At 42.2% G+C, this 72,089-nt stretch overlaps 1 protein-coding gene across 1 annotated transcript; it reads left to right on the top strand.

Moving 5' to 3' along the window:
* Positions 1–2,501: 2,501 nt before the first annotated feature.
* Positions 2,502–31,271, top strand: brinp3b (bone morphogenetic protein/retinoic acid inducible neural-specific 3b). The gene is made up of 7 exons (XM_052134351.1): positions 2,502–2,734; positions 14,116–14,306; positions 15,326–15,519; positions 21,687–21,792; positions 22,109–22,345; positions 23,260–23,482; positions 29,965–31,271. The coding sequence occupies exons 1-7, from the start codon at positions 2,502–2,504 to the stop codon at positions 31,079–31,081; spliced, it is 2,301 nt and encodes a 766-aa protein (XP_051990311.1). The 3' UTR covers positions 31,082–31,271.
* Positions 31,272–72,089: the final 40,818 nt, after the last annotated feature.

Genomic DNA, 72,089 nt, shown 5'->3' on the forward strand with positions numbered 1-72,089 from the left:
TTAAATCCTTAAACATTCTGTTTATTTGAATGGTTTAAATGAAAACAATCCCAGATTTAAAAAATGGTCAGACTTTTGGACCCCACTATACTGTGGGTCACACTTAAGTTAGAGATTTATTTGTCTATAAGACAAAACTGAGGAAGATAAATTAACAATTGTTTAGTTTTTCTGTTATTCCCATGCCATAACTTTTGCTATGTGTGATTATAACTCATATTCTCATAGGTCTCAAAGACTGTCTGTGCTTAATAGAAACACCTATTAGCTGGGTATGACCTTGAAACTCCAAGCGAAGCTCCAACCAATTACAAAAGCTATTACAGCATTTATTAAAGTTAAATAAAAAAATACTCGGAACGCTTGGAAATATTCTCCACATACACATAAAAATGTGTCTCCACTCTTGGTAAGTTGCTCACATTTAATCTTTATGGGCAATTCATTACCCTCAAGCTTTTGAAGATAATTTCAGTGATGAAAGTCTGTCAGTAACGGCAGAACATCAAATGTTTGCTCTGTCTGTCTCTGACATTATTTTGTTGCGAAGCAGTGTTGAGGGAGGGGAAATGAGTTTCCCTTGAGGCTAAAAACTGTTATAGTCTCTAGGGTTCCAGGTCTTTGTTGTCTGTTTACACAGTAATTGAAATGTTCCAAAACCTCTGCCCTTTCTTACTCTTCCCCTCTTCCCTGTTTTCCATCCCCTCTGTCTGTTCATTTCACTTTCTTTTCCGCACTGTACCCCCTGCCCTGTTCACTGTTCCTTCTCTTTGTTTCTCCCTTTCTTTTTTTATCTTCCTCACATAGCCTGCATAGCTGAGGGATTCAGGCACTGTAGCTTATTTGTGTGGTAATCATCTCTGCACCTTGATCAGTAGCACACACTGCATAGATGAACTAGTTGCTGGGGTATGTCTTTCATTCTGGAGAGACGCTTGGTTGTTTTCAATGTTTCTTTTTAACCATAAAAATAATATGGAGATAAATGTATCTCCTGGTTTGTTAGTTTAGGTCATTCTAAGATAAGAGTGTGTGTGTGTGTGTGTGTGTGTGTGTGTGTGTGTGTGTGTGTGTGTGTGTGTGTGTGTGTGTGTGTGTGTGTGTGTGTGTGTGTGTGTGTGTGTGTGTGCGTGTTTTTGTGATTTACGAGGACAATTTTGTAAGTTACAAACTGGTAATTACAAGGTTATTATGCTATAAATGTGATTTATGAGGACATTTCTAGTGTCCCCATAATTCAAATCGCTTAAAAATCATACTAAACAATGTTTTATTGAAAATGTAAAAATGCAGAAGGTTTTCTGTGAGGGTTAGGTTTAGGGGTTGTGTTAGGTTTAGAGGATAGAATCTATAGTTTGTACAGTATAAAAGTCATTATGTCTATGGAAAGTCCTCATAATGATAGGTAGACCAACGTGTGTGTGTGTGTGTGTGTGTGTGTGTGTGTGTGTGTGTGTGTGTGTGTGTGTGTGTGTGTGTTTATCCTATATTGTAGGGACCAAATTTCCCCACAAGGATAGTAAAACCTGAGATCACCTACCTTGTGGAGCACAGCCAGCGGTCCCCAGGGAAATGGCTTAGTAAACATAATGAACAATGTAAAAATTCAAAAAGGTTTCTGTGAGTGTTAGGTTTATGGGTAGGGTCTAGAGATAGAAATGATTGTAAGATCTGTATAATATCCATAAAATGCGTGGAAGTCTATGGAGAGTCCCCACAATGATATATAAACAAGTTTGTGTGTGTGTGTGTGTGTGGGTCTGGGTGTGGGTGTGTGTGAGAGTGTGTGTGAGAGAGAGAGAGCGAGAGAGAGAGAGTGAGAGAGAGAGAGAGAGAGAGAGAGAGAGAGAGAGTGAGAGAGAGATGGGGGCTCATGAGTTATCATTCATATGTACTGCTCGTTGTGAAAAGGCAGATGTTCTAGTAGGATACAGGCATCAGTGCTCTATTATAATTTACAGCAGATTAAATGCGCCTCAGCACTGGAGACAGAGAGAGGACAACCGACCTGCGAACCACAAGAGAACAGAGGAATCTAAATAAATGCTTTTCGCTTTATATTGCTCCGAAGATCGTTACCCTCACGCGTTTCCGACACATGTAAAGACATTTGCGGTATTTTCTACTCTGTCCACAGTAAGACGTGCCTCAACTTCCATTGAGCGCGAGCGTGGATTTGGTAACGCGTGTGCACCTGGTTTCAACCACACCTGATTTATTGAAAACAACGTCTACAGAGATCATTCTCACCTATTGTGAAAGGATAATTTGTTTTTGTTTGTTGTTTTTTTTGCTTTTTGTTTGTATATAAAAGTTGTATTTTAATAAAAACAAATTTGTAATTCACATTTTCCGTCTCTTGGATATAACGTCATGTCAGGTAGTGACCCTATTTCAGACATGTATATGTGATGTTAACTTGAAATCAGTATTTGAATACATGTATTATTTGAATTCCAGGAGAAAGAAGGGATGTGAGATGAAACATGTATGGCTGAAGGATGTGGGCTCGGAGTGTTGGTCCTAGACCGCCTGACCTGATGCTCTTTTGGAAAGTGATGGTGATCTGTCTTCGCTGGTGCGGTGTGCTCGTCTCTGTGGCTGTGTATGTCGGTTCCGTGGAACCACTCGGCTGCCTGCTGTCTGATAAAGGTCCATTCCACCGCTCTCAGGAATTCATTGAGTTCACCGAGCGATACCAACAAGGGTTTACAACCAGATACAAAATATACAGGTATGACAGAGTACAGAAATAATACTCCAGTAGGCTACTCCATGCGCAATTGAATTGTCTTTTTAATTTGAACTGATGCTTAAATGTCATGTCAGATTCCCCGTAAAGAGAGTGCAATTAGTTTAGGCTACACCCAAAGACTACGTTTTAATCTAATTTCAGTTTTCTTTAAGCCTGCATCATCAAGATCATCATTATTTTTGCCATTCTAATTTCCAATAGGTCAAAAATAAATAAATAAAAAATTATAATAATATATATAATAATATATATATATATATATATATATATATATATATATATATATATATATATATATATATATATATATATACAGTATCTCACAAAAGTGAGTACACCCCTCACATTTTTGTAAATATTTGATTATATCTTTTCATGTGACAACACTGAAGAAATGATACTTTGCTGCAATGTAAAGTAGTGAGTGTACAGCTTGTATAACAGTGTAAATTTGCTGTCCCCTCAAAATAACTCAGCACACAGCCATTAATGTCTAAACCGCTGGCAACAAAAGTGAGTACACCCCTAATTGAAAATGTCCAAATTGGGCCCAATTAGCCCCCCGAGTCATGTGACTCGTTAGTGTTACAAGGTCTCAGGTGTGAATGGGGAGCAGGTGTGTTAAATATGATGTCATCGCTCTCACACTCCCTCATACTGGTCACTGGAAGTTCAAAATGGTACCTCATGGCAAAGAACTCTCTGAGGATCTGAAAAAATTATTGTTGCTCTACATAAAGATGGCCTAGGCTATAAGAAGATTGCCAAGACCCTGACACTGAGCTGCAGCATGGTGGCCAAGACCATACAGCGGTTTAACAGGACAGGTTCCACTCAGAACAGGCCTCGCCATGGTCGACCAAAGAAGTTTAGTGCACATGCTCAGCGTCATATCCAGAGGTTGTCTTTGGGAAATAAACGTATGAGTGCTGCCAGCATTGCTGCAGAAGTTGAATGGGTGGGGGGTCAGCCTGTCAGTGCTCAGACCATACACCGCACACTGCCTCAAATTGATCTGCATGGCTGTCGTCCCACAAGGAAGTCTCTTCTAAAGATGATGCACAAATAAGTCCACAAAAAGTTTGCTGAAGACAAGCAGACTAAGGACATGGATTACTGGAACCATGTCCTGTGGTCTGATGAGACCAAGATAAACTTATTTGGTTCAGAAGGTGTCAAGCGTGTGTGGCGGAAACCAGGTGAGGAGTACAAAGACAAGTGTGTCTTGCCTACAGTCAAGCATTGTGGTGGGAGTGTCATGGTCTGGGGCTGCATGAGTGCTGCTGGCACTGGGGAGCTACAGTTCATTGAGGGAACCATGAATGCCAACATGTACTGTGACATACTGAAGCAGAGCATGATCCCCTCCCTTCGGAGACTGGGCCACAGGGCAGTATCCCAGCATGATAATGACCCTAAACCCACCTCCAAGATGACCACTGCCTTGCTAAAGAAGCTAAGGGTGAAGGTGATGGACTGGCCAAGCATGTCTCCAGACCTAAACCCTATTGAGCATCTGTGGGGCATCCTCAAATGGAAGGTGGAGGAGCACAAGGTCTCTAACATCCATCAGCTCCGTGATTTCGTCATGGAGGAGTGGAAGAGGACTCCAGTGGCAACCTGTGAAGCTCTGGTGAACTCCATGCCCAAGAGGGTTAAAGCAGTGCTGGAAAATAATGGTGGCCACACAAAATATTGACACTTTGGGCCCAATTTGGACATTTTCACTTAGGGGTGTACTCAATTTTGTTGCCAGTGGTTTAGACATTAATGGCTGTATGTTGAGTTATTTTGAGGGGACAGCAAATTTACACTGTTATACAAGCTGTACACTCACTACTTTACATTCTAGCAAAGTGTCATTTCTTCAGTGTTGTCACATGAAAAGATATAATCAAATATTGACAAAAATGTGAGGGGTGTACTCACATTTGTGAGATACTGTATATATATTATGCTTTATTTTTTGTATTTTAATTTTTTTATTTAAAAATAATTAGGCAAAAACAAGGAAACAGCTTGTTTTGTTTATCATTAATTTTGTAAAAAAAAAAATGGAGAAATCAGCAAAATATCTTTATGTTTATTTCTACATGGATATAGGCTACAGGTTGAATATTTGAATTGTATGTGGGTGGATCTGAAATGCAATTGGTTAATCTGCAGTCCTGCCTCAATTACATCCATCAGGATAAGTCCACCACACCATACATCTCTGCAGATAGATTCAAGTTTATTGCAACTCTGCTCTCGCTCGTAAAGGACAAAAAATGGATCTCATGACCAGCCGAATACTAGTCACTTAATCTCAGCAATCACACCTTTCTTTACACTTTCACTTATGGATGAAGATGAATCTCAAGATGGCGCCGAGTATGGCTGCTGCGTTGCGAGCTCCGAAACAACACTGCAGTTTACTGTTTGTTTTGTTTACAGTTTTTTGTGTTTTTGTCTTGGATGTTGTCTGCCTTATTGTATACGACAGACAAATGCTTTTGGACACTGGTTCTGCAATTACACACTGAAAACCGGACTTCAAATACCTCAATGCCGACCCGCTGTTTACAAACACGCCAGCGGAGCCCTTTGTCTGTGCTGCCCGGCCGCGGAAACGCAGAAGGAAATCGGGAAAAAAGAGTAAGACGTCGTGCAAAACGACCCCTGCGACCCAGTATACTACTGGCAAATGTTCAGTCTCTGGACAACAAGCTCTGCGAGCTGAGAGTGTGGATCTCTTTCCAACGAGATTGTTATCTGCCTTACAGAAACCTGGTTGTCTGTGGAGATTCCAGACTTGGCCATCGAACCCGTGGGGTTCTCCGTGCGCAGAGTGGACAGAACGAAAGACCTCTCAGGTAAAAGCAGAGGTGGTGGTGTATGTTTTATGATCAACAAATCATGGTGTGATCAGAGGAATGTACATTTTATCAAGTCTTTCTGCTCTCCTGATCTGGAATATCTCATGCTTCTGTGTCGACCATTCTGGCTACCGAGGGAATTCACAGCAGTCATTATCACAGCTGTGTACATCCCCCCACAAGCCGACATAGACCGGGCACACAAGGAACTATATGGGAGCATAAGTGAGCAGGAAACTGCGCACCCTGAGGCCATGTTCATTGTTACCGGGGACTTGTAGCCAATTTTAAAACAATCGGACCAAAATACCACCAACACATCAGCTTCAACACACGAGTGGACCGGGTTTTGGACTATTGCTATTCTCCTTTCCGGGATGGCTACAAATCCCTCCCCCACCCACCATTTGGAAAATCACTTCCTGCCCTCCATCTGCATTTTGCGCCACAGCAACGCAGTGATGTGACGTGTTTAAACAAGCTATTATTCATAGCAGTAGAATGAAGAGACCAAAGTTTTTGACCCAACAGCATTACTAACTAATTGTCAGTGATCAACCTTCTTCCTCTGTAAAGACCTGGGAAGAGAGGAAAGATACAAGCAGGTTATAAAACCTGGAAAATGTGTTAGGGGGAGCACAAGCTGCAGCCAGACATATGTTTTCTAATGACACACACTTTGCCCATGCCCATATTCCTGATTGAACAAGCTTTTATACCCATGGGACATTGTGTGCCTTGTGAATAATATTCAAGCACAATAGCATCCATGACCAAATGGGAAATGCTTTGCTTGTAGACAGCCAATCCCTTTGAGTGGCCTCCAAAGCAATTAATGAGTTGTTCTGGTAATCTGAATTGATTTGAACGGTCAATGCACATGCTCATGTTCTACAAGGTGTAGATGAGTGTATGCAGTCTCTTAGCCTCATCTGTCTTAAAGGGAGGAGGAGAAAAAGCCTAAAAGGTAATGACCTGAGCACTAAAAAGGGGTTGCCAGTACTTTGAGCACATAACCATTTACATTTATGCATTTGGCAGATGCTTTTATCCAAAGCAACTTACAGTGCACTTATTACAGGGACAATCCCCCTGGAACAACCTGGAGTTAAGTGCCTTGCTCAAGGGCCCAACAGTGGCATCTTGGTGGTGCTGGGGCTTGAACCCCCAACCTTCTGGTCAGTAACCCTGAGCCTCAGCCACTGAGCCACCACTGCCACCACTAACCCTCTTTGTGCTTGACAGTGGCCTTTGATAGGCATGGTATGAGCAAGAGTTTTTTGACCAAAAGGACCTGATGGTCCCCAACAACTTACTGCCTCTAGTGGCTCCAATTGGAAACCTGTAAGTGATTCTAATACCAGTGCTAAGTTCCAGACCGGGACAGTAGTGGGTCGAGAAGGTCTCAGACATCTCTCACCACGCAAGAATGTTTGCCTGCATACAAGCCCTCAAGGAGATCATGAGTTGTCTCTATGGCAACCACATATATTTTGAGTGTAGATGGAGTGAATCCTGCATCCAGACACTCTTTTATTTCTCCCCTTTTCTTCCCAATTTGGAAAATTCCCAAAGCGCAAAGTCCTTATTGTGATGTAGTGACTTACCTCAATCCGGAGGGTGGGGACAAATCTCAGTTGCCTCCGTGTCTGAGATGTCAATCCACACATCTTATCATGTGGCTTGCTGAGCGTGTTACCGTGGAGACATAGCGTGTGTGGAGGCCCACGCTATCCTCTGCAGCATCCACGCACATCTCACCACAACTACGAGGAGGTTACCCCATGTGACTCTACCCTCCCTAACAACTGGGCAACTTTGGTTGCTTAGGAGACCTGGCTGGAGTCATTCAGCATGCCCAGGATTCTAACTCACGACTCCAGGGGTGATAGTTTTCATAAATACTCGCTGAACTACCCAGGCCCCTCTCATCCAGACACTCTTGTATAAAGAAGAGGATTTTCTGCACAGGGCAGTGTGCCGGGCCTGACTCTGTGAGGAGCACCAATCAGCAAAGAGTAGTCAAATGCTCCAAATGTGTGAGCAACAGATCTCTGTACTTGCATGCCCGCACCTCTGATTAAGCAAGTGACCAACCATTTTGCGGAATATACATCACACGGGGTTGCCTAGGGGGACAAACAGCACATGTGGAGCACTGACTTCAGTACGGGGGCTGTTGACGCCTGTACTGGGGTGGCAGCAAGTCTCTCCGAAGACTCGACGGCCGCTAGGCTAGGGAGGAAGGATGTCCAGGGTTCACACTTCTTGCGAACGCAACTGGGGAAAGAGCGCATGTCTTCACCTCAAAGTAGGGGAAAGGTGCTATGCACAAGCGATACACCCGGCCAGCTGACCCGAACTTACCTGTTTGTGTCACCTGATAACACACAGGACGAAACTGGCTCAACCTTGAGGTTATAGAACCTTTCAAATGTGTTAGATGTTGCCCAGCCCACGGCTCTACATATGTCTGCTAGAGAGGCGCCGTGGGACAAGGCCCAAGAGGCCGCAACACCCCTGGTAGAGTGGGCTCGCAGGCCAGCAGGGGGTGACACGTGCTGGGCGTGGTATGCCATAGTGATGGCATCGACGACCCAGTGGGCGATCCTCTGTTTGGAGACAGCGCTTCCCTTCCGCTGTCCGCCGAAGCAGACAAAGCTGCTCGGAGCTTCTAAAGCTCTGCGTGCGATCCAAATAGATGCGAAGCACGCAGACACAGCAACGCCAAGGCTGGGTCTGCCTCCTCCTGGGGCAGCGCTTGCAGATTCACCACCTGATCCCTGAAAGGGGTTGAGGGAACCTTGGGCAAGTAGCCCGCTTGGGGTCTCAAGATGATGTGAGAGTACGCCTGACCGAACTCTAGGCACAGTTTGCTGACAGAAAACGCCTGCAGGTCCCCTACCCTCTTGATGGAGGTGAGCGCCGTCAGGAGGGCGGTCTTCAGAGAGAGCGCCTTTCTTCACCTCGGGAAGAACACCACTGAGCAAACAGACTCCACTTCAGGCCGTAAAGGCACCTCGTTGAGGGGGCCCTCGCCTGAGTGATCGTGTCTACCACTGCGGGTGGTAAGCCACTTAAGTCTTCCATGTCCTGTCCAAGGGGGAATTCGCTGGGGGGGGGGCTGTCGCGAGGAGCATGAGGTCCAAGAACCAAATCTGGAAGGGCCAGTAAGGGGGGGTTAGACCGAGTCCAACTCCATACCGAGAAAAGAGATGCTCTGAACCTGGACGAGCTTGCTCTTTTCCCAGTTGACCCGAAGCCCCAAGCGGCTGAGGTGCCTGAGCCCCAGGTCCCTGTGAGCACACAACATGTCCCGCGAATGAGCTAAGATTAGCCAGTCGTAAAGATAGTTGAGGATGCGGACGCCCGCTTACTTTGGGCTGCCTTTGCGACTTTTGTGAAGGCGTGAGGTGACAGGGACAGGCAGAAGGGGAGGACTTTGTACTGATATGCCTGACACTCGAAGGCAAACCGGAGAAAGGGTCTGTGTCGAGGATGGATCGAGACATGGAAGTACGCGTCTTTCAGGTTTACTTTCGCGAACCAATCCAAATGCCGGATGCTCGCTAGAATGCCTTTCTGCGTGAGCATCTTGAACGGGAGTCTGTGCAGAGCCAGGTTCAGAACTCGCAGGTCGAGGATTGGCCGCAACCCGCCGCCTTTTTCGGGTGCGATGAAATAGGAGCTGTAAAACCCCTTCTTCACCTCGGCTGGAGGGAAAGGCTCTATCGCACCCTTTCACAAAAGGGAGGCGATTTCCGCAAGCAAGGCAGCGGCGTTCTCGCTTCTCACCGTGGTGGAGCGGATGCCGTTGAACCTGGGCGGGCGCCTGGTGAACTGAATCGCATAGCCGAGTCGGACAGTCCTGATCAACCAACGCAACGGGTTGGGGAGCGTGAGCCCGAGGTGCTGAGTCTAGAGACATCGAAGCACTTACCTGGCTCCTGTGACCGCTCCTGGAACAGCCTGGGACGGGAGAGGAGGTTTTCGTCCTCGTGGCACGTGGAGGCCGTCGGCTCGGGGGAGGGCTTGTGCCATGGCTGGGTGCGTGGAAGCGGAAACTCCGGTTCCAGGGTGCTGTACCTGCCAAAGAGAACCAGTTTCTGGCGGTCGTGATAATGACGGCCAGGGAGACCGGAAATAGAGCACAGGGGCTGCTCTTTTTTTTTTAAATGTTGGTACTGCAGCTGGTGGGCATGCGACGAAATGAAATTCACAAGAAAATAAGGATTCTCCACTGCCCCTCCAGCGGGGGAGGGAGTGGTCTGCTTACCAGCTCCCGTAGTACAGTTTCCTGAGTCCCTGTCCATCACAGGGGTGCTTTGAAGCCTTCTTGGGGTTCTTGGTGACCGGCCGTGAGGTGGGGGACGTCGCCGTCCTGCGGGTAGCTCTGTGCCGGGGTCGGCCAAGCGGGGCGGTCTGTGGCGGTGCTGGTGGCGGTGTCGGCACCGCAGGGGGATGCGCTGGGCGACAAGCAGACTGAGTGCGGGGTCTGTAGCTCCGCCTGGGCATGATGTGCTGTATGGCCTCCGTCTGCTTCCTAACCGTTAAGAACTGCCGGGCGAAGTCTCTAACAGTGTCACCAAATAGCCCAACCTGGGAGATGGGGGCGTCAAGGAAACGTACCTTGTCAGCCTCACGCAACTCGACCAGGTTGAGCCAGAGGTGGCTTTCGCCTGCCCGGGGGGCGAAGTCGGTCGCCGAGAGCAGCTCCTGCATTAGACCCGGGTCAGGACTACCCTTGTGCAGTTATCTGAGTGCCTTGGCTTGGTCCACTTGCAGGAGTACCGTCAGGGACGATGTCAGCCTACAGGCCCTGGACGGGAGCCACTGGCGGTTCTGCCAGGTGTAGGTATTTTGCGGGCATAAGTGCACCGTGACCGCTTGGTCCACCTGGGGAATCGGCGAGTAGCCCCATGCCGCCCCGCCATCAAGGGTAGTGAGAGCGGAGGTGCTCCCGGATCGCGTGCGGGCAGTGAAAACGAGCGCGTGAGCTCATCATGCACCTCCGAGAAGAAAGGAATGGGGGCGGAGCGTAGTGTAAGCGGTGCTCTGGCCCCAGGAACCAATCGTTGATCCACGAGGGTTCAGGGGGGAGGGCGTTCCACTCCAACCCAACACTCGCGGCTGCCCGGGCAAGCATGGCCGTCAGCTCCGCGTCAGACTGCGACTGAGCCACCGCGCCCGAGGTCCTCGGCGTCAGACATGATGAACCCGCCCTCCGATGCCGCGATCAAAATCTCATCTTCGTCCTGTGCGCCGAACGAGATCGTGGGTCCACCGTGAAATGAACAGGCAACCTCGCTCCACTCTAGGTTGGATCATATGAGCATGACGGGGAGTGGGAGGTCCGTGGGGGATTACCCGGTGGAGAGGCTCCCACTGATGTCCCCATATTGCCCCCAGTGCGACACAATGCCGAGTGAGTGACAGATAGGGAAACAAGATTACGCTGGGCCAGTAAAAACTGTTTGTCAAATCTAAGTCGCTCGAAATCTCTCAACTGCCCGACTGAGAACCTCATTCAACTCAGTTTCTGAAGCAGATATATTGCTCATGTAGAAATACAGAAACTCTGCTCATCAATTGAGCATGACCAGGTCTCAGCACCTCAAGGCCATGACACCAAACGTGATTGAACCATGTGCATCAATCTCAGGGCGCAGGTCATCACGGGTAAACCATATGGGTTAAGAAACCATACATGGAGTAGTGGAGGTGTGCAAGGCTTGTGCTGGCAACAAATCCTCCTCAAAATTAAAGTTGTCACGATGGTATAAAGTTTCAAAATCAGTGCCCCTTTGGGAGTGCTACCGTAACATCAAGCTTCTGTGTTAAAGTCCAGTGTTACCTTCTTGAAATGGAGCCTTGGTTTTACTAAAGTAACCATAATTTAACTATGCTATTTGTAAAACCATAGTTACCTCAAATATAACCATACTTTATGTAAGGGTCAAACAAATAGAGTGAAATTGAATGTAAATTTACACCTCCATTATATGGCACATTGCTAATTGCATTTATAGACACCTTCACGCTACAAAGACAAACTCAGAAAGTCTTAGAAATTAAAAAGAATATCCTTTCAAAACTAATAATGGATAAATAAATACACCTCCACATCCTTCATTTAACGGCCTTGCAGCAGATCGCTTAATTTTTATTAGCTACAGTTTCAAATTGATCTGATCTTCATTTATGTCTCTGATTTGTCCACAACAAATAGCTTGTGGCTGTTAATTACATGATGCCCTCAGGTCTGCACTCTGGCTCCCAGAGAGCTCTCCAGCAAAGAAGCAGTATGCCCTTTAAGGTCTGTCTGTGGTGATCAGTGGCTTAGGTGCTCAATGCTGATGCTCACCAGGCTCTTCATCTGATACTTACACCATCCATCTTTGGGTTGATTGGTGATAATGACATCCTCTGTTGCTTTCATGATTGTTCTGTAGACTGAACTCTTCATGTGAGTGATTGGATTGGCTCCCATGAGTCTAAAACTCTGTATTGAGAGTTGTGCTTTAATTGCTAATCTCCAAAGAGAGATTACTTCTATCAAGGCTGTTTTTTCAAGTGTGGAGAATAATAGCCTTGTAATGGATTAGGAATGTAGGAAATAAGATGAAAATAATAAATACTGATCCAAAAGAAGGGCATTGGAACCTGAGCAGAGGCATACTATTTTGTTTGCCATGCAGTTTGTTAACTGTGTGATGAGATATTACCACTTAAGGAAAAAGTATCTCCTAAAAACCTAATTTGAAGTTATTTAACAGACAGGTAATAAATGGTATTCCGTAAACATGATCAATGTAACATGTTTATATATTTGATTATCAAAATACCTAAATACAGAATACTATATATTTCTAATTTAATGTACATGTTTTTTTTGTTTGTGTTTTATAAATTTTTAAAAATCCTAAAACATTTAGTTTAATTCCAGATTTAAATGAAAAAAACAAAAAACTGGATATGTATGTCTATTTAAAAAGCTTCTCACCCAAATTTTGCTGCAGTGTGTTTGTTCCACACAAGTGGAATGCTTTGCCAGAAATCTACCATTGAGCCCTTGCAAATTCTGTCAGACCTGATTGTAACAAAATATCAGATGACTGAAACTTTGAAACTGAGCACTCTTGCACGGTAATGTTGGGTACAAATGTATTTATTGTGAAAGAAAGTAGATTCAGTAGTCAACCCATAATAAGTTTTTCATAGTTTAGTGGGTGTATGCATTTTAGTTTACTACCTTTAGTAGTGGAATCTAAAAAGTTTGGAGGGATTGTTATCTTGTGTGAGGGTGTATTTAGATAGAGATTTAGAAATAATATGTCATGCACACTTCAGCAAACAATAACACAATGTGCAACCTCAGTGTTTGGTACTGTATTTAGGGCATTTAAAGGAACAGGTTCTGCTATTATTTAATCACCCTTATGTCATTCTAAACCTTCATGCTTTAAATATTTTCTGTGGAGAATTTTGAAGAGCTCTTTTCCATTCAAGGACAGCTGATAGTGACCACAGCTGTCAAGCTCTCAAAAAGCACTAATAAAAACTACCATAAAAGTAGTCAACCCTTACATAAATCGAGAGTTCATGGCCTATTTGATGCAAACTTGCTGCAAATTCACCACTAATATTTTCAGATGCAAATGAGCTTTGCATCAAAATGTCCATTGTTGCCAAATGATTGCTGCAGGTTCACCACTATGGTGAAGAACTGCAAACTTATGGCAAAAAACTGCAGCAAATCACAAGCTCATTTGCATGTGAAAATAATAAATGAAAAATTTGTGGCAGGCTTATGACTAGTTAGATTTTTTGTAAGGGGACTCATGCACTATATTCTAAGCCTTCTGAAGCCGTGCGATAGATTTGTGATGTACAGACTGAAATTTGAATAATTATTCACTATCGAATCATTCATGCAAATTGTTTGATCACAAGATACTTAAGAACCAAGGGCGTTTGATGTTATTAGTTTCCAGCCTGCCATAATCGCTTATCATAATCGCATAATCATAATATTTCATTTGAGAGCTGAATTCAGAATACTTGAAATAAAGCATACATTTTAATTTGATGGTGCTTTTATAGTGCGTTTTTGTACCTTTTGGAGCTTGACAGCCCATTGTCACCATGAACTGTCCTTTACAAAGAGATGGTTCAAGGTACTGATGTGCAGTTAGTATACCATTTTTCAGGGCACTGAACAAAGTTTAAAGGAGGATCTTAAGGGATTACATGCTCTTCAAGCCTCTACACAATGAAATAACACCTACCATCCTGACGACACTTTTCAAGTTAAAATGTGATTTTTGGAATAGAAGTAAACCTGGAGAGGGGGGACCTGGAGAGGAACCAGATTAAGCCGATGCATTAGAGGCTGGTGTGCATGTGACTATAATGAGTAATGGGAGAGCCAGGTGGGGACAATTAGTTGTACTCTACTATGAGCTCATATGACATCTCACTTAAATTATTATGAACTCACAGGGAGTTCGGCCGATGGAAAGTCAACAGCCTTGCTGCAGAGAGGCAAGAAGGCAATGGGGTGGCCGTGCCCTTTGACCCTGACTTCATACATAATATCAGGCTTCTGGGGAGAAGGCCAAGCTTGCAGAAAATAACTGACAACATCATTAAGAAATACGGGACTCACTTCCTGCTCTCTGCCACTCTGGGAGGTAAGGGAACATTATTATGTGTGAGACAGTTATTATCCCTGCAAAATAGATTTTCATTCTCTTCTTGTTCCTGAGTTAGCAAGGACATCTTTATATAGTCTCAGTCGAGGTAACGTTGACATGACATAATGCATTATTGAGTGCCAGGGCTAGTGTTGTCTACTGGATGTGTCACTCATTGTTTGACTTCATGGATTATATCATTGAGTCATCAAATTTTTTTTTTAAATACAAAAATTGACCATATATATATATATATATATATATATATATATATATATATATATATATATATATATATATATATATATTTATATATAATTTATATATATTTACTTCAAAGTATATCATGGTATTACCATGCCCAAAAACTCTTGTATTACCATGGTACAGTGTAAAAAATAGAAGAAAAAAAAGAGTGATATCTATGATTATTTTTGTTAGTGCCAACTGTACAGCCCACCCTGAGAGACCTATGTCCCACCTTGCATGTTATAGCTAGAGCTGGAGGATAGGTACATTACTTTCCCTGTCTGTTAAGCGATTTTCACAGATGACAGCTCTCTCTATTTCATGTGTTGATATACTATGAAGTCTTTCAGTCCTCTATAAACTTTTATACCTTCCCTGCTGAGAGATTGTTTACAGTACACGCCTCTTCAAAATGTATTTTAAGTCAATATCTCAGTCCATAAATATCACTCTTTTATACCATGACATACCTGAAAGTCTAGATCATTTATACTCCACAGGACACCTTTTGACTCCAACTTTTTTTCTTTGGCATTTATTCCTTCCAAACATTTGTCAATTGATTTTCATAGGGTCTCTCTCGCTTAGAGATGAAGGATACTCTCATCTGTACCATGCTTGTAATGAGAGCTGACGCATCATGGGGAAGACTACTGTGGCTTTGTGGGCCACTGATGGGTTGAGATTCAGCGAGCTCATGCTGTAGATGATTAGGGTTGATTAGCTTCTCCAGGTGAGATGATCATTTTTGTCTGACTTTTGATCAGGCGAGGAGTCCTTGACCATTTTCGTGGACAAAAGCAAGCTTAGCAGTGGTCAGCGGAACGGCGGTGCCTCCAACAATACAGCTGGTTTGCTGACTCTTGAAGCCCTTCACCAACTGGCTGCATCCTATTTCATCGACAGAGACAGCACACTGCGGAAGCTCCATCACCTCCAGATCGCCGCCACTGCCATTAAGGTACCACCCCCACAAGAACTGTCATGCCTATTCACCTGAGTGGCACATTGCCCCTGACATTTATTTGAGCCAAGTGGATTTTGAGTGCAACTTCCAATAAATAAAAAAATGATTATAATAATTTTAATCTTAACATGTTTATTAAGGTTTTGTCTAAAACCTTTTTAATAGAAAAAAAAATCTCCCATATAATATATAAATTAGATCAGATCCAGTCGAGTCGCACCTTCCACATTATTTGCTTTAAAGGTGAACTGTGTAATTTCTGCGACCACTACCATCAACAAACGGAACTGCAACAAGAATTATGATGAACAATCCTCCCATCTGCCATTTGTCAGACAAAGAAGTGGTCTTGCCCAAAAATCATGATCATTGGTTGAGTTAGTGTTGCTGTAATGTGTCAATCGAACCACAGGGCTGCAACGTCACACACTTTGGGAAATCAACATATGTAGTTGACTCTGCATCTTAACCTGGAATAAGATCAATTATTTTAACATCTACAAAATTACACACTTCAACTTTAAAGTAATAGTTCTCCCAAAACGACTAAAAATACATATTTTAATATTCATATATTCACCCAAACTGCTAATTTCAATACATTGAAAATGCATCATTGGTTGTCAAGTTATCTTCCAATTTTGCTTAGTCTATTATTATTATTATTATTATTATTATTTTACATTGTGTCAAGATTTGAACCTTGATTGGTCCAATCACACAGAACTGTCTGCTTCCAATTGTGTTGCATCAGTTTGGTGAAGGCCCTTTTCGGTTCAGCAAGACTATACTATACTCACTAAAGGCACCGATTTACTTCTGGTGAAGTTCTTCTTCTTTCTTCTTTTAGTGGTTAAAAAGAAGTGGTTATACTGTTTGCGAACATTCTGACACCAGCCACACTGCTGTGGGAGGGGTTTAGAAGTACATTTATATTTGAGGATGCTAAATGTAAAACCTTAAAAATGTGTTATCAATAAATGTTTGCCTCATTCTTTGAGTAGAATTCAAATGAGGTCAGTAAAAGACGCTGTTTTAACCACTCGATGATGATTTAAAGTAATATACCGTACATGTAGTAGAAAATTTTTAATTTGTCTTGTTTGCATTGTGAATTCATGATGCTAATGTGCTAACCTGCTATGCATGACCATAATATTAGCTGATTACACTCTGTTATTGTAATTTATGATGATACTGATACGATACACCTAAATATGGATGTATAAAATACTGTTAATGCTCATAAAACAGACAAAAAATAATGATATGAGAGGCATACATTATCTTACTTTGGGCAGATATGTAAATGTATTTCGCTGTAGAGGGCACATGAGTTAATGGGCACTTGAGAGGATTAGTATAGATTTTATTCCTTTTGTAGACTAATTAAACAAAAAAATCTCATGACATGTTCTTGGAAAATGTCTCTATGCGAGCAATCGTACTGATGTAGGTACATTTGCACAAGCTCGCTAATAACTCTGCGTTCATGTTGAATAGTGACTGAACAATGTAAGCAAAGTAGTATGTGGAGCTTCAGGTCACACTACTGAAGACATGGATGAATGGCAGTAAGAAGTTGTTTTGCAGCTGTTATTCCCATTAGCTTTTAGATTATGTATGAAGTATATCAATAACTTGATGCTCTTGTATCTGAAAGAGAGCAAAACCCAACAGCCATGTTCTAACGTCTAGTGGAAAGCCTTTGTCAGAAGAGTGGAAAATTTTATAACAGCAAAGGGATGTATTAATGCCAGTGGTTTTTAAATTAAATGTTCAAGCACATATGGGTCTGTTGTTAGGCTGTACACATACTTTTGGTCATGCGATGTAGGTGCCTGATGCCTCTAACCCTGTGGTAATGACACAGGGAAATTGGAATTCACATTCAACCTTAATTTATGTAAATACAATTATTTGTGCCTTGTAGGTCAATTTATTATTCAATATGCATTTATCAGCAAAGTACTGTAACATTGTGCCTGCAGCTTTTTTGATACACTCCACACTGATCTTATTTGCTCAGGTTTTGCTTAAAGTGCTTCTGCCGAGTGCAGCCTTTAAATATAAATCCTTGCTTAAAACATTGATGTGCTTCAGATATGAATGACCCAAGGTTTTCTATGTAAAAACTCTCTAAGCAGTCATCAGTAAAGCAGGGTCTTAATCCCAGGCAGCAGTTTTCATCCAAAAGCCAATTACCTTAGAACTTGAAGTCGCTTCCGCCACATTCAGTCATTTGCAATCTCAGTCAGGCAAACGTTTTTTTGGGTCCGTGTCTGGTTGTAAAGACCATCCTGGGCTACGTTGCTATTAATGAGGACAAAGAGCCTGTCGGTGTTAGTCACAGCATGCATCACAATGATAGATCATCCTAGCTCTTCCATTTAGATTCCTTTCTGCATTGACTAATTCAACTCATTAGTTGCATCTAGCATTAAGTGCGCTCTGAGGCAAGAAAACAGATGAATGAAAGATACATGAGAGGGTTACCAGAGGTGTTAAATGGAGCTAGTTGGGTGATTCTTCAGTGTTACGCTTATGGATGAGAAGGGGAGGAGGGTATTAGACAGGTGTTTCAGGGCATAAATTAGAGGTATGATTATGATGCACTGGTTCTGAATTCATGGGTCTCATTAGTTGAGCTGGGTCTTCAACAGAGTCACAGATGGCATCAGTAACTGACCTCATTGGTTGTTTGAACGATTATCTGTCTCTACCCTCATTCACTGTGTTATATTTCTCTAGAAGAAGAACAGTCATTTGTCTATGTGGAACAATAGTTATTTAATGTTATATGTTATTAATTATGATTAATGTTTATCTCAGCAGGTGTAATTCAGAGATTACTTGCCATTTTAATGTTTTTTTTTCTTCTCATTACTGACAGAAGCAGATTACTCACTCAATATTTTTATCAATTAAAGTAGTAAATCCAGAGAGTAGTTTTAAAGTGGCATTCAAGTTACTTTCAGGCAATTCAGTTCACTTGGCAGCCATCTTGACAACAACCCTGGGCATCTATTTTCTATGTAGGGAGATGGCATACAAGTACAACTACTATCTACTTCAATGAGGAAAGACTGTAATGAAGATTGTTTCAATAGTATTTTTCAAATCAGCAAATAAAAGTATAAATAATGTAAATTATACATTAAATTGATAAAGGGCCCATTTTTAACATTTTGAAGTTTTGGTATTTTGTGCCTGCATGTGCTAAGTCTAGGCAAAAGTGCTAATGTGCTGGGTCAAGTGCAATTTAATTTGGAGGTTCTTCTCCTGTTATTGCACCATCCGCATCCTATTATATATTCCATTCCCTGACAAGCATCAGCGCTATAAACAAAAACAGCACATGAGCTGTATGTGATGCATTAGCAGAATAAAAATATGGACTTATTACCGTATTACAACCTGTTAGCATAGTTTAGATTTGCATCAAGAATAGACGTGGCTCTCAGAAGTCAGCGCAATTACCTATTTTTCAGGAAAATAGTAAATTGTGTTTTGCGCCACTCAGGGACTAATTAACGCATAAGCCCTCCAGGCATTAGCCCAGGGCCTCTGACCAGCATGGGGCCCTGGCGAGTTGGAAAAACTTTACATTAAACAGAATTATATTATGTTTTTACAAATAATTACTTTTTTACAGTAACAGAGCATTGTCGAACACTTATCATATGATTAGTTTTGCAATTATTATTAATAATAAATAGGCCTCATTCTGCTTAGTCAGAACCCTCTGGCTTAGTGGTGAGGAGCATCTAGTGGTGAGGGGAAATTATTGCATTATACGAGTGTTAAACAACATCATTTTTTTAACTAAACAAAATGTTTTGAAAAAACACAACCAAGTGGATCTATTTAAAGAAAAACTTAAACAAAAAACAAAGCAACTTGCTTTCTGTAGTTGCTATAATAAGCGAACTGGTGAGAGAACCAAACTTTAATGACGTCTTGGAAGACTTATCTTGAAGAGAAATCATATAAAGATGAATAAATAAAGAGAAAAGAGAAAGTTAATGTAAGAAAACTGTTAATTTTACTGAGCTTGTTGATATGTTGCTAGTCATTAATGTATTGTCTTATGATAGCATGATCTGGAGAGACTTATTTAGTTGATACTGCTAATGAATGTAATAGTACAAAAGCTGGTTTGTTGTCTTATTGTTCAAATGTGGTGTGATATGTACATTTTCCCCGTTGTGTATTCTTGTCATTAAATGCTGTTTAAAGGGTGATAAACATGTAAACAATGCTGTGAAAAATTTGCTGCTATTGGTAACATCCATTCATCTACATTCAACTTGAAGAATCCACGTCGAAATGATTACATTAGAATTAACCATTTCTATATGGCATGTGTGTGACAGCACCATTGAGATAAATGGAGTGATATTTGTCACGTCATGATGTGCCACTCATTTCCAGAGTGTGCCCATTAAGGCACCAGTGCCAAGGGTATCCCGACGTCTTAAACAGTCCCAGGCGCCACTTCATTAACTTACGATACACCCACAGGCAGTGCAAGCACACCCACACCCACTTGCGCTTTGCACTGGCACAATCATTGCGCTTAGAATTAGCAATGTCACTAGAATTAGATAAAATGCAGTATGCATTCATTAGGCGTAGCGTTGCGCCTCACATAGTCAAGAAAAAGAGCCCTACACAGCAAATGGGATGTCATATTGAAGCAGACTGAAACCCATTTACACTACCAAAGTGTTTCTAAGGAGAGATTTTAGCAGGTGTTAGCATTGTTTACCCAATGTCTTTCAAAATGTTATCCCAGTCCTCTCAAAGAGAGATCAATGTCTGAGCATGTATGCCATAGAGTTGGATTTGAAAATGAGTAATTGAGATTGATTACATTTTTTACTCTGCCTTCCATAGATGGAATATAAATGAATTCACAAAAAACCTTTGAAAATTAACTATGCCCATAATACAATACAAGGATCTATTCCAATTATTTCTTTGATATTTCAATTAGATGCAGAATAAAACAAAAGGCTTATTGTTTTGTTTTGTTTTTGGGGGGGATTTCCAGTGACAATGAGTTGGCTCGGACCTCACAGAGATTTTTGGGGGATTTAATGACTCTCTCTCCAACCACATTAGCAAAAGCGCAAGAGCCTACTGTGGATGTAAAGAAGTTGCAATTTTCTCTGTTCTTTTCTCTTTCTCTCTATCACACTTTGCTGTTTCTTGCCCTTGATTTGTTTTGAGTAAAAAAAAGAATATATATTCTTTTTTTTTCTGTAAATGATTATACATCTCAGCTTTTACATTATCTTGCTGGATTTGTAATGCCCTTGTGTACAAATCCATAGTGCTACATACTAAAGCAGAGAAAAGAGATGAACAATTCTCCATGGGATGCAAAAATATGCAAAGATAATAATAATAATTAAAAATAAGTTAATTAAATACAGTGATGTTAACCTAATTAGTTTTGTGATAAATTAGGACCAGATGCAACCAACTCTTGCTTCATTAGACAAACAGAGGTAGGCGCATTTACAAGGGAAAAACATGTTGCAAAAGTTATGTATTTTTCTCATTAAAGCACTTTCTAAAATTTAATAATTTGGATAGTGATTGAAAAATAGAGAAAAAAGAATCAAGTGAATGAAAGAAGGTGCCCACGGTCAAGGAACACCTGGAAATATCAGGGATTGCTTATTTAGTTATTTATTTGTTTGATTTTAAATTGTAATTGCCTGGCCTGAAAAACATGTGGAAATTTGTTGAAAATAGTTGTTCTGCTCTAAAACATTTAATAGTCTAGAAATTGCTCTGAACATAATATTTAAAAATCCTTATTTAGTCATCATAAACAACTTAAAAAGTATTTAAAAAGAATGGAAATAAATTGGTCAAAAGGTCTGTGAACCATGGTGTGGATTGTTAAATATAAAGGATGCAATTATTTGGATGTAAAAATTCATCACTTTTCTCCTAACCAATAGCAAGGTGGATTGTTCAGGAAACCTGTTTGACAATAGTCATTATTTTTGCAGTTCCATTTGCTGAAGCTAGAGGCACACAAAAAATACACACTTCGGCTGATGGTTAAATTTAAAATCCTCACTGGCCAGGTGTACTGGTAATTGATCCGTTTCTTAGCCAATCATTTTTTTTTTCTCTCCCAGGTAACTGAGACCAGGACCGGTCCTCTGGGCTGCAGTAACTATGACAACCTTGACTCTGTCAGTTCTGTTCTGGTTCACAGCCAGGAGAATAAAGTTCAGTTGCAAGGTAGAGAAACGCACAATCCCAGGCAACTTTACTATACCACACTTCCCCTCATCATGGTGCTAATTCTTGAATGTTTTCCAGAGGTCGTGGTTGTGTGATGAGCCATGGTAGCTATATGATACATTGATGCCGGAGTTGTCTAAATAGCCGGCTAATTATACACAAAACTTGAATGTTGATAGTTGACTGTGCTTTCTAATTAGAGTAAAGGAATCACCAACTGACAAGAATGAGGCCCTATTAACTCTCAGCTAAGGAAAACCGGCGAAATGTATTGTCTGTTTCACAAATGTCCTTTCTATATTTCTTCTTCTAGGACTTCAGGCCATTCTGCCTAGTTATTTAAGGAACAGTTTTGTTCAGGCTGCATTAGGCTACATAGGCTGCAATGCTGAAGGACAATTTGTGTGCAAAGACAATGACTGCTGGTGCCAATGCAGTAATGAGTTTCCCCAGTGTAACTGCCCCGAGGCTGATATCCGTTCACAGGAAAGCTACCTGGAACACATGAGGGAGGCCTGGAGGCAGGAGAACCAGGAATTTCAAGACTCAGGTGCCAAAACAACGCTGTCATCCATACTGAAAATGTTCTCTCCCCTTCATGACTCTGCTTGTCCACCAGCTAGACCAGCACTCAGTAACCATAAAACATCCTGAACCAACATAGAAATGCATGCTGGTCTAAACTGGTCTTTTCTGCAATGTTCTAATTAATGTGCAACCCCCAAGTGACTTAAATTTATAGGTCTGTTATTAAAAGAAATACACTCACTTAGCAATTTATTAGGAACACCTGTACACCTACTTATTCATGTGATTGTTTAATCTGCCAATTGTGTGGCAGCAGTGCAGTGCATAAAATCATGCAGACACTGGTCAGGAGCCTCATTTAATGTTCACATCAACCATCAGAATGAGGAAAACATGCTGATCCTAGGACGTGTTACAAATTACATTTCTCTGAAGCTTCTCATAAATGTAAGCTTCTCATAAATTTAAAATGTGACAGGCTGTGGATTCAGACTGTAGAATATGCGGTGTACAATCTTAGGATTTTCTTGGAAGGCTGCATAATTACGCTGCCTACATAATTACTGTGCACTGATTCAGGAGTGCACACATGATGCCTTACAATGTTGCCTAAATAGGCAGCTTACTAGGTTTTGGAACAGAGCTTGTGACTCAATTCTCTGTCTTAGTCATTGAATTTGTAATGGACAATTTATGTACAACACATGTAGTTATTATTTGTATATTATTTGATTGGTGTATTATTATTACTTTTAATAATCTCTTACCGGGTAAATAATATGGGTCTAAACACGTCATTGTCTACTGTGTCTACCTAGTATACTATGAGTAGCAAGATAATTAGCACCTAGTATGGCTAATCTATTGTGAAGGACATGTTAATTTGGGAAATGTTGAAAAACATGTTATGTTGAGGCAGATCTCTTCTTTCATCAGATGAATTCCAGAGTTTCATGGGTAAATTACCAACACAGAGCGCTCTAAACTCATCAAGCATTCAGCAATTGTGGAGGGCAGATAGTTCTCTACAGCAACGCTACAGGCATCTAGACACCCGTCTTAGCCTCCTGCTTACCAAGACCCGTAGAACTGCTAACAAGCTCTTCAGCCTCAGCAAGAGATGCCGCTCTCAGCCCAAAATAGTCTCTCTAAGGGAAAGGTACAAATATTTATAGACACACATGAATTTTTCCATATCCATTTTTTGTTGGATAATTATGCAAGTTATGCAAATGAAGCTACATGAAAAGCTGCAATGTTTTAACAGTGTCTACAAGGAATTATGAAAGTATTTGTGCATCCTTTAACTCTGCAGAAGTAGGGTTTGAGATAGCTGAGATTGATTAATATTTTCCATTGCATTCCTTAGGAAATAAAAATTAGATTTTTGCCTTAGTCTCCTGCTTTTCAGAATTTTTCTCATCAGAAAAAGACCCAAGTAAACTTACATATGTCTCCTCTGGAGTATTAGGAGAAACATCTGAGATAGATGGTTGCAGTTGATAGTTGATACATGAATTAAATATAACTATGATCTCCATGAAGCATCCTAAACTGTGAACGAATAACTCCTGAGAAATAAAATGTTCCTGTTGGATGTTAAAAACCTTTAGAATAGCCATTATTACAGTGGACATGAAGTGCAAAACAAAACAAGAAATCTGAAACCACAATGGCAAATCCAAAAACATAACAATAAATTATAAAACACAACTGCTATTCCGGAAACAAAACAAGAAGTTAATTGAAACGGAAAAGGTAGGTACCATAGCTTCTCACCTGATTGGCTGTGTCGATGATACCTAGCCCTTTCTTCATGATTGGTTCACTTTCTACTTAGCAATTATTACAATATCCATGCCAAAAGCTTATTGAGTGAAGCACTGAATCATTTTTAGTGGTTTCATTGTGGTTTGCAGTTTGCTGCCAGTGTGTTGGCTGACTTACTGCATATTAAGTTTTGTGAGCATGTCCAATTATATGTACAGTATTCAATTATTTTAGAAAAAGTCAAAAAGATTCACCAAAATATTATTTTCATATTCTAAGGTGTTGTAGGCTGCTAGTGGACTTATTTTAGGCAAGGTTTTCCCAGGATGTGTGTCACGGTCTCGCTCACCTGCACCGTGTTTCGTGTCGTCTGCACCGTGTTACGTGTCATTTTCCCCATGTTTTCTGTTTCACCCGTCACTAGTCACGTTCCATGTCACACTCTCTTGTTATCCGCCCCGTGTTTTCTGTTTTACCGATCACGCTCCGTCATGTCTTCCGTTCCATGTCACACTCTCTTGTTATCCGCCCCGTGTTTTCTGTTTTACCGATCACGCTCCGTCATGTCTTCCTTGTTGTCCGCCCGTGTTTCACTGTCTCTGTGAAAACTACACTTCCTGTCTTTTCCGGCAGTGTCACTGTGTTATTGTCCGCACCTGTCCGTCATTTTGTCATTACCGTGTCTCTTTATTTAAACCCCGCAGTTTTCCCTTCCCGTTGTCGTGCGTTGGCGTTTCATGTCCCTTTCTGATGCTTCATGTTCGTTCATTCGTGTGTTCCTTGTTGATGCTCCCCGCTCTCGTTGCTCATCCGTCCGAGGTTACCCTGCTGTCCATGTTCCCTGCTGTCTGTCGTTTCAGGTTTAGGACACTGCAGGAGATCATGGAAGAGACTTTGCTGGTCAGCGACTCGCCACTCACTGTGGGCGTGGCAGAGGAGGAGGACCCTACCTCACCTCCCCCAGTGGTGACCTTTCATGCGCCCATGGCTCTTCCCATCACGCCTGCCCCACCTGTCAGCGAGCAAACCCCCACACCATCGTTTCCTATGAACCTGCATGGTCCACTTCGTCTGCCCGGAGGAGGAAGAGAAGACGGGCTTCCGCCTTCCGGCCCACGCCTGCCCCGGTCTGCGAGCCAGAGCCCATGCCTGCCCCGGTCTGCGAACCTGAGCCCTCGTCAGCCACGGTCAGCGAGCCAGAGCCCGCATCACCCACGGTCAACCAGCCAGAACCATTAGCTCCCGATATCAGTGGGCCAGTGCCTGTAGTCTCGACCGTCCCTGAGCCAGCGCCTGTAGCCTCGACCGTCCCTGTGCCAGCGCCTGTAGCCTCGACTGTCCCTCCGCCAGCGCCAGTGGTCTCGAGCCTCCCAGGGCTCCGCCTCTCGAGCCTCTCGAGTCTTCCAGGGCTCCTCCTCCCGAGCCTCCCAGGGCTCCGCCTCTCAAGTCTCTCGAGCCTCCCAGGGCTCCACCTCTCGAGTCTTCCAGGCCCCTCCGCTCGAGCCTCCCAGGGCTCCGCCTCTCGAGCCTTCCAGGGCTCCACCTCCCGAGCCTTCCAGGGTTCCACCTCCCAGGGCTCCGCCTCTCAAGTCTCTCAAGCCTTCCAGGGCTCCGCCTCTCAAGCCTCCCAGGGCTCTGCCTCTCGAGCCTCCAGAGCCTTCTAGGGCTCCGCCTCTAGAGCATCCTACGGCGCCCCCTCCCTCGGCTCTGCCTTCAGAGCCTTCCAGGTCTCCGCCTCTGAAACCTCCTACGGCGCCACCTTCCTCGGCCCCGCCTCCTGAGCCTTCCTCGGCTCAGCCTCCCACGGCTCCGCCTCCTGAGCCCCCAGGGCTTTCCATGGTTCCGCCTCCCTTGGCTCCGCCTCCGGAGTCTCCTTCGGCTCCGCCTCCTGGGCCTCCCGAGCCATCCTCGGCTCCGCTTTCCTCAACTCCGTCTCCTAGGCCTTCCTCGGCTCCGCCTCCTGAGGTCCCCTTGGCTGAGCCTCCTGAACCCCCCTCGCCTGAGCCTCCTGAGGACCCCTCGGCTGAGCCTCCTGAGCCTCCCTCGGCTCCGCCTCCTGAGCCCCCAGGGCTTTCCATGGTTCCGCCTCCCTTGGCTCCACCTCCGGAGTCTCCTTCGGCTCCACCTCCTGGGCCTCCCGAGCCATCCTTGGCTCCGCTTTCCTCAACTCCGTCTCCTAGGCCTTCCTCGGCTCCGCCTCCTGAGGTCCCCTTGGCTGAGCCTCCTGAACCCCCCTCGGCTGAGCCTCCTGAGGACCCCTCGGCTGAGCCTCCTGAGCCTCCCTCGGCTCCGCCTCCTGAACTTCCCTTGGCTCCCCCTTCAGAGCCTTCTTCGCCCTCGCCTCCTTCGCCTCCACCTCCTGAACCTTCCTCGGCTCCGCCTCCAGAGCCTCCTTCAGCTCCACCTCCCGAGCCTCTCCCGGCTCCGCCTCCGAAGCCTCCTCGGTTCCACTTCCTGGGCCTTCTATGCCATCGCCTCCTTTGGCTCCACCTCCTGAGCCTCTTTTGGCTCCACCTCCAGAGCCTCCCTCGGTTCCGCTTCCTGGGCCTTCTACGCCATCGCCTCCTGAGCCTCCTTCGGCGCCGCCTCCTGAGCCTCCCACGGCCCTGCCTACGCCTCCTTCGGCTCCGCCTCTGAAGTCGTCCTTGACTCCGCCTCAAACGGCTCCACCAGCCTCTGTCCTGCGGCCACCTCCCAGGTCTCCTGTACCGGCCCCTGCCCAGAGGCCAGCTCCCAGGCCACCCAAATCTGCCCCATGGCCCAGACCTCCTGACCCGGTGTTCGCCTTGTGGCCAGCTCCCGGGCCCCCCAGGCCAATCCCCACATTGTGGCCGCCTTCCAGGCCTCCTGAACCTGTCCCTGCCCGGTTGACGCCCCCCCCAGGCCACCGAACCCGGTCCCCTTCACACACCCCCATAGACTGCTTGCCTGCCCTCTCGGACTCCCTGGTCTGCCTGTCTGCCCTTTGTGCCCCCGTGGACTGTCTAATTACCCCTGTGGTCAGTTTCAATGCCCCTTGTGCCCCCGTGGTCTGTCTCTGTGCCCCTTGTTTCCCCCCTGGTCTGTCTGTTTTCCCCCTAGTCCACCCCCTCTCTCCTGGGTTCTTCATTCATTTTTATTGTTTTTTTTTGTTTGTTTTAAGACCGTCTGGAATCCGGTCCTTTTGAGGGGGGATTATGTCACGTCTCGCTCACCTGCACCATGTTTTGTGTCGTCTGCACCGTGTTTCGTGTCGTTTGCCCCGTGTTTTCTGTTTCACCCGTCACTAGTCACGTTCCATGTCACGCTCTCTTGTTATCCGCCTCGTGTTTTCTGTTTTACCGATCACACTCCCTGTCATGTCTTCCTTGTTGTCCGCCCGTGTTTCACTGTCTCTGTGAAAACTACACTTCCCGTCTTTTCCGGCCCTGTCACTGTGTTATTGTCCGCACCTGTCCGTCATTTTGTCATTACCGTGTCTCTTTATTTAAACCCCGCTGTTTTCCCTTCCCGTTGTCGTGCGTTGGCATTTCATGTCCCTTTCTGACGCTTCATGTTCGTTCATTCGTGTGTTCCTTGTTGATGCTCCCCGCTCTCGTTGCTCATCCGTCCGAGGTTACCCTGCTGTCCATGTTCCCTGCTGTCTGTCGTTTCAGGTTTACCCTGTCCTCCGTGGATGTTCAATGCCTGCACCCCTTCTGTGTTCAATCCAGCATTTTGGTTTCCTTTTCCCCTTGTGGATCTTTTCTTTGTTCCTGAGTTTGTTTATTTTTGTGTAATAATAATAAAGCCGCGTTTGGATCCTACCTCCTGTCTACCTTGTCCTGCTTCCCACAAATCGTTACAATGTGCAATTATACAAAACCAGTATTCAATTATTATTTGTTAAAATAAATGGCTAGAATTCATCAAGTAAGTTAATCATTCACACCAATGGCAGCCTACTACAACCATTGGAATGTGAAAATAACATTGTGACAGGGCGGAGGGCGGGGCCGGGATGTGATTACACACACCCGGTCCCTTATCAGGCTAATTAAGCCTCTGAGAGGGATAAAGGCCGATTGTGGTGGTGGTGCGATGAGAGAGAGATCGTTTACGGACATGTCCATCATGTGTGTGTGTTTGTCTTTTGTTTAAGTTAATCATTAAAATATTGTTTATATCGCCAGGCCGGTTCTCGCCTCCTTCTTTCCATTGAACTGCTTTACAAACATCTTGATACATTTTAGTGATTGTTAATTGAATACTGTATCCACATAATTGGATAAACTGGAAAAAGAAAGTATTTCAATCTATCCTCTGGCCGCCAACTGCAACCATTATATTTATTTATTTATTAAGTTAGAATGTGCAAGTCAATTGAATAAATGCTTGGACACCTCTGACGTTTTAGCATAAGGACTTTTTAGACGGCCCCTTACACACCGGTGGGCGTACTCAAAACTAATTTAATCCCACTCACTCTTTTTGCTATGTTCTTAAGTATCCCGTTACTGTTTAACTGTGTGATAAACCACTCTAAATAATTCAGTGCTTCACTCAGTGACCTCTTGGTAATGATTTTTAAGTAATCCTGCAAGTGGTCAGTGAACCATGAAGAAAGGGCTAGATACCATCCACATAGCCAATTAGGTGAGAAGTTATGGTGCCTACTAGGCATGTCACAAAATATAGATACATAGATTATTGATATATTTTATTAGTTATTTTATTGATATATTTTTTTGAGGCATCGATATCTTAACATTAGCCGACAGTTAAATTAGAAGCCTAATTTGCGTGCTTTCCAATTCATTCAGTTGGGCTTCTGCTGAATATCTGGTGAAATAGCATTGTGAGATCACAAGGGGGGAATTTAAAAGTTACTGAAGTAGGTCACAATGCACAGGTATCACGTATAGGATGGGAATTTTCGAGCTCCTTGCACAGGAAGCATACACACAAAAGCTACAAATGTTTTCATACTTCAAGAATGAAAGTGATATTGATGAGTTTGGTGTATGAAACTGGTCAATTAGAAATAATTATGCAATTTCTCTGTATCTTCAAACCAAAAAAAGATAATATTGTAAGTGAAAATACATTATGTAGGCTATATGAAAGATGTACAGTATATACACAATCATCGACTAATGGCTAGAGTATATCATCTTTGTCCTTTATAATGATTTGGGTCGAATTTAATGTAAAATACACTATGCAAGATACACTCCGTGGCGCTGCCGATTTTTGAGCAGTCTCGAGAGTTGGCGAGCCTGTGCTGTGTGTGTGTACTTTTATATTGTTTTGAATTTTAGAATGTCTGGTGTGTGGCCCCCTTTAATTTCCCCTGCTGCTCACACTTTATCAAAGTTTTGTTGAGAAATATGTTTGAAAAGACTTATAAATGTCCTGATAAATGTCTGTAAAAATCTTCTGATTATCGATCAGGTGTGTTTATGATTTGTTGTTGTGTCTCTAAATTGTTATTTTGTTTTTGGATTTACCATTGTGTTTTCAAATTTGCTTGTTTTGCACTTTATGGCCCCTGTACATTATGGTTTTCAATTTAAAATTGCAATTGTTTTGCCCAGACCAACCTCCATATGAGCAAAAAAGACTAATGAATAGTATACTATTTAATCGCCCACTACAGGCTCCGAGGCTATAGCTGCATTATAGATTACATTTGTCTTACCGTTGCTTTCATAGGCAGATATTAGCAGAGCTCAAGGTTAGAAACCAATCAGCACTGTCACTAAACAAAGCTGTTTATTGGCAGTCAGTATATAATTTTTTGTTTGTTTGCTAATGATTACCTTATTAACCTTGCAATCATTTGCATACATTTTAATGCACAAAATTGGTCCATTGTTCACACTGTTTGTTCATTTACTGTTGGTTTTCCAGGTCCTTGGACTACTGGCTACAATTCACCCTCTCCATCCTGTACTGCAGTGAGAATGACCAACTAGGATATTACTCAGAGGAATTACGGATCTGTGCCTGTCCGTATGAGAGCCCCTCTTGCCAGGGTATCATCCCTTGCAAGGTGGGTGATGGCCCTCTTTGCGCTTCCTGCTCTATGGACAACCGCACACGCTGCTCCAGCTGCAACTATGGTTATGTGCTCAGTCATGGAGTTTGTAAAAACGCTGTACCCAATCCAACAGACCACTACCTGGGTTTTGAGACAGACTTACAAGACATGGAGCTACGCTATCTACTGCAGCACAGAGATGGCCGCATTACTACACACGCCATTTTTGTCAGCAACGATGTGCGCCTCAATGTTTGGTTTGACCCCTCCTGGAGGAAGAGGATGTTGTTAACACTAAAAAGTAACAAATTCAAATCTAGCCATGTGCATATGCTCCTGGGCATCTCGTTGCAGATCTGTATGACCAAGAACTCCACCTTAGAGCCTGCACTGTCTGTCTATGTCAACCCATTCAGTGGTAGTCATTCAGAGAGCTGGACAATGCCCATCAATCAAAATGGCTACCCAGATTGGGAGAAGACCAAGCTTGAAATTCCTCTGGACTGCTACAACTGGACCTTAACTCTAGGCAACCAGTGGAAGAGCTTTTTTGAGACAGTGCACTTCTATTTGAGGAGCCGGATTCGGGTGGACTCCTCTCAGGGGAACAATACTGTCTACTTTGAGCCTCTAGAAGTTACGGATGCCTCTCAGAACTATGGATACTTGAAGATTAACAGTATGCAGTTGTTTGGTTACAGCATGCACTTTGACCCTGAGGCTATCCAGGACCTGATCCTGCAGTTGGACTATCCGTACACTCAGGGATCTCAGGATTCAGCCCTACTGCAACTAATGGAGATTCGATATCGGGTCAATAGACTATCTCCTCCTGGGACACTGCCATTAGATTTGTTCTCCTGCTTACTTCGCCACAGGCTTAAACTCTCCAGCCCTGAGGTACAGAGAATACTCAACACACTGCAGACTTTTAGTGCCAAACAACCCTTCTACAAAGAGTACAGAGCTGCAAAACTTTGTAGTTAAAAAGCAAACCAATTTATTTTTTGCCATTGATGTTTTGATTTGCTGATAGTAAAAACTAATTTCACTTGAAACTTTTAAATAATTTTTTGAGGGTGGTCATTGTTGTTGATGTTTGATATAAAGTCATACTGTTCATATACATTTATTTGATGTCTTTAGTTCAAATGGTAGTTCAGATTAAACACATTTTTTACACAGTTTTATCAATTTTGCCATGTTTGAGGTAAAATGAAAATAATTAGGGGGAAAAAATCCCTAGTTAAAAATAAAACATTTTGTCATACTGTTTTTTTTATTTGTTTTTGTTTATTGGGGTTGGCTGGCTCTCAACTCTGCAATGCAACATTCCAAATGTAAAACTCTCTCCTCCCTGTCTCAATTTTACAGGTGAATATCACAGAACATGTCAAGAACAGTTATATTTCACCTCATATAAAAATAAAAAATAGGAAATTATATTTTTATTGTATGCTTTAAAATAATTGTATTACAGAAAATACACCTAATGAGAATCACCCTTGAGAATAATTGGAATTAGGGGGAAAAAAACGTGTTATTACCTGTTAGTAACACCTCAGTAAAACGTATCGGTTACCTAACGTAACCTCGGTTCTCTCTAGATGAGGGAACGAGTATTGCGTAAGCTAGCTTACGCTATGGGAAAGATTAATCTTTTCTGAGATATTGAAGCCAAAAAATTATCCTTAATTTTTGTATCCATTGTCAACACAGTGCGGCAGCTGCAGACCTTGAGCGGGCTAGCTAGCGAGCTCATAGGTTGCTCTGCGGCAACTGCTGCAGCCTATAGACGAGCTTGGGCGAACTCGCATCCAATGAGAGGCATCCGCACGCTCACTGCATCAAAGCCCGCCAAAATGGGCGTGACTAGAGTGCATATAAGCGTGACTGAAGCGAAAAGTCGCTCGTGGCGCGAGCACGGCCGGCTACGCAATACTCGTTCCCTCATCTAGAGAGAACCCAGGTTACGTTAGGTAACCGATACGTTCTCTTACGAGAGGTTCTCTCGTATTGCGTAAGCTAGCTTACGCTACGGGAACCCATTGTCAACGCCGTGCGCGCCAAGCATCCACTGTATGAGCCCCAGGGAATTAAGGGGGACCCGGGGGAGCCATTATGAGTGGGGAAATAATATTTGGCCGGCAAGAATGCGGGTCATTGATTGTGTAATACATAAGCACATAGTGGGAAGGGAGCGACAGAGCGGCGGTGCCGGTCTGTGTGGAATGTGTCCCATCAGTGCAGCTCACCAGGGGAGCTGTAGCGTATTAAACCGCTAGTAGTTTTGCCTGCAGAGCGGGCACTTCCATATTGTAAAATCTGACAAAGGTGGAGGGGGAAGTCCATCCCGCTGCCACACATATGTCGTGAATGGAAATCCCGCTGGACCATGCCCACGAGGATGCCATGCCTCTAGTGGAGTGAGTCCTAATGCCCAACGGGCATGGCAGGTCTTTTGACGCGTATGCAGCAGCAATAGCGTCCACTATCCATCTAGATAGTGTCTGTTTCGAGGCGGCGAGACCTTTGGTGCGCCCTCCGAACGAAACGAAAAGCTGCTCAGAGCGTCTGACCGCGAAGTATACAATCTCAGTGCTCTGACCGGGCAAAGGAGATTGGCGTCGCGTTCGCTATCGGGTGCTGGCAGCGCCGATAGGGAAATGACCTGTGCTCTGAAAGGAGTACCGATCACCTTGGGAACACAGCCGTGTCTAGGCTTTAAAATGACCTTGGAGTCACTTGGTCCAAACTCAAGACACGCAGTGCTGACAGACAGCGCGTGAGGGTCTCCCACACGTTTGACTGATGACAGGGCAGTCAGAAAAACGGTTTTGAGTGAAAGGTATTTCAAATCCACGGATTGAAGTGGTTCGAAATGGGGGGCTTTCATAGTTTCGAGAACTATAGAAAGATCCCAGATAGGAACCGATGGGGGGCGCGGGGGTTCATCCTTCTAGCTCCCCTGAGGAAGCGGATGACCAGCTCATTTTTACCCCATGACTGGCCGTGCAGGGGTTCAGCGAACGCCGCAATGGCCGCCACATACACTTTGAGTGTGGATGGGGATCTGCCCTTATCCAGAAGCTCTTGTAGAAATACGAGCAGCGACGACACCCCACATGTCCGCGGGTCCAGGTCTCTGTCGGTGCACCATTTTGAGAACACAGACCATTTTGACGCATAGAGTCTTCTCGTGGAAGGGGCTCTAGCGTGTATGATGGTGTTTATTACTCCTTCTGGCAGAGCGACGGGTAGTCGTTGATCACCCACGCATGCAGCGCCCAGCGCTCTGGGTGGGGATGCCAGATTGTGCCGCGAGCTTGAGAGAGGAGATCTGCTCTCACTGGGATGGGCCACGGCGCTGTCAGTGACAGCTGCGTAAGCTCCGGGAACCATGTCTGATTCTCCCAACGCGGGGCTATGAGGAGCACCGAGTGACGCGTGTCCCTGATCCTCTGCATTACCTGTGGCAATAGCGAGACGGGAGGGAAGGCGTAAAGCGGGCATCTGGGCCAGTCCTGGGCCAGCGCGTCCTCGCTTTTCGAGAAAAATATTGGGCAGTGAGAGTTCTCTTTGGACGCAAAGAGGTCTATCTCTGCTCTGCCGAATAGGTGCCATAACGTCTGGACTGTTTGAGGGTGCAGGGACCATTCCCCTGGGGGAATATTGTCTCTGGACGGTCTGTCCGGACCGTCGTTCAGGTGGCCTGGCACGTGCGTCGCCCTCAGCGAGCGCAGGTGGCACTGGGACCAACTCAGTATGCGTTTCGTCAGATGGAAGAGGTTCCTGGATCTGACACCGCCCTGACGGTTTAGGTAGGATACCACAGATCTGTTGTCCAAACAGACCAGGATGTGGTGACCCTGAATGACCGGGAGAAAGCGCACGAGCGCGTACTCGACCGCTATCATTTCCAGACAATTTATGTGAAGGAGCTTTTCCTGAACTGACCATAGGCCGAAAACCGGAGAGCCCTCGCAGACCGCGCCCCAACCTGTGTTGGAGGCGTCTGTCGAGATGACTTTTCAGCGAGATACAGCTCCCATTGTCACTCCCCGCTGATACCATTCGGCCACTGTCCAGGGCTGCAGAGCTGATATACAGGTCTGAGTCACCTTGATGGGCTGGCGGCCTGTGGCCCAAGCCCGGCGAGACGCGCGGGTGTTTAGCCAATGCTGAAGCGGGCGCATGTGCAGTAAACCCAGCTGAAGTACTGCTGTGGCTGAGGCCATGTAACCTAGCACTCTCTGGAATTTCTTCAGAGGCGTGAGGCTGTTCATCTGAAAAGATGCAGCTAGTCGCTGAACACGGCGCGCGCGCTGTGTAGATAAGCGAGCCGTCATTGCCATGGAGTCTAGTTCTATTCCAAGGAAGGAAATTGTCTGACTGGGCTGTAGTGAGCTCTTGGTCCAATTGACTGCAAGACCCAAACTGTTCAGATGGCTGAGGAGAACTGCTCTGTGAGACAGAAGCTCCATATGTGACTGTGCCATAATCAGCCAGTCGTCCAAATAGTTCAAAATTCGCAAACCCTGACTCCGCAGGGGTGCGAGCGCCGCATCCATGCACTTCGTGAAAGTACGGGGTGCTAAGGACAGGCCGGACGGGAGGACGGTGTATTGATAAACCTGGCCATCGAAGGCGAATCTCAAGAATGGCCTGTGACGGGGATTTACCTGAATCTGAAAGTATGCATCTTTCAGATCGAGAGAAATAAACCAGTCCCCCTGGCGCACATGCGCGAGGAGTTTCCTGATTGTAAGCATTTTGAATGGTCTTTTTGCAAGCACCTTGTTCAAAACCCTGAGATCTAATATGGGTCTGAGGCCGCCGTCTTTCTTACGGCTGTAAAGCCCCGACTCGCTCAGAGAGGGTGGCACTTTCTCTATGGCCCTTTTGCACAGAAGGCTTGCTATTTCTGAACGAAGCATGCATGCTGCTTCCGTGTTCACAGTGGTTTCGAGCCGCGCTCTGAAGCAAGGAGGGCAGCGATCGAACTGTAGCAAATAGCCCTGTTGTATTGTGCTTAACACCCACTTGGATATCCCTGGAATAGCTTCCCACTCTTTGAAGCGTAACGCTAGAGGGTGAATGGCCAATTTGCTCTGATTGCCGCACACAGAGCACTGAACAAAATGTGTGAGCGCGTTTAGTGTGTTTATGCATGATTGCTCGCAGACAGCATGAACAGGCTGTTTTGTGAGTGTCTTCCCGATTGGAATGAATGGGGAAAGAGTCACATCTGTTACTTGATGCGCAAGCATAGTCATGGACACGGGACTTACACACAGAGGAATGTTTGCTGGCCGTGTAACAGAGCGGGCAGAGAATGGGCGTGCGCACGTATTCGTGGGCGCATTTATTGACTCTAACACTCGAGCGGTTCGTAACCGCTTTATGTGAGCGTGCTCTGGTGGGGACACGAGACATGTAGTGCTTGTGTGTAGAGGTGAACACTGGATTGTGGGCACATTTTCTACACATAGGGCTGGTCGTGTGACAGAGCGGCCAGAGAATGGGCGCGCGCACGCATTCGTGGGCGCCTTCATTGACTCTGACGCTCGAGCGGTTCGTAACCGCTTTATGCAAGCGTGCTCTGATAGGGGCACGGAATGTGTTATGCTTGTGTGTAGGGGTGAACACTGGGTTGTGGGCACATGTTCTACACATAAGACATGTTTGCTCTTTACAAGATTTATTTGGGTCGCCGTAAAAACGGTGTTTGAGTGCAGGCACTTGTTGGCTGCTAAATTCACCACTGTAGTAGCCTGAGAGAAGGGGACTGACAGGGGGCAAAGCTTTGACGGTGGTCCGGCCGCGGCGGGACTGAGCCGTCGTTTGTTCAACAAAGTTAGGAAGACTTCGGTTGCTCTGGTTTCAGCGTTACCTTAAATCGAGGCCCGCGGGGGGGCGGTGGTCTGCGGTGGCTGTCTGAGCGCGATCGAGGGCGGCCGCCCTGTCGACGCTGAGAAGTCTGAGTTTGTTGAGCTGGGCGCTGTGAAGAGGCTCGTGCAGGAGGCTGATCACGTGAGCGGCCTGCAGAGGAGCTAGCGCGACGCGGCAGGAAGAGGTTCATGGCTTGAGTGGCTTTCTGGACTTCTGAGAAGCTGTCAACAATGCCACTCACCGCGGAGCCGAAGAGACCGGTCGGAGAGAGCGGTGCGTTGAGGAACGTGGAGCGCTCTGCTTCTCCCATGTCGGCTAGCGTTAGCCACAGGTGTCTCTCGGTCACAGTCAGCGAGGCCATGCACTTCCCTAGAGCTTGAGCTGCAGCTTTGGTAGCGCGAAGGGCGAGGTCTGTCGCGCTTCGTAGATCAGTAACAGCCTCTGGGTGCCTGCCTTTCTCATCCCACTCCCGAAGAAGGTCCGCTTGTAGGATCTGTATAACGGTCATGGAGTGCAGAGCAGATGCGGCTTGGCCGGCGGCGGAATAGGCACGGCCAACATAGGCGGAAGTCGCTCTGCAGGCCTTAGATGGGAGCACAGGCTTAGACCGCCATCTCGCGGAGGGCGGGCAAAGGTGTGCTGCTACCAAGTCCACGACTGGGGGATGGAGGAGTAGCCTCTCTCGGTGGCGCCGTCCACCGACGCGAGAGAGGTGGAGACGTGGGAACAGGACCTGGCCGAAAAAGGAGCGTTCCACGACTTTGCAAGCTCCGTGTGTAGTTCCGGCAGGAAGGGAGCGGCCCGGGCCGCGGGTGTAGAGCGGCGATGGCTTTGAAGAAAGCAGCCGTCGAGTCTGTTGGGTGCCTGCTCAGGGGGCGGTGACCACTCGAGCCCGAGGCTGTCCACGGCCTGTGTGAGGAGGCGTGTTAACTCCCCTTCGACTCTGGCGCGGGTCCTGCTGGATTCCTGGGCCGAGGAGGAGGCTTGGGAGCCTGACCACTCCTCGCTATCCGAAGCCATGATGGAACAGCAGCCCTTATCCTCCGCCTCGTCATCCGAGATGGCAGCAGTGCGGCCGCTCGGCGGCAACTGCGCGTCCCGGGGGGGCGGGGAGGGTGAAAACGATGCTCGAGGGAGAGGCTCCGGCGAGGCAGTCGCTTCAACCACAGTTTCCGGCAGCCTTTGGGAGCGGCGCTTCTTTCTGCACGGCGGAATGTAAGGCGGCGCGGCGGCTTCTGCTTTGAGCGCTTCGAGTCGAGCCCGCAGGGTCGACATCGGTAGCTCCTCGCAGAAATCGCATCCGCCCTCAGTGAGGGCGAGCTCTGCCTGTCCCAGTCCCAGGCAGAGAGCGCAGATGATGTGGCAGTCTTCGGTGCTGAGAAGGGCGCGACATGAGGCGCAAGTGGAACGAGGCATCTTGAAAAAGACGCTCGTACTCTTTTGTGAATAGTTCGTAAGAACTAGCTTGCCGAATAAAAAGGATACGTCGTCGGATGGCGTAGCTCGCAGGATGGCTGAAGGTGGCTGAGACGGCCGGCTTCTTCTAGCGCTGTCCACGCTTGCTTGATGCCCCTCGAACGGCGACGCGGCTTCCAGGTCAGCGATGCGAAGAGCTTCGCTGAAGAGATGAAAATCAGGGTTCCAGCCTACGAACTACGCTTGTATGCACTCTAGTCACGCCTATTTTGGCGGGCTTTGATGCAGTGAGCGCGCGGACGCCTCTCATTGGATGCGAGTTCGCCCAAGCTCGTCTATAGGCTGCAGCAATTGCCGCAGAGCAACCTATGAGCTCGCTAGCTAGCCCGCTCAAGGTCTGCAGCTGCCGCACTGCGTTGACAATGGATACAAAAATTAAGGATAATTTTTTTGGCTTCAATATCTCAGAAAAGATGAATCTTTCCCGTAGCGTAAGCTAGCTTACGCAATATGAGAGAACCTCTCGTAAGAGAACATTGGAATGCTGCCTCTGCTTTTTGATATTCCCTCCTTCTGGTCATTCATCAGAGGCTGCAGTGTCCGCTCAACACTTAAAAACACAACTTTTCCCTTTCACTCTGTTCAAATAACAATATTACATGCTTCTGTACTAATTTACATAATCAAAAGAAAACATGCTGATTCGTTTCTCTTTTACATGGGTAAATAAACACATGATTGCATTAAATGCTTGAGAAAAACATCCATCCATCCATACGCAACATCCAGCGTTATCTTATGTTGTAAAGTATGTCTTTTTTTCTAGTATCGTCTTATATGACCAACATCTTCAGACACACAGAGGATTTGAGAAACATTTATAGTTAAAGCCAAGAGCTCACAGACAGTGCAGATTCACACAATTTTTACATTAACATGGGATTATTTAATTGGATATTTTAAAGGTAAAAAATGCAAAAATCTTTATACTTACACGGCCACACAGGATGCATGTCTAAAAAATTACTAACAGTTGGCTGATGAACAAATTTGTTATTTGTTAGCTAATGTTAGCCCTGCAGCAAAATATTTGACAGCTTATCATAATGCCTCCTTTTAATTGTATAGCATAATGTACAGTTAATAAGAAAAGTTAATTGTCAGTACAGTTAATTATTTTGATTAAATTAAGTTAAAATAATTATTTTCTGTGGTTTTAGTCTACAGTTTAAGGGAATAGTTTACTCAAAACTGAAAAATATCTCACCTTTAAGCCATCCCAGATGTGTATGTCTTCCCTTCTTCAGCAGAACCAAAATTAAGATTTTATAAGCACATTTCAGCTCTGTATGTCCATACAATGCAAGTGAATGTCAAGTAATAGAAGACATTAACTGATTGACTGGAGTCGTGTGGATTACTTTTATGCTGTCTAAATATGCCTGTTGGACCGTCCAACAGCCAGCAGCCTTGTGGCACCCATTCACTTCCATTATATGGACATACAGAGCTGAAATGTGCATATAAAAATCTTATTTTCAGTTCTGCTGAAGATGGAAAGTCATATACATCTGGGATGGCTTAAAGGTGAGTAAACCATAAGCGATTTTGACATCATCATCTGAATTCGTCTCAATGATGACATTCACACTGACTATGGTTTTTCAACAATTCGCACCCTGGTACAATATAAAAAATCTCAATGGTCCAAACAAAGGCTTTGTTTTCTTTGTGCAAAATGTGAGTTCATTTTCTGTCTTTCGATTTTGGGATGAAATTTGACCTGGACATGTTTTTGTGAGATTTTATTTAAACTGCTATTAATCATGCAGTTTCCAATTACACAAGTTCTAAAAGAATTCATCCTACTTTAAATAATCCATCAAAAAATCTGATGGCAGAAAACTAATTTTAAATCCTGAAACATAAGTTGTCAAAGAGAACACTGAAATGCATCATGAAGCGTATCATTGAACTTTAACATTTGCACTGACAGAGGTGCTGCTGTATCTTCAAATGTGTCATTCCCATCGAAAGCTGAATGATTCTATTCTAGAAGACATCATGTTAAGCAAACAAACTAGTAATGTCATTCAGGTGTGTATCGCAACTTAATTAAAATGTTTGCTAAAAATATATGAAGTTGCAGAGGAAATTATTTGAACCTTGGATTTATTTGAATTTCTGCATAAATTGGGCATAAAAATCTGGTGGAATCTTCAATTACGTCACAATTAACAATTGCAGGGTGGAAAAAATATGTCAACTCTTGGATGCTTTGCCAGTAGTAGCCTCCACCAAAAATGTCCTGTAATTGCGGAACAGACCATCAGACATGCACAACGGTCAAAAGAAATGTCGTGCCATTCCTCTTTACAAAACTGTTTCAATTCAGCATTATTCTTGGGATGTCTGGTGTGAATCATTCTGTTGAGATCAAGCAGAAGCATCTCAATTGGATTGAGGTCAGGACTCTGAATGGGCCACACAAAAGATATATTTTCCTCTTTTGAAGCCATTCTGTTTTTGTTTTACTCTTGTGCATTCTGTAGTTGTCCAGCTGCATCAACTAACTTCTGTTGAGTATCAGTTGGCAGACATACAATTTTTATTTATTTTTCACGTCAATGACACTAAAACTAGTACAGAACACTTGCAGCTCGTAGTGGGTCTGTTCCTCTTCTGAATTCACAGGCCAGAAGGCTAGGGAGGAAGAACATTCAGGAAGCGAGAGCTTAGTGGCTAACCTGGGAGAGAGCGCGCACTGGATCACTTTGGTGAAGGGCGCTAGGTGCAAGCGGAACACCCGGTCGGTTGTTCCGTATAACCAAGTTCAACCGGCTCAGACCTGACAAAACACGACACGAGACCGACTCAACCCTGAGATTGTAGAATCTCCCAAAGGTATTGGGTGTTGCCCAGCCCACTGCTCTACAGATGTCTGCTAGGGAGGTGCTGTTGGCCAGTGCCCACAAGAATGCCACACATCTCATCGAGTGTGCTCGAACCCGCAAAGGGTGGGCACGGCCTGGATCTTGTAGGCCAGAGAGATTGTGTCAACAACCCTGTGAGCTAACCTCTGTTTGGAGACACTGTTCCCTTTCTGCTGTCCGCCGAAGCAGACAAAGAGCTGCTCAGAACATCTAAAGCTCTGCGTGCAGTCCAAATAGATACGCAAAGCACGTACCGGACACAGGTTTGGCCGGGAGGGTTCAGCCTCTGGCTACATACACCTTCAAGTTGGAGGGGGACATCCTCCTCTCCAACCTCTCTTGCAGAAATGAAAGCACTGACTGAACTGCATATCTCTGCGGGTCTTCAGACTGGGAAGCCTCCACTGCATCTTAGTCCAAGCCCATGCTCACAGCGGCTCTGAATCTGCGCGTCAGCCTCTGACTGGGTGGGCTGACCTGAAGGTGGCAGCCCAGTCAAGTCCTCTACATCAGGTACCTGAACACTCTCCGATGCAGCAGAGACATCATCATCCAATTCTGGGAACTCAAGGGAGAACGCGGGCTGGCCGTGAGGCGAGCCGCACTCACCTCGAGCCCGGACGGAAGCAAGCGAACGTGCCGGGGGGCGGGTGGTTTGTGGGGATTTACCCGGCGAAACCAAGCACGCTGCCAACCCCAAATATCCTCCATCGCGAGCCGGGTCGGCATCAATCCCGTGGGAAGAAGGAGAGACGCGGGGGGGCGGCTGAATTGGCATTCTTTTTGAGAAATGAAAGCCGCGACCACAACGCTGCCATGGTTATGTTCTCGCAGTGAGAACATGAACCATCCACAAACACTGCCTCAATGTGATCGCTACCCAGGCACACGAGGCAGTCTTGGAGAGATATTGACCACATCCAGGAATGCCTGCTGTCTATTGCTCTTTTGTGAGTGAAAATGAACTCTTTTAGAGGGAACATTTTAGGAGAGAACACTCTTTCAGACAGAAGTGCTATCGAAATGCCCAGGGGCGTGGACTGTACAGCGTGCAGAGAGGGAGAAAGCCGCTGGTAATGCGTTGTAGATCCAACAGCAGTGCTTTGCCAACAGAGGTGAGTGGAAAAGTAGTGAACTTCAGCTTGCTGCTGCACAACCGCTCGGCTCCGTAGAAAAAACGTACTGACTACTGTTCCCTTTATACACATATGTCCGGGGACGGAACATGCAAATTCTGTCTGCCAATTTCTCATTGGCCTTTTCACAAGTTCAGAGGTACACAAGGCTCTCAAGAAAGACCCCTTGTGTCACTACATTCGACACAACGTTGAGTGATTGACAGAAGGGGAACATATCATTTTGTCTTATTTTTTTTTTGTCTATGGTTGTGACATACCGTAGTTTAAGACCATGTTACATTTTATGACAGATTTATCCAGAAATCCAGGTAAAAACCAAGGGATCTTTTTCCTGCAACTGTAAATTTTTATGGATCTGTCGAAAGAGAGAATGCGTCTTTAGTAACATTTAGTTGTTTTGCACATTTGAGATTCATTTTGATACTTGCATAGTAAATGTTGAAACAGATTTGCATTCTGAAACATCAATCATGCTGTCATTAATAAACATTTTCTCCCTGATTCACACAGCATATTCTAACATATCCCCTCACACTTTAATGTGTGAAGAAGCTCTTAACAATCATTAAAATGAATCGGTGAAGATGGACAGCATCAGGTTCCTCCCACTTCCTTTGTGACAGATTTAAAGAGGACCTAGAATGCTTTTTAGGGATTTTACCTTTCCTTTAGTGTATAATATAGCTGTTTGTGCATGTAAAAGTTCTACAAAGTTACAAAGTACAAAGTCCGTGCCAAAGGGAGTTACCCTCTCCCACAGAAAACACTGCTCCTGAACTGCCTGCAATGCCTTTTTTTGTTTTCAGTCCAGCCATTACTTCCATGACATAGCTATGTCACTCTGTAACACATTTGCATAATGCCCGCCTTAGGGCTACTTTGGCCCACCCTCAAACAAATGTAGTTATAGCCGAGGCCAGGATGAGTTGGGTCATTGGTGTCGCCATGTCGAGAAGACGCTGTTTTCTTCACTGCGAAAACCCCTTTGTATGGACTTCCAAAGGCAGACGAATTGAAGAATCAGTGGTTAAAATTGTAAAATTTGTACCACTATTCCTCAGCAGTACAACCACAAAATAACAAAATTGAGACGCTCTCTCAAGAGTCTTTATCAGTGGTAAAGTGAGGTGGTTTACTTATAATTATAAAATATATGTTATGGCCGCTATCCACGGTATTCCACGTCTAACTTGCTCACTAACTCTCAAATACCCCGGTAGTGTCCATCAGGGAGTAAGTCTCTGTTCTCCATTCATTGCCCTGGTGACGTAAGTTTGGCTACACCCATTCCAGCAAAAGATGACACTACGTTGTTACCGTGATGTAGAGTGATTACACAGATAAAACATCACATCTGAAATGTAAGAGAGCTACAAATTAGAAACTTACCACTGTGAAACATCCTTCTCTAGTCATGCTTGCAAAGGTGTTTTGGGTCGATCAGCTTGTTTTTTCAAACTTTCATTATCGGACTCAGTCTCGAACTGGCATGGCAAATTGTTACCGTAGTTACAATAGTGTTTACAGCTGCTCAGAAAGCCTCAGGAACTGAAACTCTGTTATGGTAAGGGGTGTTTACATTTCCGACATACGCTCTAAGTGGTTGACCAATCACAACATACTGGGCCAACTGACCAATCAGAGCATGCTGGGCTTTTCGGAAAGGGGGGCTTTAAAGAGACAGGATCTAAATCAGAGCATTTCAGACAGAGGGTGAAAAGAGGTGCAGCGGTAATGTACAGTATGAGAAAAATGATGTGGTTTTTTTTTACATTAAAGCATGTAAACATATTTTAGTAGACCCCAAAAATAAAATTATCAACCCGTAAATGAGCATAATATGGGCTTTTGAATTACCTAAGTGCATGGTTCTCCAGAGACAAGCGCTGGCAATTATCAGCTGGCGAATAACGATGATGAGACTGACCTCTCTCAGTCCTCCACTCCGCCATTGCTCCCAGTGTGATGGATGAGCACTCAGGAGATGGAGACATGCAGCGCTTGAAATGCTGGCATCCTGGACAGAGCCCATTATCTGAGATGCTTCTCCACAGCTGCAGGAGTCCATTCAAAGCATGTGAGCTATTTACCTCTGTTGCAGGGGTTTAGTTGACTTTTTTTAGTCTCTGAGAAACCATCTGCTGCTCCAGGGTGCTGGGTTGTGATTGACAGCAACATTGTAGAGTAAATTTCACCCTATCACTCTCTCAGGCAAGCTTGACTCACAAGGTGTTGCCACATAAGGTGACCAAGCATCCTGTCTGTCAGGATGGATGTCTGGTGGTATCCATTGGTGACACATGTGGAATTCAGCTGAAATGATGGTATGCTAAAATGCTGGTGGAAAACATAAATACCACCAGAGTGTAATGATAAGGCAGTGTTTCTCAACTGGTGGTGCTGTTGTGGCATTCATTCATCTTTCACTTGACCTGTTACACATTGAGAGAGTTATCTGTTAGCATTCTAATTCATCTGAATGGCAATTGCTGGGCTGGCCCATGAGCCCTCATAATAATAATAAAACAGATTTTAGGCTAACTGAGCCATGCTACCAGCCGGATCTTGACTTTTTAGTAGAAAAGAGAACAATTAAGAAGATGCCCACATGGACGGGCATGACATGCCCTGATCCTAGAAAACCAATAATTAAACTATGCAAGGTAAAATAAAACATGACCCAAACTTTTTTTAAATAGATGTTCAATGCAATGAGGATACATGTGGTTTATGCCACGCTGTGCTTTGTGGTGACTGATTAGCTTTTGAAATTATTTAATATTTGATTGGTTTTCAATGTTTAATTTTAAGGAATTTTTTATATACTGGTATTGGTTGCCACATGAGTCAGGAAGCACAACTCTAAGGCTCAGTGGACAGGATCTCACTATTTGTTTCTGTCTCACTTTCTAAAGCTCTCATATCAAGCTGAAAATTTGAAATATATCAAAACATACAAACCTCCACTGATGTCTGTATTTCTCTAATCAGGGATGCAGAAATGCTCATATGATTTTTGACAGAGAGAATTTTTAATACCTCAGACAGTGAAAAGATAATACAGAGTGAAACGATTGTGAGTCACTGAGAGATTAACTGCACCACTGAACTGACAATTCTGCGATACAAAATGACATTATTATGTGGATAGACACAGGTTCTGCTGAGTAACAACACCAACAAAGCCCAAAGCATAATAAGATGGAGAATGTGAACTCCAAAACGAGAGAAAAAAATTCTTGAAAACAGAACTGAAATTATGCTAATAAGTGGAGTTCATCACAATTCATTCTCATTGGTGTAATTGTTATTTTAACTGTATTGTAGTAAAATGAAAAGAAATATATATAAATACTGTAATACATCATTTTTAAAATGCAGTACAGCACATACTACCATGATTTTTGCATTATGGTTATGTGAGGGGAGGGGGAAGTGGCTAATTGTCATGAAAATAATGATAATAATAATAATAATGTTCTTAAAATAGGGTTCATTTTCTTTAAGCAAAATATAATTTCTTATGTATTTTGTTTGATTTTGTCATGATCTGAGTATGTTCTTAAAAGGTTTCCTGAGATTCAGTGAAACACTTCTTTCATTGGGTTCGTAAAGTCCAAAAATATAGGAAATATGGAATGACACAATAGTGTGACATTTATTCTTATCTGTGGTGTATGTTCCTTATATCTGTGGCTTTAACGCTATTTGGGCCTTTATTAAAATGCACTGATATCGAAATGTAATGATCTGAAATATCTGGAGACCTGACTCTATGGCCATTAAGTCTTATGATACTGAATCTTCACTGACTTATCTCAAAACACTGCATTAAGAGAGGCAGCTGTAAAGGACATCTGAGTTCAGTTATAAATGTGTCTTTCGTAGAAATGTTAAAGAAGTAAAAAAATATATATATTTTTTTCCATTTTATTTATCTCCCCCTCTGTTTAGAGAGGCATCATTGCTTGCTTTGATGCCGAGGGCCTGAAACAATAAATCTATTTGTTGGGCTTTCTCCCTGTTACTGTGGTTTAGATTCTGCCCTGATGGCAAAAGGTATAGGGCTTGTGCTTATGAACAGTTGAGCTTTAAAGTGCAATAGCCTAGATGATCAAAAGCAAAGTAATATTAGGAAAAAATCCTTGCCTGGATTTTCACTACAGATTCCCAGGTTATTCTGCTTCATCCCCCACTAACACCAAAGAAAAATCATTGCTTACTGGAATGCCAATGATGTCCCATGACAGTTACACAAACAGAAAAAGAGAAATAGTAGGAAACAGCAAGTATACACAGACATATTTGGATGTGGTTGGACGATGGTCAGTTACATCTAGAGAAAGTTACAAACATGTGATAAACTACTTTACCAAATAAAGCATACATGACTAATTTTCATTTCAGTTACGTCATAATGCCATAATATTTGAAGAATTGAATATCAGTACTAAAACATATGAGCAAAGAATATAACTTTCCAAGATATTATATGTAAAAATATATGTGCTCAACCTCCCCAATGTTTGTAAAAATTGTTTTGAAATTGCTTGTGAAATTAACATTTGATTATTTTAATTAGCTTAGTGAAAGAAAACATAATATACACACAAAACATTTTTTAATATTTGGAGCATTGTTGTACGGGTTGGCCTACTCAATAAATAATATAGAACCTAACCACATATTAGTAATCAGCAATTACTTTTGAAGCCAGACATTCTCACATGCATATTAAGTTATGAAAAATAAAAAATCTAAATAGCACATTACTAACACTACTACTCATTTATTTAATTTATTTATCTGCTTATAATAGGGACTTTTTGCTCAGGCTTTAAACCAATCAGAATGAAGTAAACAAATATTGTAGGATTTGATCAGGCAATGTAACATTAGCTTTTGTTTAACTTTGTTGACATGAGTCTCACACTGTTGCGTCTAATTGGGACCTCTTGGCCATGAATTAATTAATGAAGCAACGGAACAATTGGAGCCTGTCTGAGTTAATTGCTGCAGCAGAAAGAGTAGGACATTTGAGATCTTTGAAAAATGAAAGTGTCTGAGAGATGGGACTCTGTCTGTAGGATTGGATACATTCAATCTGAGTGTAGAATTGGGTAATCCCAATCTGAGTGTAGGAGAGACTGAGTAAAGGATTCAAGCCAGGTTTCAAATTTCTATGACAGTCCCTTTCACTGTAATACATTTTTATTTTGTACCCAGTCAAGTGTGTATATTGAAAGCAGCTGAAATTATCCGGTGGCCACCTGTATAAAAGAAGAAAAAGATGCATTGCGATTAAATTTGGTCCTTAGTTGGCGATATAACTCTGTCCCAGAACCCGGTTTCGTTTTGATCGACATCAATACCTTGAAAATGGTCATTTAAAAAAAGTGGTGAAATTACAGACCCCTTTGTTTCTTGCACTATCCTGTCCACCTCATCAATTAAAAATTATATTCATATACATACATATATTTCATACAATCACAAATTTAAATGTGTCTTTAACCAATTTCAAACATTAAGTCTTTCAAGATCAAAAACTTTTTAAGATCATGAGAAACAAATATTCATTCTGAAAATCAAGTGTCTAAATGGTGTTTTATTAACAAAGTTCAGGAGGAGCAAGTTCATTTTAAGCCGACCAATCACACAGCCAGTGTAAAAGTATATACAGCTTCTTACCTCTATGTAGCATTGAGAGTTTCTGGCATTCGTCCCCGACCATTGTACACGAACAGACCCATGCAAGTGATTCAGATCGTCAGACTGCAACTACTCTGCAAAGCATTCTCCTTCATCAGAACAGCTCTCTCTCTTGTTTCAACAGAATCTGCCACAGCAGCTCATTCGTTTCATAGCATCAACTACTAGCACTTAAGTACTACTGTTACTGTCTTTCCTCCTAATCTATTCTTTCCACCCGGAGTGATCCGTTCGCATGAAGTTGCTTCTGCAAACCGGCTAATTCGGTGCCACATACACGTGAAACCGCTCACTACAACTAGTCATATGTTCTCTTATCTAAATCTCTCACCTGGAGTGGTCCATCGCGTGAGCTGTTTCACAAACTGTTGCTGCTCCGGCTTCACGCTATGCTGCTCCGGCTTCACGCTATGCAAGCTCTACTACAGCTCCATTCGAATGAGTGAAACAAAGATTAACTATTTGATTCAACCATCATGACAACGTTTCAATCTCGTTCTGCCGCACAGGTGATTCCTGTCAGCCTCATTACCTAACCGCACAGCTTATTAAGGGTATGATCCCTTCAGCGATTCCGTTTTGAAGTCATCTTCCAACACAAATATCATGATTGTTCTCCCTTCAAAGCTCCCTTCAGAGCATGATTTGTCCAATTCATAACTCAGGAGCAATCATGCAACAAACAAACTCTTTCCAAATGATGCTACTCTAATTACAACATCTTCTCTATTTAATGCAGATATTTTTAGCACGAGATCGAATCCACAGCAGCACCTGCTCTGACATGCATTTCGCCTCCTCGCAGCACACGTGCTCATCAAAGAAAACTCATTACGCACTGGAGTTTGAGGAGCTCAGCGTGAAAGCTGGAGGAGCTGAACACGCAGCGCCAGCCATAGCCTGTGCTCCGATTCTCCAGGGGTCGAGTGGAGCATTGCTTCCTCACAAAACTATTGCTATGCAATGCTTCTGTAAGGTCCACCTATTGGTCCAATGGCAGCATCCATTAGTGTGGCTGAAGGTCTCCTGCGTGTTCTGACTTATCGTGTGCATTAAATAATATTTTGATTATTTGATTTGAGTTCCATGTTTTATTTGTCTTATCTTTTATTATTTTCTTTATTTCATCTGACTCTATTTATGAAAAACCTTGTTGATGTATCTATGCTCTGAATTTAAGTTTTGTATCTTATTATTTTTTAGTAATTCTCTCTTCTGTACTGCATTTGTTATTTCAATGTTATTCGGGTCCTGTGCTGGCCGGACACAGATCCTTTAACTACAAATTCCTCAGTTTCAGATATTAGTACATTTTAGACTAAGTCCTTATAGGTTCTCAGCTTTTTCCATTTAGTCTTATTTGGCTAAGTTCAGTATAGATTCTCGACTCACCGTTTAGCCCCAGTCAATTAAGTTCTGTTTTACAGATGCTCAGTCCTACTCTTAGTATTCCCGTTTAATTCTACTTGGCTAAGTTATATTATAGATTCTCGTTTCGCCATTTAGCCTTTTAGTACATACTTAACTAATGGGTTACTTCTGAATTAGCTTAGTTAAGCCAACTCTGACCATAGATTTGTAGTTATTAAGAAATATAGTAGAAAACAGTCCTTTAGAATGAATCATAATAACAATTTATTTTACCAGGTAAAAGTAATACATTTAAACAATACAATTATAATAACAAATCAAACTCAAAGCTATCAGTGAACCAAGCATAATAATATAATTAAAGTTGCATTCCATTCAAACATTTACCAAACATAAGAAATTCAAATTGTATACCTGGTAGAGTGGAAATGACACACAATGTTTTCTCTGTGAGGCTTCTGACTACAGAGACCCTGATAGAGACTAACTACTCACAGCAATTGTGTGGAATATCTGAATACAGACTCATTGAGCTCCTTTGCCATCCCCTCCTCAAGCACCAAATGACTGTACCATTACTCCAGATGTGTATGTCTGATTCCACTTATGATTTGGTTTACAACCCTTGAAACCTGTGATTAAGAAGGTCGTCCGATGCCCACAAAGAATGCACCCAATCTGCATACAGCATCTGGTCGCCGCGAGAGACCCAGAAGGGTCATGCCCTTGATAGAACACAGCACTCCACCAAGTTCCCAAATACCACCTGTGACCCGACTCCGATAGGTTTTGTCACCTGGTTCATATTCACCCCTAACACTTGTCTCTCGTTATAGTGATGCAGAGGGAGATATAAAAGGCATGCAAGAGAGTTACAGGGAGAGAGAGTGACCGACAAACCTACAGCCATAGAGTGTTTGCCCATAATTTTGTGTATCATTTCATTTGTATTGATGGTTACAATCAAAGTTGAATATTAAAATAACTTACCTTGAATCTGCTTTGTTGTCTCCTGACTCCTCCATTGCCCAAACAAAGAGTGCTTCTACAGGCACCAAACATGCACGATCATCCAACATGGTTACTAACAATTAAATAAATAGGCTAAATAACTATATAATCTTATTGCATAAAACTATCAAATTAAGAAAGTCTCCTGCAATAAAGAGTGACACAATAGCACTTATGCGCATCCCGAATGCAGAAAGACAAGCTTCGATGTAACCCCAGTGCTTCAGAGCGATCCTCGCTGCGCATTAAAAAGCTCAGAACTGCAAGATAATGATGCGGGTAGACATCTAGCAGTTTCTAACTGTAACTATTCATTTAAGCAGTGTGAGACAGAATAAGACAAAGATTTTAATCTCTTCAAAGCACCTCAAAAATATGGGAGTTACTCACAGCAGAGGATTTAATGCCTGCCTGACCCACACCACAGAACAGGACAAGTCACAACCCAGTTTTTTGGTGTCCCTAATGTGACCCAAGGAGGGAGAGAGAACAGACGATGATCTGTGTTCCATGGTCCCTAATCAGTGGGGTGTGTTGTCCCAGGTGGAGATGCCCTCCGCCTTCCCGACCCCCACCGGAAGTGATGCAGACAATTTTGTGCCAGTCTTAAACTTCACATATGCAAGATGAACATCATACAGCAGGTGGCAGTAATACTCCTAAGGAATGAATGGCCACAAATGCATCCTTCAATAATGATTGATCGCAAGACCATTCCTCCCACATTCCATTGGCAATGCAGAGCCAAAGATAGCATCTATTAAATCCATCCCTCAGGTACAATCTCAAAACGATTCATACATCCTCGTCAAACAAGAGGAGTCACCCTGCATAACATTTTTCAGTGTTTACGGAATTTCTCGCATTAAGTTGGAAAACAATCGACAAAACTCCAACCATACTTCTAAGTTAAATAAACATCAGACTATGGTGTTTATCTGGGTGCTAGGTGCCTTCTAATTTCATGACAAACCAACTTAAATGACATTGTACGTATGCACACACAAGCTCAACTTTTGGGCCATGCAAATAAACCTCTCACTACATTGCAAGCAGTGCAAACGTGCTGTCCAAGTGCCGCAACTGTGGCATCATTCGGGCCATGCAACAACTCCTACTACACCGCAAACAGTGCATGCGCTGTCCAGATGCCGCAACTTTTGCATCTTTCGGTCCATACGACTAAATGCCCCACTACACCGCAAACAGTGCAATGTGCTATCCAAGCGCTGCAACTGTGGCATCTTTCAGCTATGCAACAAACTCCCAGTACATTGCAAACAGTGCAAATGTGCTGTACAGTTGCCGCAACCACGAGAGACCTGGAAGGGTTCATGCCCCTGATAGAACACAGCACTCCACCAAGTTCCCAAATGCCACCTGTGACATGACCCTGCTGAAAAGGAATGAGACCGACCTACCAGTTGCACCTCCCGAATGAACCAAACATGCATGATTAGAAAAACCCCCACACCACAGAACAGGACAAGTCACAACCCAGTTTTTTGGTGTCACTAAAGTGACCCGAGGTGAGAGAGAGAACAGACACGAGCATGATATGCATTCCATGGTCCATAATCAGTGGGGTGTGTTGTCGCAGATGGAGAAGCCCACCATCACAAACAGTGCCAGGTTCTCCCAGACAAATCTTAGTGTGGGCCCTCCCGTTCGAATGCAGTGTGAAAATCCACATCATTCACTCGATACTGCTGCAGCAGTACCTCTTTGCACACAGCGCAACGCACCATCCAAGCGCTACAACTATGGCATCTTTTGGGCCACGTGACAAAATCCTATCACACTGCAAACAGTGCAATGCACAGTTCATGGGCCACAACCGTGGTACGTCTTTTAAGCTATGCATCTAAGCATCCACAGCCCCGTTACCTACATTGTGCTACTCATACCAAATTAACCATTACCACCCAGTTATTGACACAATTGGGACATTTCAGGTCATCCCTAAACATTTCACCATAAGCCCGCACCTCTGCACCAATCAATTTAATTCTAATATAGCCTACCATATGCCCTCACATTGAATGCCGTGCTTTAGGGCTCAGCCCATTCATTTTGCGGAGTGAATTCTTGTATATACACAGCATAAACTTTTCATATGAAACACAGGCTCCTCCAGTTAAACGCTGTGTTGTCCCATGTTCAAGGATCAGCCTGTTTCGTTTTACATAGGGAACTCTTTAAATTCATAATTTCTTCACTTTCTTAAGAATCAACTGTTCTACTGTCTAATGCTGTACAGTTCCAGAACTGCGGACCCAGCCCCCTCGCAGCTCCGAGCGAGGTCAGTCATAATACAGCTAAATTTCTCAGAGCTCATTTCTCTGCAGCTGATATTGCCACTGTCTTTCAGTGTTTCAGCCTAAATTTCACTCTCCATTTATTCCCTATCCTACACCTATTGGTTTCCTATCCTCCAAGCAGACCCTAGTGCGAGGCTGCCTCCGCAAGCAGCTCTGTTCATCTTCCTTGGCACCTCTGCCCATCTTGCACACAAGACTAGGCAAGCACCCCTCTTCCCTTCCAGTACGTCATTACAGGTTTCAGGTTCATATTGTATTCATATAAAATCAATCGGTTCCTCTTATTCCTTCCAATACATAACTTCCGCATCTCACAAGGCTACGACGCCAGCGACTTGCTGTTCCGTTTCTTGGCTTCTTTTGGGGGGCATTCAAGCTCAGGTCAAGTCTCGAGCCTCGAGCCCTCTGCCAGGGACAGCAAACCACATATGTTTACGCTATCCTCACTGCAGGATTATATTAACTTGCAAACAAAATTCGGGAGGAGCAAGTTCAAATAATCCGACCAATCACACAGCCAGTGTATGCATTGAGAGTTTCTTGCATCGCACCACATACCCATCTCCCCCTATCTATTCCATCAATACTAATCCAGTCCACGGGGGGCATTCGATCTTAGGTCAAGTCTCCAGTTCCCTGCTAGGGACAGCAAGCCACATATGCTTACGCCATCCTCACTGCAGGATTACATTAACTTGCGAACTACTGAACCCTTAGCATTAACAGCACTAACCCAAAAACATACTGCAATTGTCTTATGTCTTAAAACATAATTATATCTTATGAAATGAGATATAATGATAAAAATATATTTAAGTATTTTTAAAAATATGATAAAAATGCCCTCCTATGGGAATTTAGCCGAACATGAAATATCAGAATGTTTTTTCTTCTTTTTCTTTTCTTTATAATGATACAATACTAAATGTAATGACAACAATCAGGTAAAAATTATTTATGCATTACGCACACCAACAGAGCAGTATGTAAATGGATGTTCACCCCCTATCAAACAGCATAATATTAGAACATCCACATGAGGAATTATGCAGCTCCCTGTGACGAGAACCGATTTTATTCAACAATAACTGGTTACAAACAAAGATAAAGGAGAAACTTAAAATGGAATAAAAAAAATTGCATCGCTATAGAGCATTGTGCAAAACAAGAAGAGTATAATTTACACTTGAATGGAAATCTTTCATTGTTAACTAGCGTCTTATCTGATAGTTTGTTTATAGACAAAAAAATTTAAGAATTCAAATCTTCACCAGCTGCAGGGAATTCTTAGTTTATAAAAAACAAATGAAAAAATAACAACACAGAAATGCAACATAAATCAGCCAACCACATAACTGCACCTAAAGGAAAAAAGAGGGGACAGTTTTGCAATTAAGTGACATGAAAAAAAATCTCCACGTCAGCAATCTATGCAGTCCTCCGAGACTCTGGAAGTCCTATCTTTCAAAACCTGGTGATAAATAATCTCACAATTGACTGCATCATGGCCAGTCACTGAATGAAAACAAGCAACAACAGAGGCCACCAGGCCAAATTACAGCTAGGGGATGAGGGTCATTAGATATCTAATGTTTTTATATTTTGTTTCCTGAGGGTATTTCATTCTGAGTTAACCAACAAGAAGCTACACATTGAAGCTAATGTTCTGAAAGACCCCCAGAAGACCCAATTTGTATGCTGCATTTTATTCTTAATTATATTTGGGATATTCCTACTTGATATCTCAGACTTGCAAAAATAAAGACATTGCCTGACACTTGGAAGATGATAAAGAAACAAAATGACAATGCTTAAGTTGACAACAAGTCACCCAGTAAACAAAAAATAAAACCAAAAATACAACTTTGACTCATTGATGCATTTCATTTACTTAAAAGTGAGCTAGACAGCTAGAATGCTAAGGATCTGCAAAGCTGTCATTGCTGGACATGGAGGATTTCTTGACGAGAACTCTTTGCAGTAGGTTCATATATATATATATATATGTATATATTTAATATATATACTGTATATATATTTAATTATGTGTTAGCTCTGAAACTGAAACTCTGTTTTATTGTTTTGTTTTCAGAGGAACCATCATTTCAACCAAACAGACTTTGTAGTCAAGTAGATACAAAATGTTGAATGCATGAAGTTAAATTGTAGTTAAAAGTAATGATGGCATATTTTCCACATTTTGTAACTAAATGAACACAATGAAGAGTTGTATTTAATTGTTTTAAATTTGTATTCACCCATATCAAATGGTTTAACAATAGCCTCATAAAAAGCATTACTTACCTAAATCTGTTTTTACGAAAACATTTTTGTGAATTAACTTCTCTCACTTATTTTTTGAAACCCAGTTATATATTATAAATCAATAAATTGCTAAATACTGTATTACTATTGTATTGTCAAGTTCCTTATTTCAATATAATTTGAATACTTCTATCTATTATTTTAAGATTACCTCTGTGTTTCTAACATATTTGTGTGATGTGTTTCTGTCATATTTATTTCACATAGATGGAGCTTTTATTTTGGAGTGTGTATTTGATAGTTTACAGTGTTCCTCATTACAAATAGGTAAAACATTGCGATTCCCTTCTTTTCTGTGATACTGTGCCGTGATTTAGATTTGTATAGTAACTTGTTGCTGTTACAAATGCTTGGTTGCTTACACAATGGGCGTGAACTGCTCTGAGACCTCTGAAAACTGTGTGTGTGTGTGTGTGTATATATATATATGTATATATATATATATATATATATATATATATATATATATATATATATTTGGCAGATGCTTTTTATCCAAAGCGACTTACAGTGCACTTATTACAGGGACAATCCCCCCAGAGCAACCTGGAGTTAAGTGCCTTGCTCAAGGACACAATGGTGCTGGCTGTGGGGATCGAACCAGCAACCTTCTGATTACCAGTTATGTGCTTTAGCCCACTACGCCACCACCACTCCCATAGTCTAACACACTCGTATTATGCAAGTTACTAGGTATCATTATCCCCAAGTGTCAACACAGAGCAGTGTAACACCAATTTCCTCTGTAGCATTCATAGACCATGTATTCATGTCATAAAGTCTTAGCCTTTTGTGGTTTAATATTGACATACGGTATAACTACATCAAGATTCTGATGTTATTTTGATTATTTGTGCAGCCCTGAAGGATATTGAAATTAGTCTAATGAAGTGATCTATGGAAAAGAGCTACACTGTAATACTTTTTTCCTTTTGTGTTGAAAAAAAAAAAACAGCATAAGGGTTTGAAATGAAGAAGATTTGATCAAAATTGACAAAGCTATTCTTTTACCAAAAAGGGAGTGAAAAGGAATTTTCATTTACTATGTAGTCCTCTAATTAAGTTGTCAAATAGAAAAGTACAAATTAACTGTAAAGACATTTTGAATAAATTATAGTTTGGGTTACTGAATAGGACAGAGTTGCTCTCAGAGGTATCCTGGCGCATTCAATACCTCATGATGAAAGAGAAGCCCTTACCAAGCTCCGGACCAAACAACTCTATTGGTTAATGACAAAATTGATTAGGTCAGCTACCAACCTGTCACTGTTAATTTACTTATAAAATTGGTTGAATGAACCATGGAGTCAGCAAAGAGATAAATCTCCCTCAATACCAACTAAAACATTATCAGTGTTAAAACACTTGGTTTAACTGAAATGTTTATGTGAGACATAGGCTCTGTTCCATATTGCTGTCTGTTGCCTACATAAGCATCTGTCCCTTAAGACCGTGCTTCTCAATCCTGGTCCTGATGGTCACCTTCACTACACATTTTGGATGTATTTGACACAGCTATTGCAGGTTTTGGAGTCCCACTGCAGCCTCAGCTTTCTGTTCTTGGCTGGCAGAAGTTGAACCCAACGTTGTCTTCTGCTGTTGTAACACATCTGCCTAAAGCAGGGGTACTTTATATTTTCAAGAGATCCAGTCTATACATCTCCTTCCCAGCAAAGGTCCGGATACAAATATGAATATGAAAAATAACCTTGGGAGAAACTAGACTCACTGTGGGGGCCAGTTCCCCTCTGGCTAACATCATGAATATAATGCCAATATTACTTATGTATAGTGCAAGTCATGGTTTAAAATGATTAAACTAAGTAAGTGTTCAGGAACAGTGTTTTAACATAGATTTTGAATGAACAATTTGTATGAAGTTTAATGACCAATATCTTTGAAGTCCATCCTGTATTAACTGCAGAAGTTCACATAGATGCAATTGTCTTTGTTAATTGGCTGATGAAGGCTTTTTTTGGCAATTGATAGTCTATGTAATCCATTTCAAGAGTGTAGTCCATCAATAGACCGAGGTGAGGCAGGCAGAGATCAGTGAGGTGCATCGCAGTTCAACCTGGCCAGTAATTTCGATGAGGTTCGGTGTGGTCCATTCTAAGTCCAAGGTTCAGACAATGGCATATGAAGTATCCCATGTCTTATGGTTGGAGTTGGCATCAGGTCATCCTCTGAAGTCCATCATAATAGACTGAAGTGATGTTTGGCTGGCACCAGCTGCATTTAGTCATCATCACACAGGGACTCATAGCAGTGGAGTCCAACACGAAGCAGGTATGAAGCTGGATCCAGCCAGTTCTGGTGACCTCAGGATAGGAGTCCCGAGGTTGAGACAGGGAAACAAATAAAATAATATAAGCATAGATGCCATTCAATTTATTACAGAGTTATAGAACATGATCGATCTTTCTGGTTCCAGCAGACCAAACTAAAGTAGCCTAATTGTGGATTGATGGATAAATTAGGTGTATGCCTGGCTAAATAGATGACTCTTTAGTCTAGAATAAAACTGAGGTAGTGTGTCTGCATCTCGAACAAATGTTAGGGCGAATATTCCATAGATTATGAGCCAAATATGAAAAGGATCTACCTCCTTTTGTTGATTTTGATATTCTAGGAACTATTAACAGGCCAGAATTTTGTGATCATAATGAACTTGATGGAATATAGCGTGGTAGAAGGTCACTTAAGTACTGCGGAGCTAGACCATTCAAAGCTTTGTATGTAGTTAACAGAAGTTTTTAATTTAGGTAGCCAATGTAACGTTGATAAAAATGGGGCTAATATGATCATATTTCTTGGTTCTCATTAGCACTCTGGCTGCTGCATTTAAAAAAAAAAATCTGTTTATTTATTGAGCTTGCTGGACATCCTTCCAGTAATGCATTATAATAATAATCTCGTCTTGAGGTCATGAACGCATTAATTCGTTTTTCGGCATCAGCAACAGAGAGCATGTGCCGTAATTTTGCAATATTTCTTAGGTGGAAGAATGCTGTTCTACAAACATTGGTAATTAGATTTTCAAAAGTCAGATTGGTATCAAATATAACACTTAAATTCTTCACTGTTGAAGGTGATGTAATGGTACATCCATCGAGAGTCAAATTATATTTAGCGGCTTATTTTTAGAGTTTTTTGTCCAATAATTTGTACCCCTGTTTTGTCGGAATTGAGTAGAAGGAAATTTCTTGCCATCCAATCTTTTATTTCATTTATACACTCTGCTAATTTGGAGAATTGTGAAATCTCATCAGGTTTTGAAGAAATATAAAGTTGTGTATCGTCTTCATAGCAACGGAAACTTATTCCATGATTCCTGATAATATCTCCCAGGGGAAGCATAAAGAAGGAGAAAAGCAGAGGCCCTAAAACTGATCCCTGTGGCACTCCATACTTTACTTTTGTTTTAGACACTGTTTTATGAGGTACTATGACAGATGATTGCGTAATTCCAATTGTATTTCTGATTATTTCAATTTTATCTGTAAAGAAATTAATTAAGTCATTACTCTTGTGCTGCGACGTAATATCTGGTTCTGTTGAGGCTTTATTCCTAACCAATTTAGCCACAGTACTGAATAATCACCTAGGATTGTTGTGGTTTTTTTCTATGAGCTTACTCAAATATTCTTACCTGGCAGCTTTTAGTGCCTGTCTGTAGCTACAGACACTATCCTTCCATACACCACAAAATACTTCTAATTTTGTATTCTTCCACATGTGCTCCATTTTCCGAGCTGCTCTCTTGAGAGCATGAGTGTGATCATTGTACCATGGTGCAGGGCTTATTCTTTAATTTTCTTTAATTGATGATATCAAGAGTGCTAGAGAAATCTGCATTTATATTTTTTTGTTATTTCATCAAGTTCTTCTGGGCTTTGAGGTTTATTGAGTGTATGAGATAGATCTGGAAGATTATTAGTGAAGCTATCTTTAGGGGATGAAAGAATAGTTCTACCTGAATGATAGCATGGTGTAGATTGAGTAACATTAGCTAATCGCAGCATACAAGAGACGAGGTAATGATCCGAGATGTCATTGCTCTGCTGCAGAATTTCTATATTATCAACATCAATTCCATATGACAGAATTAAATTTAGCGTATCATTATGGCGTTTAATTTAATTTAATTTGACCAATTGTCACACATTATACATACATTTCTGCATATACATGGTGAAATTATTTATTTTTCACATATCCCAGCTAAGCTGGGGTCAGAGTGCAGGGTCAGCCATGATACGGCGCCCCTGGAGCAGATAGGTTCAAGGGCCCAACAGTGGTGTCTTGGTGGTGTTGGGGCTTGAACCCACGACCTTCTGATCAGTAACCCAGAGCCTTAACCGCTGAGCCACCACTGCCCTGTTTAGTTGGTCTTGTTACATTTTGCGATTAATGCTAATCCCAATGTGTCATTTTCATTATCTATGTGAATGTTGAAGTAACCAACAATTAAAGCTATATCTACAGTAAGATCTGATAAAAAATGGCAGTTTCACCAAGGAAATCAGAATAAGGCCAGGGTGATCTATACACTCTAGCAAGGGTAAAAGACAACATTGTTTTTTTATTTATATCTGAAGTGTCACTTTAAGCATTATTAGTTCAAAAGACTTACATTTATATCCTGTCCTCTGAGTAACACCAAAAACTTTGCGCTGTGTAACGTCTCTAGGCAGCTAGCAGACGTTCTGATTAACCAGTTTGTCTGCTTCCTGACCTGGGCCCCAGTTAGTCAAATACTATCATTATTAACAATATGAGCCAAATTACTAGAGAGGAGAGCAGCACCTTCCCTGGAGGGATGGAGTCCGTCTCTCTTTACCAGGTCAGGTCTACCCCAAAAACTCTTCCAATTGTCTATAAATCCTATTCTATTCTCCAGTCACCACTCAGACATCCAGCCGTTCAGTGACACTAATCTACAATAAAACCATGACGAGCAGGGAGGGGACCAGAGTATATTACATTGTCTGACATAGTTTTTGCAAATTCACACACCTCTTTAACTTTATCTTTAGTGATCTCCGACTGGTGAAGCTGGACATTGTTATTGCCGATGAAAATCTTTAGCATTAGCTAGCACTTGTAAATTTGATTTGATGTCAGACTCTCTGGCAACCGAAATGCAATTAACAATAGTGGCTGGAGTCTCTTTTTCCACATTCCTTACAATAGAATCACAAGGGCTCTTTCAACATGATTCTCAGTGGGTGCATCACTGAGTGGGGAGAATCGATTGGAAACCCTAACAGGAATGGGAGAGTGGTGTCTCTCTGCTGGGCAAGTACGCCGCTGAGACGTCACCCAAACGCCCTGCTGCGGGGGCTCCACGGCCGAAACCAAAGTGTGTGTGTTGCTCTCTGTACTACTTGCATCCGAAACAGTATCTACCGGCTTCTCTTTCTCACTGACCTCCACTAGCGTTTGGATGCGTGTCTCTAACTCATTAAACTTCTCCGTCAGCCTGACTAAATCCTTACATTGATCATATGTGAATCCCTCACTGCCTGACATAGGAGGCTACTGTAAACATGTGACATGCAATGCAGGAAGAAATAACATGCGTGGATGCCATGACTTACACGCAGATGAAACAGTAAAAAAAGAGGAAAAACCTGAAATGCAGAAAAATGACAAAGGATAAAATGATGAATGTATGAGAATAAGAATAAGCAATGCTAAGATAAGTTTGGAGCAGAAGAAATAGAAATAAACCTGGTGTAAATTGTCAGCTTTATGCTAAGCTAAAATGCTATTTCTAACCATTTTACATGCACAAGTTACCAGGCACGATCATACTTTTTTTATCAAGAAAATTCAAACCCTAGTAAGAGATAAACAGTGACAGTGGTGTTACACCTTATTCTGCTAAACAAGTTCAGGGGAAAAGTTAAACGGTGGAAAACCATACTTTTAAATATTACATTTTGTAAATGCAAAGTGTCTTCAAACGAACATTCTGGAAATGTTCGGTTGAAGGGTGTACCAAAATGCGAATTCTGAACAAAACAGTTTGGTGATGTAGGAGTTTTGGAATGTGGCATTTAGAAGGGGACCATTAAAGTGCCCTCATTCTCACACCATTATATTTCAAGTGGCTTTTTCCTATAAGCCAGGGCCAGGTGGTAAGGTGTTCTTTACGCATAGTTTGGAATAAACAATGTCCACACATCGATATCCATTTCAACTGCTTTGTTGTCCGTTTAATTAAATATATATATTTTACAGAGTGTAACGCATGTTGCTCTATGGTAAGAACCATATCTTCCCACCACCTGTCCCTTGATACAACCCACAGGAAGTTTAAATGCCATGTTAAATTAACAGGTGACCACACCCGCACCGCTGGACCACACCCACACCACTGGTGCACACTCATTACATTTGGCTCCTTCACACCGGCCCCATAATTATAATAATGTAAATTCCCAATTAAACAACAAATACATAAAAGGAGCCATAAATGTATTTGTATGGGAATTCCAATTCAGCTTCCATTAGTAAACAGATTTTGGACACAGGCCTATCCAGCTGCCCTGTTGTTGTCTTAAGTTGGACTGATCAGGTGCTTTGTACTTCAGATGGACACAATTCTGAAACAGTATGAACAGCTGCAACAGTTGCAAGACCTTTACTGGTATATTTAGGCTTAAAATTTGAAGAACACAGAGGATGAACTTGTCTACCGATCTTTCTTGGCCTAAAGTACGGAGCAGAATGGAGCTTCTTGTTCCTGTAAGATTCAGTTTTCTCATAAGATGTTCTGTACAGAAACTGGCTGAACTTCCAGGATCCAAAAACGCATAGGTTTTTACAATCTTTCTACCAGACTTTGCCTTGACTTCTACTGGAATGATAGACAGAACACACTTCTCGTTCCCAGCCCCAGTTTGACCACAAACCTGCAAAGGAGCAAGAGCATTTTTTTTACAGGTAACGGTGATGGTTTACCTTTGCTTTCTATGTAAAGCCAGGTGGGATGCCTTTGATTGCAGACATCACAGATTAATGGGTTACTGCAATCATTACTTACATTTTACATTTACATTTATATGTATACATTTCGCAGATGCTTTTATCCAAAGCGACTTACAGTGCACTTATTACAGGGACAATCCCCCTGGAGCAACCTGGAGTTAAGTGCCTTGCTCAAGGACACAATGGTGGTGGCAGTGGTGATTGAACTAGCGACCTTCTGATTTAAGCTGCGTACACACTGCCAGCGACTTTGTCGCTGCAGGTCGCCAGTGGCTGGTGGTGAAGTTGCTAGTGGGCGATCCCACTACTGGTTGCCTAGTAACGTTTATAAATGACATTCACAGATGTCATTCCATTGCTCTTGACAGCAAATCGCTTTTCTTGGTGCTAAAAGCAAACATTTTGGAGGGAAAAGACTAACTATTAATGGAATCAGTACATAAAATGCTTTATATCAAAGATGAATGTGAAACAAGGTGTGCTCTTTGCCATAACGGCTGTTTATCTGTGGCGAAAACGCAAATGCCGGTCTGTCTGGGTCCACAAAACCATTAAATCTCGGAGTCAGCACGGCGAGTACCACCAGCTGGTGCAAGAGCTGCAGCTGGATATACCATATCCATATCATAGAGCACTGGAAAATTGCTAACGGCAAGAATTAGCCTTTCATCCATCTTTCCGTTACTGCAGGAGCTGAGAGAGAGAGAAGGATCACGTGAGCTCTCCCATCTTCTCTCCTATTGGCTGTCGCTTCAGTTAGTCGCTCTTCATTTGATTAAAGTTTAACTTGTCTCAACTTTGTCGAGTTGCTGGACACGCCCACATCTAGTCGCCAACGGTCGCGACAGTAATGTGATCCCACCCAACAGCAGAGCGCGCCATTCATACGCTAATGTGCTGAGATGATCAACGCAAATGTACATGCCCCCGACTGTGAGGTTTGATTAAAACATATTTCATTCATTTTTCTGCGCGTTTGTGACAATATAATTCGAGGAATCTCCTGGATAGTAAGGAAGATTTAACATTTTCCTCAGAAGAAGAGCAGGACTCTGATGAACGTTTGTATTTTGAAGAGAGACTTGATCCAGCCGAGGATACAATTTCGGATGAGTAAGTAATTTAGTTTTCATTAGTTGACATGCTATTTTATATAAACGTACATATTTTACTAGTGGGACTGTTTACAGACTTGCCAGCCAGGATTCAGAGTATTGACATTTGAAATTTGTCCTAATAAGCAAATTTTAGATCCATTTAAATGCTGTTTCGGCTAAAGCAGGTATTTAATTGTATGTTGTATAATATAAATATGGCATTTTAACTAGTGTTTATGCTGACTCATTATCATCAACAAAGCTTGTGCTTGCAAATGTTCAGGTTAAATGAGTAAAATGCACTTTAATTATGCCCATATTAGAATAATCAGTATATTATTATGATTTCTGAAGGATCATGTGACATTGAAGACTGCAGTAATGATGTTGAAAATTCAGCTTTGATCACAAATTGCATTTTACAATATATTTAAATAGAAAACTGTTTTTTTAAATTGTCAAAAGAGTTCAGAATATCAATGTTGTTTCTGTATTTTGGATCAAATAAATCCAGTCTTGGTGAGCAGAAGAGACTTCTTTTGAATGGTAGTGTAGGTCTAAAATGAAGTAAAGTCTTTATGTAAAGAAAATGTATAGGCAGATTTCTTCTTTTAACTTAAAACTTGATTTTGATCATTAAGTCTCCTCACATTCATTCTCTATCCCTCATTGATAGGCCCAGGGGAGGGTCTTTTGTCTCTCAGGTGTGAATTTTTTGTATGAATGAGTGATCAGGATGGTTTTTTTCAATTATTTTGTAGCAAAAACTCTAGGCTACAAGATCCAATTCTCAAAAGTATTTTGGACAAATGTTATATGGCCTTATTTCAGTGACTTAAAATGTTTGTTTTTTCAAAAACCATGCATAAACGTTATTTTCTAAAAAAAAGAGGATACCGGTCCACTGTGTAAATCTCCAAACAATGGATCAGAAAGAATCTTAACCTGATGCTCAATAAACCTCACCAAATCAGAAAACATGGCCCTGTTGTTGCGACACTCCTGTAACTCACAGGCAGCAGCTCTCCACTTTTCTCGAAACTTGTAAGGCAGCTTCATCGCAATAAGTCGAAGGTTAGATGGAACATTCATTTCGTCCAAGATTTATATGCTGTAAATCTTCCATTACATTACAACAACTTCTCAGAAATATTGAAAAAAAACTCCAAAGCATCAACATCTTCAAACTTTATCATAGGCCAGCTCATGACCTTCTCCATATATGCTGCTGTTACTTTAATTTCACTACCAAAATGTTCTTTGAACAGATTCTTTGCTCGATCATATCCTTGACCAGCTCTCATATTGTGACAATTACGGACTAACTCTCTTGGCTGTCCTCTTGTATATTGCTCTAAATTGTGAAGGCATTCTTGCTTGTCACCCATTTTCTTTTCAATGGCTTGTTCAAAAGCTCTAATTAAAGAGCCATACTGCAATGGATCTGTTAGATAATTTTGTCATTCAATGCATTTAATTTATTTTTCTTGATCTGCAATCCCCGTCTCGATGCGGCGAGGGAAGAAATAAATGACACAGAGACCCAATGCTATCAATGCTAACTTGAATCAGTAAGGCCCACCTCTGGTGCAGTCTTCACATGGCTTGCACAGATCCACTGTGGTTGAAGGTCAATCCGCACTCCCGTTCTGGTCACCAGCAGTACAGTAGTTGGTCTCAAATAATTTGATTCACCTAACTTTGTTGGTTTCAGACAATTCACCAGAACCTTATAATTTGGAACAAATTAGGGCTTTCTGCAGGCAGAGGGAGAGAGAGAGAGACATCACCATTTATGCCATTTAATGTTTTAATGAGGGAATCCACATATTCTGCAATCACCACTTCCGTGTCACATGTGGAGAGAAAGCCAGCGCAGTCTTTGACCCAAAGGGTCGAGAAAGGCTTACCCATTAGTATTTAAAATGGAGTTTAACAACAGTGAATGGTGACATTTTGAGTTCAGTCAACACAGCCAGTAGAACATCAACTCATGTTCTTCAGGTTTCGTTGCAGGCTTTGTTTAAGCGTTCTTTTAATATTAGATTTGTTTTTGATTTATATGGTATGTTGAAATGCCAATTTATGTTCAATTCCTTTGTGAGTAGTTGCGTAACTTTGGACGCTAACGGAGTGCCATTGTCACTTTCAATAACGGTTGGAATGCCAAATCTCATTGCATCATGGAAAAATTCTCTTCAGGTCTGGGCTTCCCACAACTTCCTTTGCAGCCCTCTTTGCTACTTCATCAGCATACTTCGAGTCTGTGCATATATTGATTGATATGCCTTTAGCCAATTGGCATGCTCCGATCATTGCAAACAACTGAATGCAACACAAGCTTCGATAATTCGATTCAGGAATTCCGTTACAGCATAACCAAACCAGTATACAGAATAATTTGGCTTGGAACAGGATCCATCAATCTCATCAATGTACCAATGGTCCCCTCCTCCAGGGCGAATGATGAAACATCCGGCATGCATGAAGTACATGTTTTTAGGCAATCAAAGCAATCATGTGAATCGTTGGAAAATTCACCTTTTGTCAGCAATTTGTGTAATGATAATGTTGGGCCGTGTACAATGGAAGTTGGTTTAATGGTTAGATTAGCAGTAGCCAATAAAATAGTTTCATACCCCGATCGATGTTGTGCATCGTCATGTGTTGTGTGGTAATGTTGTGCATGATTACTCCTACCTGGTGAGAGGTGTGCACAACTAATGGATGTGAGAGTACAATGCGTTCTGCGTGTTGTACCATCAACGCCGCAGTGGCCACTGCTCGTAAACATGCAGGGAGGCCTCTGGCGACTGCATCTAAAGTTTTTGACAAGTACGCCACTGGTCTGTATGTTCCGCCATGGGACTGAGGGAGGATCACTGCTGCTGGGCCTTCCACCTCATGCACGTACAGATGAAAGGGTTCACCATAATTTGGTAGCCATGTCCATTTCAGCAGTCCACTCGATAGGTTCCTCAGCACTTGAGAGTGTTGCTTCTCTCAGTATTTTGTCAGATAAAGAGCAGTTTGGCACCCATGCTCGACAATAGTTCACTAAACCCAAGAAGCTTTGCATTTGAGTCTTTGTTTTAGGGTGTTGGAAGGTAGTAATCGTCTTCACTCTGTCTGTGGAAAGACGAACTGTTCCTCTCTGTAGCTCATGACCCAGATAGTCAACTTTCAGTTGCACCATTGCAGCTTTTCTTTTTGATGACTTAACTCCAGCCTTCACTAATATATTGCGCACAATAGTTGAAGCGGCTATGCAAGACTCGACGTCCAGGCTGGAAACCAGGATTTCGTCAGCATATTGCAATAGACAGGTTCGTGGTGGCAGCTTGGTGTCCTTCAAAGTAGCGTGCACTACAGCAGAGAACACAGCAACCGAGTCTCTAAATTCCTGGGGCATTCTGATACTGTTGGCCTCCACATGTGAATGCGAACAGGGGCTGCATAACAGGCACGACTGGCACACTGAAAAAGGCAGAACACAAATCAATAACAGTAAAATGAGTGTGGTCTGCTGGAATTGAGTTAATGGTAGTGCACACATCCGGCAGAACGGAGAGTCAGGCAAAATCACAAAATCATGCATTTTAAACAAGTTTGGGTTATCTGGAGATGTTACGGGTAATTTTGGTGTAATATGACACTTAACGGGAACGCCATTAATTCCCACAGAGTTTAGAGTGCGTCCCATAATAGAGCCATCATAGCAATGCACTGTTAATTAACTCTTAGATGCTTCAGTATTGATGATAAAGGTATGCGGTTTATATATGGTAATTCTTTGCATATAGACAGCGACTCTGAAAATGTTAGTGGAATGATTTTATATCCGTCTGGGCACTGGATAAAAGGAAATGCAGCTGTTGTATCTTCGCTCGTATCTTCGTGTCGTTGGGAGGTTAGGGGTTAAAGCTTTGTTCACGACAATATCATATTTAGGCAGTTGTTCCGAAACAGAGACCGCTGCGTGCATTTGATTAGCCTCTTTTTGTTCAGGACTTTTATCTCAGAATGGTTTCATTTTCTTCAACACCTCGTATAACTCTTTTTATATTTATAATCCCAATGAGGGTCCCCCCACCCTTTTTTAACCATTTTGATTCACTCATGAATCAATCAATAAATGAGCCATCTCTAGGATATGGATCTAATTGTGTTTTTCCTTCTGACCATCCGGCCAGATTACTAATATAAGGTTCAGTATTGAAACCCTGATTATTGTGAAACATCCACTGTTTTGGAGTTTCAATCGATAACGGGCGACTTATTTCCTGTCCCATAATGTCACCCTTTTAATAATACTACAAACACTTTCCCGATCGACACGGTTCATGCAGAACAATAATGCAAATCAAATTATTTTTTTTAATTCTCCAGAATAAGGATATCCTTTAAACTACTGCAGCGGTCGTGATGTTTTCCTATTTATAATAGGGTTAAACCTTCCTTCCTATTTATAATAGGGCAAAAATCATCTCTTTGAAGAGGCCCCCGCACATTAACCATATCGAGCCAAATTTAAATACGTCCTATTCAATCTCTCATCAGACAGGTTAATACTTGATAATTAAATCAGTCTTACCTGTCTGGTGATATCCTGACGATCCGCCAAATCTATTAATTTTGTCATTTAATGTATTTACTTTATTTTTCTTGATCTGCAATCCTCGTCTCGATGCGGCTCAGCTGAGGGAAGAAAGAAATGACACAGAGACCCAATGCTATAAAATCCTTCTTCAACGTTTATTGTACAGCACTTTATTATATGGTCCAGCAAAACCACATTCCATTGGACCCACCAATGAAATAGTTATTTACCCTTATATGGGTGTAACGTATATATTTGAGCTATGTGTGATACATGAGAGTACAGAGACAGTAAACACATTCCTATAGACACATCCTCCTGCAACTGTGATTTGTGATGACACAGCAAGCTACAACATCATACAAGGTAGGACTTTCAGTAGAAACGTGAGTGGTAATTTGAGGAGGCAACAAATTTTGTGTGTGAATGTTATCTTCAGGCCCGTTGGAACTTAAATTTGGCTGCTTTTCAAATGAAAGTTTACAGTGCCTTGAAGCTGGTGCTTGAGTTTGCATGCTTAATCTCTCCTTTGGATGAACAATCAAATTGTCATGTTGAGAACTTACATCTCTTTGTTGTAAAGACACTTTTGGGTTAGAGCATTTATTTGATGTACATGATTTTACATGCTTCACATAATATGCATTCATTGGATCCTCTTCTTCACTCATTCCTTCAATACTTCCTTCACTTGATTCCAGCACAGACAATTTTGCAGTAGCAGGAGCTCATTTTGATTCCATTTGTAATTGTTCCTTTTCTCTCTGCAGTTTCTTCCTCTTTGGCCTCAAGAACATGCAATTTCTTTAATGTGGCTACAGATTGCAAAAGGCCTTTTTTGCTTTAGCTTTAAGACGAGCAGATGCAGTGCTTGTAGCCTTCGAATAACCAGATGAGGAATGTGTTTTAAAGAAAGATCCTTTCTTTGAAGCATTGGATACACTGTCATCAGGATTTATATTTGTATCTATTAAAGATATTCCATTATAATATAAAACTCCAGAATCTGATAACCATTGGTTGACATCAGTGATAAACTCATTATTTTCATTCATTTTGCTGACAAGCCAGTTTGAAGCATTGACATTTCCAGCAATGAATTATGAGTTTCAATGACATCACTGCAGTTTCAAAACTCCTGAAATATTTTTCACTTTTCCAGAAAGAAGATCATTGACTCTTTGTTTAACTTTATTTGCTTGAGTGAACTTTGATTTACATTGCCTTTGCAAATTCTCAATAGACAATGAAACACCCTTGTCAGTCATTCTCCTTACTCTTTTCTCTGTTTCAACAGCACCGTTTCTTTCAATAACAGCATGGCCATGCACTGAATTACTTTCACCATCATCGGCATCATCCTTTGCACTCAGGATTTCATCATCATTAATTTTTCCAATAACACTCATTGCGCAGATAAGCGCCTTTCCTTTAAAAGCGTGTTCAATAAGCAAGCCGCAAAGCGAAGATAATAATACTGAGAGTGAGATCCACTTACACATCAAAATGCCGCAAGCCAAAAACATTGTTGATGGTAGCAACATAAACATTTGAACTCAGGCCACGATTCAAACTTCATCCCGTATCATCATCATCTCATAATGCAATAAATATCGCTCAAACAAGAGAGGTTCACTCACCGGCGTTTCGTAGGGCTTCGGGGTCTTCTCCGTATTCTCAAGTTGAAAGCATAAACACTCTGTTCAATTCAAGATGGAAAGACTCTGCAACACATCAGGTAAGTGATCCACACTCAAATAGTTGTCACTCACGCTGCCATATGCGCAAGTCGAAACCTTTCCATTCACAGAATTCCACCTTCCAATCCAATGCACAAGGAAACTCTATTCCAAACGATACCCTCTTAGTCCAAAAAAGTTCATACTTTTTGTCCGGGAGGGTTCTTACTTTTTGTAAGGATATTTAGGGGTTGATGAATTTAGAAGGAAACTTTAACATGCCCTCATTCTCACACCATTATATGTAAGGATATTTAGGGTCTTGAAATATGTGAGCAATGAACTAAATTAAACTGTCCTTATTGTACATTATTAGGTAATGAAATGTATAATTGAATTAGTCGTGTTCGACAACCATTATAAATTAGATAAATGACAAATAACTAGATAATTTTTCTAAATAAATTCTTCCACCATTAAAATCGTAATACAATATCTAGTTGTATCTGCTCACAATTTCTACTGTAAGGAATTAGCTTTAATAAGTGAATTATGATTAATTCACTTATTGGAGTAATATTATGCTCATGGCTTATTGAAAATAATATCACACTTATTTAGGTACAGCTTTGAAGTGAAAACTTTTATCAAAAGCCACAGTCATTCATCTTTGAATACAAACTTTATTGCTATTCTAAACATAAATCTAATCTAACACATATATACAGTACATGAGACAGGTTGGTGAAAAGAGTGACAGAATGTGAAACTAATGATCAATACAGTGAAAATGAACTTTATGGAGTCTGTTTACAATACCTGAAGAACCATTTACCCTTATTTGAAATTACATCGATTTGCTATCAGATTACCCAAAGTATTTAGCAAATACCCCTGCACTTTGAGCACAATATTGGAGATGAACTTGCGCGTAGTGGTTTTCCTTGCGTTCTTTGTGTTGCTTGGTTCTTGGTCGAAAGTTCGTTCCGTCGATGTTTTGGACATCTGTAAGATTGGATATTTATTGTCTGTATGAATGATGAGGTTGGCTTTGAAACGAGGCTTTCTCATTGGTGTGTGAACCATAGAGAGTGACAAGCTTTCTCAGGACGTCGAGTCCAGAGCTTCCTTGGACCACACATGGCATGGATCTGGTTCCGACGAGATCCAGAGAAGACCACGAGGGAAAGTCTGAGCGAAGTACTGAGGGGCCTTTCTAAGCAATGTTGATGCCTGGGCCATCTAATTTATGACATTGTGGAATTCCAGGATTAAGATTGTGTAAATCCTAGATTCAAATCATGTCGTTTCAATACTTCTACATGTATAATCCAACAGTGAATTAGATATATATATATATATATATATATATATATATATATATATATATATATATATATATATATACATATATATATATATAAAATAAAAAATATTCAGATAATTAAAATGCATTACATTCTTGTGGCAGAAGTTAATAATTGATAAGACCATTCAAAAAGTGGCTTTAGAATACAATGTATTGTTTACTACCATATTATTGATCATAAGCCAATCATTGGCATACAGTTCACAGCAATCCATTTCACAAGTGAATTTGTCAATCAGTTGGAGATTTATTATGAGGGCTTGTTTAAGGACCCGTCAATTTACACCTGCATCAGACATTTATTTTTTTAGAACCAAGCCAGGGGTATATATAATACACAATACTACAGATATATTTTACAATAATGCCAAGACATTATATTCATTACATAGTGCAATGGTTTTCAATGCTTTGGAGTTGTTGGAGGTACAAAGAGTATTTAAATTATATTTCAAGTTTTTACAAAAAAGTGCAAATAGGGGCTTTATAGACATACATATATGTATAAAAAACTTTGCAAGAAAAATAAACAGATTAATCAGAAAATATTAACTTAAGTTATCAAAACTGTGAAAACCACATAAAACATCTTTTATAAAGCAAAGAAAAACTAGTTAAAATAGAGGTACGTACAAACAAACAAAATGTTCTCCAAAATACTACAGCGTGGACTCATTCCCTAAAAAGGTGAGGGGCAGATTCATCTACAGCATTACAGAAGGAGCAAAGTGGATCTATTTCAGGGAGCATGTTTCTTAAATAAAGACTGACTGGGTAAAAACGGTGTAACAGTTTAAAGGACACCTCCTTAACCTTGTTGGTAATTAAATATTTGTGAGGTAAAGACCGTACGACCATGCTTGTGTCGCGCATCTTGGGTGTGTTGCGTCATAAAAGTAAAATGTTTAGGTCACTGTGTCAAGTTAAATATAGTTTAATACTCAATCTTTAAACACATCTTGAGATCCCTTAGATCGCATTTGCGCTACTTCAAGTGTTTTGAACGCAAGAACGTAAGGCACGTTTGTGTTGTGTGTCCACTGACGGGTTGTTAATGTTTTTTTTCACTGTAATAAACTGTGTGTTGCTCACACAGCTGAAATGTAACTTACTGCCCTCTGGAGTATACAGGTGGTACTGCAAGCTTGCATTTCTCAGGAATTTCTCAGGAAAGCATTGCGATTAAATGCGTAAATTTTTTTAAGCGTTATTTTTTGTCAAATTAATCGCAAGTTATTAACGCGTTAAATCGACAGCCCTAATATACACTCACCTAAAGGATTATTAGGAACACCTGTTCAATTTCTCATTAATGCAATAATCTAATCAACCAATCACATGGCAGTTGCTTCAATGCATTTAGGGGTGTGGTCCTGGTCAAGACAATCTCCTGAACTCCAAACTGAATGTCAGAATGGGAAAGAAAGGTGATTTAAGCAATTTTGAGCGTGGCATGGTTGTTGGTGCCAGACGGGTCGGTCTGAGTATTTCACAATCTGCTCAGTTACTGGGATTTTCACAAACAACCATTTCTAGGGTTTACAAAGAATGGTGTGAAAAGGGAAAAACATCCAGTATGCGGCAGTCCTGTGGGCGAAAATGCCTTGTTGATGCTAGAGGTCAGAGGAGAATGGGCCAACTGATTCAAGCTGATAGAAGAGCAACTTTGCCTGAAATAACCACTCATTACAACCGAGGTATGCAGCAAAGCATTTGTGAAGCCACAACACTCACAACCTTGAGGCGGATGGGCTACAACAGCAGAAGACCCCACCGGGTACCACTCATCTCCACTACAAATAGGAAAAAGAGGCTACAATTTGCAAGAGCTCACCAAAATTGGACAGTTGAAGACTGGAAAAATGTTGCCTGGTCTGATGAGTCTCGATTTCTGTTGAGACATTCAGATGGTAGAGTCAGAATTTGGCGTAAACAGAATGAGAACATGGATCCATCATGCCTTGTTACCACTGTGCAGGCTGGTGGTGGTGGTGTAATGGTGTGGGGATGTTTTCTTGGCACACTTTAGGCCCCTTAGTGCCAATTGGGCATCGTTTAAATGCCACAGCCTACCTGAGCATTGTTTCTGACCATGTCCATCCCTTTATGGCCACCATGTACCCATCATCTG

The sequence above is a fragment of the Xyrauchen texanus genome, chromosome 9 (genome assembly GCF_025860055.1).
Source record: "Xyrauchen texanus isolate HMW12.3.18 chromosome 9, RBS_HiC_50CHRs, whole genome shotgun sequence".
NCBI classification, from domain to species: Eukaryota; Metazoa; Chordata; class Actinopteri; order Cypriniformes; family Catostomidae; genus Xyrauchen; species Xyrauchen texanus.

Coding starts and splice junctions, on each gene's coding strand:
- brinp3b (XM_052134351.1), top strand. CDS start 2,502: ATGTGGGCTCGGAGTGTTGGTCCTAGACCGCCTGACCTGATGCTCTTT. Junction 14,307..15,325: donor GCTCTCTGCCACTCTGGGAG/GTAAGGGAACAT, acceptor ACTTTTGATCAG/GCGAGGAGTCCTTGACCATT. Junction 15,520..21,686: donor TCGCCGCCACTGCCATTAAG/GTACCACCCCCA, acceptor TTTCTCTCCCAG/GTAACTGAGACCAGGACCGG.